General features: G+C 47.6%; 2 protein-coding genes and 2 long non-coding RNA genes across 16 annotated transcripts in view; 1 reads left to right on the top strand and 3 right to left on the bottom strand.

Annotated features, from left to right (window-relative positions):
• Positions 1-38239: 38239 nt before the first annotated feature.
• On the bottom strand, positions 38240-40837 carry LOC125520814. The gene is made up of 6 exons (XR_007288869.1): positions 40676-40837; positions 40082-40593; positions 39868-39970; positions 39238-39386; positions 39011-39118; positions 38240-38895 (listed from the first exon to the last, which is right to left on the bottom strand). It is a non-coding gene; the product is annotated as an uncharacterized LOC125520814 (long non-coding RNA).
• Positions 40838-41501: 664 nt separating this feature from the next.
• On the bottom strand, positions 41502-43445 carry LOC125520813. Its single transcript, XM_048685844.1, has 2 exons — positions 41706-43445; positions 41502-41590 (listed from the first exon to the last, which is right to left on the bottom strand). The coding sequence occupies exon 1, from the start codon at positions 43443-43445 to the stop codon at positions 41709-41711; it is 1737 nt and encodes a 578-aa protein (XP_048541801.1). The 3' UTR covers positions 41502-41590; positions 41706-41708.
• Positions 43174-58404, bottom strand: LOC125520810 (putative disease resistance protein RGA4). 7 transcript variants are annotated; one of them, XM_048685838.1, is made up of 6 exons: positions 58227-58404; positions 57651-57732; positions 55644-55945; positions 53280-53353; positions 52563-53091; positions 49508-52481 (listed from the first exon to the last, which is right to left on the bottom strand). In XM_048685838.1, exons 3-6 carry the CDS (start codon positions 55647-55649, stop codon positions 50031-50033), a joined length of 3060 nt encoding a protein of 1019 aa, XP_048541795.1. In that variant the 5' UTR covers positions 55650-55945; positions 57651-57732; positions 58227-58404; the 3' UTR covers positions 49508-50030. The 7 variants fall into 7 exon arrangements, with proteins under 7 accessions (XP_048541800.1, XP_048541799.1, XP_048541795.1 ...); XM_048685843.1 differs by lacking the exons at positions 49508-52481; positions 55644-55945 and adding an exon at positions 43174-43765; XM_048685839.1 differs by lacking the exon at positions 53280-53353.
• Positions 58405-70659: 12255 nt separating this feature from the next.
• Positions 70660-72089, top strand: part of LOC125522428 — a 5977-nt gene continuing 4547 nt past the window's right edge. For all 7 annotated transcript variants that reach the window (XR_007289757.1, XR_007289754.1, XR_007289755.1 and 4 more), the window contains exons 1-2: positions 70660-70798; positions 70934-72089. The exon at positions 70934-72089 is cut by the window's right edge. This is a non-coding gene — a long non-coding RNA (uncharacterized LOC125522428). The remainder of the gene's footprint in view (positions 70799-70933) is intronic.

Raw genomic sequence — 72089 nt, 5'->3', positions numbered from 1 at the left:
AGTATGCCATGCTGTGTACCAGATCTATCGTATACCCTACACTGTGTTTAGCAAGGAAGTACAATAGTGATCTAGTAGTAGATCACTGGACAACGGTCAAAATTATCCTTAGTGGAATAAGGATATGTTTCTCGATTATGGAGGTGACAAAAGGTTCGTCGTAAAGGGTTACGTCGATGCAAGTTTTGACATTGATCCAGATGACTCTAAGTCTCGATCTGGATACATATTGAAAGTAGGAGCAATTAGCTAGAGTAGCTCCATGCAGAGCATTGTAGACATAGAAATTTGTGGAATACATACGAATCTGAATGTGGCAGACCCGTTGACTAAACTTCTCTCATAAGCAAAACATGATCACACCTTAGTACTCTTTGGGTGTTAATCACATAGCGATGTGAACTAGATTATTGACTCTAGTAAAATCTTTGGGTGTTAGTCACATAGCGATGTGAACTGATCACATAAAGATGTGAACTATTGGTGTTAAATCACATGACGATGTGAACTAGATTATTGACTCTAGTGCAAGTGGGAGACTGAAGGAAATATGCCCTAGAGGCAATAATAAAGTTATTATTTATTTCCTTATTTCATGATAAATATTTATTATTCATGCTAGAATTGTATTAACCGGAAACATGATACATGTGTGAATACATAGAAAAACAGAGTGTCACTAGTATGCCTCTACTTGACTAGCTCGTTGATAAAAGATGGTTATGTTTCCTAGCCATGGACAAAGAGTTGTCATTTGATTAACCTGATCACATCATTAGGAGAATGATGTGATTGACTTGACCCATTCCGTTAGCTTAGCACTTGATCGTTTAGTATGTTGCTATTGCTTTCTTCATGACTTATACATATTCCTATGACTATGAGATTATGCAACCCCCGTTTACCGGAGGAACACTTTGTGTGCTACCAAACGTCACAACGTAACTGGGTGATTATAAAGGTGCTCTACAGGTGTCTCCGAAGCTACTTGTTGGGTTGGCATATTTCGAGATTAGGATTTGTCACTCCGATTGTTGGAGAGGTATCTCTGGGCCCACTCGGTAATGCACATCACTTAAGCCTTGCAAGCATTGCAACTAATGAGTTAGTTGCGGGATGATGTATTACAGAACGAGTAAAGAGACTTGCCGGTAACGAGATTGAACTAGGTATTGAGATACCGACGATCGAATCTCGGGCAAGTAACATACCGATGACAAAGGGAACAACGTATGTTGTTATGCGGTTTGACCGATAAAGATCTTCGTAGAATATGTGGGAGCCAATATGAGCATCCAGGTACCGCTATTGGTTATTGACTGGAGATGTGTCTCGGTCATGTCTACATAGTTCTCGAACCCGTAGGGTCCGCACACTTAAAGTTCGATGACGGTTATATTATGAGTTTATGTGTTTTGATGTACCGAAGGTAGTTCGGAGTCCCGGATGAGATCGGGGACATGACGAGGAGTCTCGAAATGGTCGAGACGTAAAGATCGATATATTGGACGACTATATTCGGACATCGGAAAGGTTCCGAGTGGTTCGGGTATTTATCGGAGTACCGAAGAGTTACGGGAATTCGCGGGGAGTATATGGGCCTTATTGGGCTTTAAGGGAAAGAGAGAAAGGGAGGCTGCGCCCCCCCAAGGCCTAGTCCGAATTGGACTAGGGGGAGGGGCTGCGCCCCCTCCTTCCTTCTCTTCTCTCTTCCCTTTCCTTGACTCCTACTCCTACTACATGGAAGGGGGGGGAGTCCTACTCCCGGTGGGAGTAGGACTCCTCCAGGGCGCGCCATTGCTAGGCCGGCCCTCGCCCCTCCTCCACTCCTTTATATACGGAGGAAGGGGGCACCCCAAAGACACAACAATTGATCCCTTGGATCTCTTAACCGTGTGCGGTGCCCCCCTCCACCATAGTCCACCTCGATAATACTGTAGCGGTGCTTAGGCGAAGCCCTGCGTCGGTAGAACATCATCATCGTCACCACGCCGTCGTGCTGATGAAACTCTCCCTCAACACTCGGCTGCATCGGAGTTCGAGGGACGTCATCGAGCTGAACGTGTGCTGATCTCGGAGGTGCCGTGCGTTCGGTACTTGATCGGTCGGATCGTAAAGACGTACGACTACATCAACCGCGTTGTGCTAACGCTTCCGCTTTCGGTCTACGAGGGTACGTGGACAACACTCTCCCCTCTCGTTGCTATGCATCACCATGATCCCGTGTATGCGTAGGAAAATTTTGAAATTACTACGTTCCCCAACACTATTGCTGACCAACACCGGAAATTTAAGGCAAGGATGTACAGTTGTACACCGTATATACATCAATAATAATTTTGATAGCAATTGTAGGGTTCACGGAATAACAAACATAATTATCTAAATGAAAGCAATTTCAGGGTTCATGGAACAACAAAAATAGCTTTCGATTGAAATGGTAATTTTTTTTATATCGTGTCCTACTTAATGGGCCTGCTAGCTAGCTACGAAAATAGTTTCATGGTTTGTAGGCGATATGGTAGGTCGATCTCCAGCAGCAAGGATCCCTCCTTTTGAGTATGCATCTCATTTGTGTCCAAATCAAGAAGTACGGCCACACTGCGGTGAACATTGTTGTATACCTTTAGTAGCACCACGTCACCGCTCCTCTTTCCAGAGCCCTTGAAATTAACGACTACACTGCCACTGCCTTGAGGGATGTTTGGGCACGCTGACCGTAATTTGTCCTCAATCACATTTTCCAGTGACCAACCACCACTTGCCGGGACTGTAGGTAGTTGTAGCCACACTGATATCTTGAACCTCTCTATGGTGAGTAGTTTCAATAGCTTCCCGTCTTGTGATGTTGCCAAGTAGAGCTGCTTTGCTTTGCGGTTGGTCGGTGGGAGCTTCAGTCGTCCCGATGCCCCCGTGCCCACATCGTATGTGATGATATGATCGCCGTGGTACGCAAGCCAGTTGATGATACCACCATGGAGGATGGCTGGGGCACCGTACCGACTGACGTATATCCATTGAAATTCAAGGTCACTTGGATGAGAGGTAACATGCCCCCAAGTACTAGAGGAGGATGTGACGGCATGTACTTTGATGCTCCATTCCTTTAGATCTACATCAAAGAAGAGCAGCATGAAGGAGCAGCCGACGCCGTCTCCAGCAGTGAGCAACACATACACTTGCCAAGTGTTCTTGGAGCTCCAGGTAGGCGGTTTTGAGAGGAAGGTGTGCTGTCAAGTCATGGGGTCGTACACACATAGGTCGGCGGAGCATCTGGACTTGGATTGATCGTCGCTATGTAGTCGGCGGTGGAGAACCACAACGCCGCGGCGGGATGCAACTGGATAGTACCAACAAAAGAGGCCGGCGATGCGATGCGACATGAAGGGCAAGAGCTGGTCCTGGCAGAAGGACACGGCGGTGGGCTTGACCGGGTGGATCAGAGTGAGGAGTCGGTTGTCATAGGTGGAAAAGTACGTGAGGATGTTCGGAGCCAGTTGCTCTGTGGCGCGACGGATGAACGCCGGGCTGAGGATGTCACAGCGGAGGCGCTTGCAAACTGCCGCGCAACGGATGAGTGTGGCCAGGTCGAAGCGTGCCACGATCTCAAGCAGGAGATCGGTCGGGAGTGTCAATAGCGTTGCGATCTCCGGCACAAGTGCCGACGCGCATATGCTGTTTGGTCGGTGTTTCCGTGGCTCCATCTATGCGTGCATGTTTGAGTAAGAAGCCATTTGCTACATATATATAGAGCTAATTAGGTATATGGGGAACCCTTGCACGTACCGTAGGAGACTGGTTCCGATAGAGTGCGCACGAACAAAAACCCGGTAAATGTTGCACTAGTATAGGCAAACTGAATTAGACTTGGAACATAATCCTCCACCGGACCATCTCGTACTCCATAGGGAACGTACCCAAACCGGACTAGCCAGATCGACTGAGTTCCAACTTCTTTTTTCTTTTTTTTTTTGCGGTGATGGGATTGAGTTCCAACATAACGTGCCTGTGGGGAAGAAAACGGCGTGGTGCCTTATTCTACACAATACAGACGTAGCACAATGGGATTAAATTAACTGGGGCACCTAGGTGTCTGGGCACCTTGTTCGGGTCAATCCATTAATATATTTGGATATAAGTGACATCCATCATTGTTGAATTGTTTCCTAATTTATTCCATGCAAGACTATCCATATATGAGATAACATTTAAGCGTTTGATTTTTTTCCCCCTAGTTTACTTGCATTCTGGTGACACTTTCCATCTAGCACGTACCGTATAAGTTAGAATAAATTAAATAGCAACATTAGTTCGGTTGAATTTCATATTATTCTTGTCTACTTGAACCTAAGATACGTACATGTACGTGTTCGCAATTTATTTTTACATAATAAAAACATTTGTTGGTACACACATACCTAATACCCATGTGTTCATATTATTAAACCGCGACACCAGTTGATGGATATTCTTTCTAATCAACATATGTACATGTTGGTGTTGGTACTATACCTAATGAAATAATACACATACCTAATGTATTTTATGTACTAAAAAATGTGCGCTGAAATGTATATATGTGTTGGGTATATATTATTAGACTGCGATACTAATTGTTGGGTATCATACCCAATTATTTGCGACTATGTATTTCAAAAGTAGTAGATATAATACCTACGTATTTTTGGGGTATGTACTCATGCATTTCACGTCGGGGTATGTAGTTATAGAAAAATACGATGAGTATGCGCATACCTAAAATTATATTGAGTACTTTCAATTTCGCGTATACATATATATTTTAGGTATGTAGGTGTTGCGTATTATATCTAACGAAAATATTTATGTGTACACATACTCAAAATATGCACATACTCAGGTATTTATCCAATAAAAATATACACATACTCAAGATACGCTTGTGTACGTGTTGGTAATTGAGTCAGAATACGAAACTTGCATACCGTACTAACTACAAATAGTTTTTCCTATATTTTTAATGAGTATGAAACATGGCAAGTAATATCAGACAATTAATCATGACACATTAATTTATAATTTCTCTCTCCTATTACGTCTATCTACATGCAATTTGCCATGCATGGTGCGTGCGGGTCATATTTATGGCATTCAATTAGTAATTATGTCACAATTAATTTGATCCACAATTTTCAATGGAATAACCCGTTAACAATATACCCACTACAACAGCACGCATCTAAATGCGATCCAGTGGTGGAAAGGCAAGGAGCCTGGACACCTAGGTGTCCCAAATGGCCGTCCTATATATATACTCATCTCTATAAACGCATCTATGAACACGCTATTCCTATGGGCATATTCGAGGGACGGAACCGATGGTAACGTCTCGTCCCATTGAACACACAGCGTTGAAATGTCTAAAATAAATCCAGAAAAATGCGAACACTACTGTCAAGTCTAAGACATAAACCCTAGTGGGATGGTATATCACTGTCCTCCTAACCATCCAACTACAGGGTGGCTCGCACGTTCTTTTCTTTTTTGAGAAACGTTCAATCTATTCATCATGCCATCACAACACAAAGAACAAAGAAATAACATAATTTACATTCATGTCCTTAGATAATCTATCGATGAATATAAGAACTGGAGCGAGCAAAAGGTGCGGCGCTGTCATCATCCCTCCCACATCTTAGCCGGGCCAAACATGTTGTAGTAGACAGTTGGAAAGTCGGTCTGCTCCCCCGCAACATTGTGGTAAGACCCCCCAGGACCAGCACGCCAAAACATCAACTGTTATTGAGGAAGAGACGTATAGAACGAAATGATACGACCTATAAACACATGAACAAAGACGAATAGAGACTGGATCCAAGTAGATTCACCAAAAACCAACACCGACCAAATCCCGCGAGATCTGCCGGAGACACATTTCCACACGCCCACCGACGAAGTTAGATGCCTCATAAAAAATGAGGCTAGACGGGGAGAATCTTATTCCATATTCTGAGAGCCCCACCGCCTCGCCTTCTTGAAAGGACATAAATTCTAAACAATCTCACAAAAAACACATGCACACAAAGCATGATCCCTTTCGCTGACAAGGGCCGGGGTCCACCATGTCTCCATGGCCCTTAGGGCATCTCCAGCCGTTCGGCCCCCCAGGAGGCATTTTTATCGCCCCTTGGGGGGCTGCCGGCGAATTTTTTTGCCTGCGATCCAAAAAATATCCACTCGTTCCGCCCCCCACGCACGTATCCCTGCACGGCGTGGACCTCTTCCTGGAGCGCGGCGGGCCGGCGGAGCACTACCACGCGCTGGCGAGGGAGCTGGCCAGGCGCAAGGCCCGCGGGGGGAAGGCGCCGCGGCTGACGGCGACGCTGCTCAACGCGTTCCCGGACAGGCTCACGGCGTCGGCGCTCTCGACGGGGGTCTTCGAGCGCATCCACGTGAGGTTCTACGTGCCGAGCCGTGCAGCCGGCGTGCGCGGGGTGCAGGCACGAGGCGGGGGGCGGAGCAAGGCCGATGGCGAGCTCGAGGCGAGGCGGAGCCGGCCCGGCGCAGTCCAGGCAACTGAGGCGGCAGCGGCAGCGCGGTCTGGGTGCCCCAGGCGGCAGCGGCAGTGCGGTCTGGGTGCCCCAGGCGGCAGCCGACCAACCGGCGAGCGGGAAACCGGCAGGCGCGAGGCGGCGAGCGGGGCCGGCGCGGAGCGGAGGAGGCCGGACGGCGACGCGGAGCAGGGCCGGCGCGGGGCGGAGCGGAGGAGGCCGGACGGCGACGCGGAGCAGGGCCGGCGCGGGGCGGAGCGAAGGAGGCCGGACGGCGACGCGGAGCAGGGCCGGCGCGGGGCGGAGTGGAGGAGGCCGGACGGCGACGCGGAGCAGGCAGCACTGCATGCTGGGCACTTAGGACTCGCCGGAGCTCACCGAGGTCGTGTCTCCGGCCACCGCCTCGGACCCCGCAGGATTTGGGCCGCCGGAGCTACGGGGGAGGCGGCTTTGACCGCGCGAGCGCAAGCGCCGCCCCGGGCATGCGCGCTGTGTGCGGTAGGTGTGAAAGGAAAGGGAGAGGAGAGAGGAGAGAGAAAAGAGAGGAAAGAGAAGAGAGACGAGGGAGAGAGGGGCTGGCAGTGGGCCTGTGCGTTGAAAAAGCAACTGCCGGCGTCCCCAGCTGCCCCCCGGGGGGCTGGGTCTGGGGTGATAGCGCCGGCCGTAAATATCGTCAAAACCGGCGAAAATTAGGTCTCTGGGTGCCTGACTGGGCCATTTTTTGTCCGCCGGCGCCTAAAAAATGGCTTGGGGAGGCTTCTTGGGGCTGGCTGGAGATGCCCTTAGGCCACTAGAGACAAGATGGACCGGCGACGGCGCCGGGCGGGAGGTAGGTAGAGGAACAATAGCTTTTTTGTTTTAGGCAGCGGCTGTGTCTAGCTTGGCGACCACGATTGGACCCCATGTTCCGCGGACAGCCTTATTTGGTAGTCATGCATGAACCTACGTGTAGGTCATGTGGTCTGGCTTTTGGTGCCGTGCTGAATTTTCGACGTACATAGCACCTTGCCTGCTTTTGGTCGACGTACGTATGCTAGACGGACTCGAAATGTTGGTTGGAGGCGCCGGAGTGACCACATCAGGCCTGGTGGCCGCCGGCGAGCATGTGTCGGTCGGCTGACATGCGTACGAATGTACACAGGATATGTAGCAATGTAGGGGCACGTATGCCGAGGAGTGGCAGTTAAGCTCCAAGGAACCTTGATCGGTGCCATCTGCCATCACCATAGTCGATGATTGGCAGATGGCCATCATCAAACCACACGCTTTCTCTCCGGGTTCGTTTGTGAACTCAATCATCACTTGGTCTACCAAACCAGTCCTTAGCATGTAGGTCACCACACGACTTGACGGGGCCGTACAGGCTATGTAGGTCGGCGGCGGCGCTGCGTGATACGAAGCGCACTTTTTTTTTGCGGCAACGAGGTGCGCCGCCCCTCTCGACGGCCGATGGGGATGGATTGGGGGCCAACGGGAGGGGGTGTTCCCCACCGCCGCGCCGCACGGCAGACCTGCCTTGCGGGGAGGAGCTTCCGCCGCCGCCGCATCTGCGGTTGTCGTCGGATCCGCCACTTCCTGATGAATTGCAGCCGGCGCTCGTGGTGGTTTCTGTGGCGGCGCCTGATCTACTCCCTTCCCCGCCTTCCCGTCGAGATCCCTCGACGACAGATCGGGATTGGGACTTTTTGCGTCCTACGAAATGGTATGTGCGTTTTCAAGATGATAGGGAGGCGGGGCGATGTATCAATGGCTTGATCTACTCGCATCTGTCTCGTTGGATGACGATCCGGGACGAAGATGGAGATATTTTGGCCGGACGACATCTCAACGTTAACGAAGAGCTTGCGATTGGTAAGCATTTAACAATCGATTTTTTCCATATTGTTGGGGATATTACTACTGAACGTAAATCGGCCTACCTGGGCCGGGTTAACTTCATCAGTAGTTCAAGAGTGTTAAAGCCCAAGAAGCTAGATAAGGGCCCAAGGCCATAGTCGGTTCAACACTTGTAGCTGTAAACCGGCTTGTATGTAAACTTGTATTGTAAGTTAGGAATAAGGAGAGACCAATCCGGATACGAGTATGAACCGGAGATTGGGACTCTGTGAACCGACGGGCGTCACCCGTGTATATAAGGGGACGACCCGATAGCGGTTCAAAGACGGACAACCACAACTCGAGACTTAGGCAAAGCTTGTTTACTCCCTAGTCATCGAAACCCCATCAATTCCATCACAACTAGACGTAGGCTTTTACCTTCATCGAAGGGGCCGAACTAGTATAAACCCTCTGTGTCCCTGTGTCCGCTTTAACCCCTTCGAGTTAACCCGTTGCGATGGCTCCACGACTAAGTTCTTTTCCTAGGACATCTGCCGTGACAAAACCACGACAGTTGGCGCCCACCGTGGGGCTATCGCACGATGGTTTCAAGTTCTTGGAGGGCCGCTTCGAAGGACTCGAGGGATACGCTATGGGCCGGATGACCAAGAGTCGTCGCGGCAAGATTTACATCGACGATGCAGGCTAGGGCCCCGAGGCCGGCTCGATTGAGTACGGGTACCGGGCCCCCTTTGGTGGCATACACGTTTTCATTGGCAAGATCGGTGAACCGGGCCCTGAGCTGGACACCTGCACCGACCTCGTCGAGACAGCTTAGCGTGCGCGACCTGCCCGGGTTAAGCCAGCCGTGAAACGTGCCTTCGTGGGAGTCATCCATGGAGGAAGTTATGAGGATGGATTAGGATCTGGCGGCGAAACCGTCGTTTACTCTGGCGACGAGTCGACCGGAGAAACTGAGTCTTTGTATCAGCTACAAGATGGCCGGATTGGGGGCTGTTCTGATGGCGACAGTATTTCGGACCCCTCTGATCTGCCCAACCGGGTTGGAATATTCATGGCCGGTACACAAGCAGCGCTGAATTCATCGACTGCCGCGGCGATGGTTTCCGGTTCAGCAGCGGCAACGGCTGCCGGGGCAGGAGGCTCTGTGCGCCCGCCGGCTCAAGTTTTGTCCGATCTGTTCGATGCGTTGGCTGCGCTCATGGCAGAGGCTAACCCGACGGATCAAGACGCTCACAACGCGGAAATTGCAAAGGTGAGGGAGCAGATCACTCAGGCCAAAGCGGATTTAGCAGCTGAAGAGGTCAGGATGACTGCGGAGCGGGCCGCTTTGGATGCGCAAGCTTACAAGCTCATGCTGGACCAGAACGCATCACAGGAAGTCATGAGGAGGAAATACCGATCTCGTTTGCCTTCAGTTTTCGAAGCAAGGGACCTCTTCAACACCCCTGGAGCGGGAACCAGTGAACCGCCGGTGATAAACCGGGCGGAGGCAGCTGGAACAGGCGCGCCGGTCCAGCCCCGTTTAATAGATCTGCCTCGTCATAATACTGGTGTACCGCAGGCTGTGCCCACACCTCCGGGTCACTACTCCAATCCGCTGGATAACCTCGTTGCGGCTGCGGCACGGTTGGAGGCTATTCCAGTTGAAGGTGATTCATTGCAGGCGATAGAGACGCGCCGGGTCAAGGAGCTCCTTAGGACGGCTTTGGTCCAAGAGGAAGTGTATTCATACAGCCGCGACCGGATTCATTCTACCCCACGTCCAAGCAGGAGTTATAGCAGGCATATGGAGGAACCAGCTATGTCAAGTAATGCACGGCATGGAGCGCCCCGTGGCAACAATCCGGCTGGTGGTGTCGACAATGCCCAGGAGGTGGTGGACCGGGCCCGAGCACGCAGGGAAGCCGAGTTAGCGGCACATCATCAAGCTCGTCAGCTTACGCCGGTTCGTCCGACCACTTCGGTTGAGCCTGGGCTTACTTCTAGCGCATTGGGGGTACCTTGCCTTGTCCCCGCTTTACGCAATGTGCGCCTGCCTAAGGATTTCAAGGGCCCGCGCAAGGTACCGAACTATACGTCAGATCAACCTCCAGAGACATGGGTGGAGAGCTATGAGATGGCCATGGAGATGCTTGATGTAGATGATGCGGCGTGTGCAAAGTATTTCACCATGATGCTTGAAGGGACGGCACGTACCTGGTTGAAGAGCTTGCCGCCCAATTCTATCAGTTCATGGGCCCAGTTATGGGCCCGGTTCATCAATAACTTCAAAGACACATGTAAGCAGCCTATGTCGATAGTGGATTTAGCTGCCTGTGTCCAGGAGGAAGGAGAATCAACTACTCATTGGGTACGCCGGGTCTCACAAGTTCTGCATTCATCAGACCGCATCAACGCTGACACCGCAGTCATAACCTTGGAAGGAAATTGCCGGTTTGGACCCCTAAAGTTGAAGTTAGGACGGATGAAGCGCCATTGCACTGACATGGGGACTCTCATGGCCGCTTTGGTAAAGTATGCTAATTCTGATAGTACCAAGGATCCCGAGTCTGATGATGAAAAGACAGGGAAGGGAAAGAAGAACGACAACTCCAAGGGTCAGCAACATCACTCAGCAGGTAATGGCGGCGGAGGCAAGCGTAAAGCGGATGGCAACATGGACTTTGTGGCTAATACTAATGCGCAGGACAAGGACCAGCGACGCAAGGGTAAATCGCAGAACCGCAGTGGAGCGCCTAGTCCTAATCCGGACCGCTTGAATTACCTATTGAACCAGCCCTGTCCAAAGCATGGGACGAAGGAGGTGCCAGCAAACCACCTTTGGAAGGATTGCTACATTATGCAGGAGTTCAAGAGTTCTAATGCTTTCCGGTATGATCCCAGCTCCGGCGGTGGATCCGGGCCGGGTTACGGTGGAGGAAATTCCGGTTCAGGATTTAATGGTAATCCGGGCGGACATAACAATCAGAATAATCAGAATAACCAGGGTGGTTACAATCAGCAACAGCAGCAGTTGGGTTACCAGAGCAACCCGAAGCAATTGAATAGTGGGCAATATCACGTATTCACCACTAGCTTGGACAAGCGAGACCGGAAGGTCCAGAAGCGGGCAGTTGATTCTGTTGAACCGGCCGTGCCACGATATCTATGCTGGTCAGAGCAGCCAATCATATGGAGTAGAGAGGATCACCCTCCCCGGGTTGACAATCCGGGTCAACTGGCTTTGGTGGTGGCGCCTCAGGTGGGAGGTTATAAGTTCACCAAGGTACTCATGGATGGGGGTAGCAGTATTAACATCCTATACTATGAGACCTTCCGTCGTATGGGGCTAACAGATAAAGATCTCCGACCGTCAAATACAGTTTTCCATGGTGTGGTACCTGGCAAGTCAGCATACCCCGTTGGTAAGATAGCGCTGGAAGTGGCCTTTGGAGATGATCATGATTCCAGATCAGAGACGCTGACGTTTGAGGTGGTAAAAATCCAAAGCCCGTATCACGCCCTGTTTGGGCGACTGGCCTATGCCAAGTTCATGGCACGGCCCTGTTATGTGTACTTGCAGCTCAAGATGCCGGGTCATAAGGGGACTATAACGGTTCACGGAAGCCGTAAGGTCGCTTTGGAATGCGAAGAAGGAGATGCGGCTTACGCAGAGTCGGTTTGTGCCACCGAGGAGCTGAAGTATTACAAGGACAATGTTGATCCGGCGGATATGACTCCTCTGAAGAAGCCTACCATGGAACATGATCCGGCCCTGAAGTTCACATCAGCAGCTGAGACTAAGCTTGTTGACTTCGTACCTGGCGATTCGTCCAAGCAGTTCAGCATTAGTGCCAATTTGGATCCGAAATAGGAAAGCACGCTCATTGAGTTCATCCGTGAGAATCGGGACATCTTTGCATGGAAGCCTTCTGACATGCCAGGTGTACCGAGGCGACTCGCTGAGCACACTCTTAATGTGGATCCCAAATACAAACCGGTGAAACAGTTCCTCTGCCGGTTCAACGAAGAAAGGCGCAAGGCTATTGGAGAAGAAGTGCCCAGGCTCCTAGCAGCTGGCTTCATCATTGAGGTTTTCCACCCTGAGTGGCTTGCTAATCCGGTGCTGGTCCTTAAGAAAAACGGCACCTGGCGCATGTGTGTGGATTACACTGATCTTAATAAAGCTTGTCCAGCAGATCCTTTTGCCCTCCCCGTATTGATCAAATTATTGATGCTACGGTGGGTTGCGAGCATTTAAGTTTTTTGGATGCATATTCCAGCTATCATCAGATCAAAATGGCAATTAAGGACCAGGAGAAGACAGCGTTCATAACTCCCTTTGGAGCCTTTTGCTATGTGTCTATGCCTTTTGGGCTCAAGAGTGCCCAGGCAACCTATCAACGGTGTGTGCAAAATCGTCTTCACAAGCAGATTGGCCGCAATGTACATGCCTATGTGGATGATATTGTGGTTAAGTCAAGGAAGAAGGAGACTTTGGTTGATGATTTGAAGGAGACCTTTGATAACCTGAGGACGTATAAGATGATGCTCAATCCGGCCAAGTGTGTCTTCGGTGTACCGGCAGGCAAGTTGTTGGGTTTTCTAGTGTCCAACAGGGGAATTGAGGCTAATCCGGAGAAGATTACGGCCATCACCTCCTTGGTTAAACCGAAGTGTATCAATGACGTTCAACGATTGGCTGGCCGGATTGCCGCGTTGAGCCGGTTTATCAGCCGCCTTGGTGAGAAAGCAATCCCCTTGTATCAGATGTTGAAAAAGACGGATCAATTCGTCTGGAGTCCTGCTGCTGATCAGGCGTTCGAGGACTTAAAGCAGCAATTGGCCAATCCGCCCGTGCTCGCCGCTCCCATTGACAAGGAGCCATTGCTGCTGTATGTTGCTGCTAATGCTCGCACGGTCAGCGTAGCTATCATGGTGGAGCGCAAGGAGGCAGGCAAGGAGCATCCGGTTCAACGTCCGGTTTATTATATCAGTGAGGTGCTTATTGAATCCAAACAAAGGTATCCACATTGGCAGAAGCTGGTATATGGAGTTTTTATGGCAAGCCGGAAGATGAAGCAGTATTTCTTAGGGCATCCCATCACAGTGGTCAGTTCTGCCCCCTTGGGTGATATCATCCAGAACCGGGAAGCGACGGGCCGGATTGCCAAGTGGGCTATAGAGCTTGGGCCGCAAGGTTTAAAAACGTGCCTCGGACGGCGGTGAAATCCCAAGCACTTGTAGATTTCATCAATGATTGGACGGAGCTGCAGGCCCCTGAGGAAAAGCCGGATCACACATATTGGACCATCCATTTTGACGGATCACGACAATTGGAGGGCTCGGGGGCTGGAGTCGTATTAACTTCCCCATGAGGTGACAAGTTCTGTTATGTTCTCCGCTTAATGTTCCCTTGTACTAACAATGCAGCTGAGTATGAAGCCTTGCTCCATGGTTTCCGGATGGCTAAAGAGATGAATCTAAGCCGGGTTAAGTGCTTCGGTGACTCGGATCTAGTGGCTCAACAGGTGTCTGGCACTTGGGATTCTAAAGACCGACTCATGGCTGCTTATCGTCGTGAGGTGGATATTGTTGCGGGTCACTTCAAGGGCTATCAGGTGGACCATGTGGACCATCGGAAGAATGAGGCAGCGGACGCCCTGAGCCGGTTGGGCTCCCAGCGTAAACCGGTCCCGCCTAATGTTTTCCTTGATGTATTGCACAACCCGTCGGTCAAGCTCCCAGGTGAAGCGGATTTGGCTGTTCCTGATCCGGAGGCTCAATTGGTGGCAGCTCTTCATGTCATTCCGGATTGGACACTTCCTTACCTAGCATACATGAACCGGGGCGAGTTACCAGAGGATGAGACTCTGGCCAGACAAATAATACGGCAGTCCAAATCCATGACAATCATCAATGGCGAGTTGCACCATTGCAGTGTATCAGGAGCGTTTCAACGCTGTGTATCTCCTGAGGAAGGCTGTGAAATTTTGCGTGAGATCCACAAAGGGGATTCTGGTCACCACGCTGGTTCAAAATCTTTGGTGGCTAAAGCGTTCCGCCACGGTTTCTATTGGTTAACTGCCCATGCTGACGCGGAGGATCTGGTCAGGCGATGTGATGGTTGCCAAAAGTTCTCAAGACGTGCTCATGTACCGGCTCAAGAGTTGAGGATGGTTCCAATCACTTGGCCGTTTGCAACTTGGGGGCTAGATATGGTTGGGCCTTTCAAAAGGTCCAAGGATAAGAAGACCCACCTCCTGGTGGCGGTTGATAAATTTACAAAGTGGGTGGAGGCGGAGCCTGTTAGCAGGTGTGATGCAGCCACGGCGGTTCAGTTCATCAAAAAAGTGATTTTCCGGTTTGGCTTTCCACACAGTATCATCACAGATAATGGTACCAATTTGTCCAAAGGTGCCATGAAGGAGTTTTGCGAGCGGGAGCATATCCGCCTTAACGTTTCATCAGTGGCGCACCCATAGTCCAATGGTCAAGCAGAAAGAGCTAATCAGGAGATCTTGAGAGGCATCAAACCGTGGCTTATGGTTCCTTTGCAAAGGACGCCGGGTTGTTGGGTAGAAGAGTTGCCATCCGTATTATGGAGCATTAATAATACACCCAACAGATCAACAGGATACACGCCGTTCCTCATGGTCTATGGAGCGGAGGTGGTTCTCCCTAGCGATATCCGTCACGATTCACCTCGTGTGGCGGCTTATGTTGAAGCGGACAACGAGACAGCTCGACAAGACGCTTTGGACCGGTTGGATGAAGAGCGAGACATAGCATCTGCCTGCTCGGCGATTTACCAATAGGATCTTCGTCGCTATCACAGTCGTCGAGTCAGAACCAGAACCTTTCAAGAAGGAGATTTGGTGCTTCGGCTCATTCAAGATCAAACCGATATGCATAAGTTATCCCCGCCTTGGGAGGGACCTTTCGTGGTCAGCAAGAATCTGCACAACGGGTCATACTATCTAATCGATGTTCGAGAGCGAAAAGACTCACGCAAATCAGAAGAGGAGACCAACAGGCCGTGGAACATAGCTCATCTTCGGCCTTATTATACTTGAGCCATTGGCTCTGCTTATGTACATATTATGACAATGTATATATTATAAATACAATAAACCGGATCCTCAGCTAAAGCGGGGTATCTGTTCTTTTACATCATGCGTGGTTACATGCAGTTGTTCTGTCTTAAAGCGGCCTCCGGTTTACCCCTTGGAAAAATTATAAATATCACTAGGGGGCTCGGTCATGTCTGAACCGATGCAACACCTTTTGATAGGCGAAAGCCACCAGATCACTTGGGGACATGGTCAAGTCTGAACCAGTCACACCTCTTGATCGGCCTAAAGGCCATAGAATCACTTGGGGGCTTGGTCGAACCCGAACCATTGCTATGACACTTGATCGGCGTAATGCCACGGTTTCATTTGGGGACCTGGCTGACTTGAACCATAGCTACACATATTGGGAGCTTGGTCGTGTCCGACCATGGTAACGCCATCTGATCAGCTCAGTAAAGCCTCTCTTTTTGCAAACGGTTTTATCATTGCCTTTGCTTCAATATTTTTTCTTGATAAACTGGTGTTTTATCTTGGTTGCGTTCTTAAACCGACAACGTTTTCCACCTGTTCAAACTGCCAATTTGGCGGAACACGGTCCATTTTTAAACCGGAGGTTATTTACTCGGTTTGATTTTTACTGTTAACATCCTTTTTTGGAGTAACAAAATATTTATTATAACCAAGCACGGTTTACATAGTAAACCGGCATTGTATATACAGGAGCTGTTTTCTCCCATGACGGTGCAGGTTTATCAAACCGCCGCTTCAAGATTGGCTAAGCCTACTTCGTGCCCAATGATGGCAGGTATTTTGTATCACAAAATTTGATCATATATGTCAATCTCCTTGCATATATATGAAGTTCATAAACCGGCTGGCGGTACAACCGCCCTGGTAGTTTAAGATCTTATGATTGCAGGGCATATAGATTGGCAGTTTCGATCTTTCAAACAAAAGTATCAGCACAGATGCACGAAGGCATCTCAGAAGCAAAAACGTTGGCTATCCTATTACAAGGCAACATGGTGCCCAAATAAGATCATTGTTTTTTCTGGCAAGGCAGCCTATTAAACCGATCTCTGGTTCAAGCTTGATCACCGCCTTGGTCTGATGGTCGTGGGTCGTCATGTGCCGCTTTAGCTTCTTCTGCTCTACCCAGCGGCTGGAAGTCAACAGTGGTCCAGTTGATTCCCATTAAAGCTTGAAAAACAGCTTCATCATGGATCAGTGAAGACGGTTCAATATCAGGAGCATAAGTATGCTTATGGATTGGCGGGATTAGATTTTCCGCTTCGGGAACTGGTGCAGCCACTCGTTTGTTCTGATTATTATATTGGGCTTGATAATGCGTCAAATCTGCCTCTTCTACCAATTGACAAGCTAGAGGGCGCACCGCCCGGTTTATTGCTCTCAGATCATCTTCATTGAACTCTGAACCATCTTCCTTCAAACTGGGATAGCCCTGAGCTGCTTCAACAGGATCGAAGTCTGGCACCCATGCCTTTGCTCGGATTAAAGCATTGATGGCACCGGTTCGAGCAGCAGATTTTTTCAGCTCTTCAATCCGGGCGGGAAGCATTGACAATCTCTTAAGAGTATCTTGGATTAACGTGGGTGCCGGATTGTTATGTGACGCAGTCGAGATAATCCGCTGCGCTCCAGTATACAGCTGTTCGATTAATGTGTAGGCATCTTTCAGTTTCATCCGAACATCTGACCCCAAGTGGCTAATGCGTGTGCCTGCAACATGATAGAACAGTTCATAAACCGGACCTATCATAGGAAGATCAAAATTATCACAAAAGTCAAAGGACGCTTACCAAAGATGGCGGCAGTCGTTGCATGCACTTGTCGCTTTACGCTGGTTAATTCATCTGTCACCGGTTTAAGGGCAGCTTCAGCAGTTTCAATCTTCTTGATCAAAGCGTTTTTCTCAGTGGCCCAATCCGCTCGATCTTTCTTGAAGCCCTCTTTCAGCTGTTCCATGACGCTTAAAGCGCTGGTCAATTCCTCTTTTGCTTTGGAGGTTTCAGCTTGTTGGGATTTTAAGTTCTCTTGAAGATCGGCGAGTTGATTTTCTTTGGTCTTCAGCTCAGCCTGCATTCAGACAGTTATATGGTTTAACAAACGGTACAGAAATTGAAGTAGCAACCACATAACGAGTTATGCACTTGGTACTTGGGGGCTAATGCCTATTTGGTCTGCAACTATTAACTGATTGCAAAGTCCCAAGCTCAATACGAGTATTCAACTTGGCACTTGGGGGCTAATGGCTATTTGCTCAAATAAAGTTCTGATATTGCTATATTCAGCTACTTAAAAAATCCCGGTTTAACTACATTAAGTTGAACCGACCCTTGGGGGCTACATCAGTGAAATTCGAAGCATTCAGGTTTATATTCATAAGTCCCGGTTTAACTTCATTCAGTTGAACCGATCCTTGGGGGCTACATCAGCACATTCGGAAGTATGCAGTTTTATATTTCACAAGTCCCGATTTGAAAGAATATTACAAACCGGCCCTTGGGGGCTAGGAGAATCGGCAAGGCTAAAAGATATGCAAGCAGGAAGAGGCATATAAAAGTTACCTCAAATTTCTCCTTCATCATGTTCACTAGGCCAGCTTCATGATCGCGACTGGTATATAGCCGGTTCAGATAACCAGAATGAAGATCTTGAGCACTCAGTGCAGCATAGGTCGCCAAATCGACATTCCACTTTCCCTTGCCCATTGCGGCAAATTCGTCCTTGGCAGTATGTTTGGACAAAGCGACAGGATTGCTGGGTTCGGTATGACCAACACCAGTGATGACAACTTCATCATCCTGGGCATCACCGGTTTGCACTGTGGCTGTCGGTTTACCAGTAGCTTTGGATGGACTTGTGGATTTTTCATTCCGGACGGGACTTCTAGGCTGGTCAGCAGGACCAGAGGCATCAACAGGCCTCTCTTCAGTAATAAAAGCCTCATCCTGCGCTGGCGGGTCATTGGGCACGTTTTCATGGATAGCTGCTCCAACGTCTGGGATGTTGCCCGGTTCAGGGGCAGTTTCTTCTTCGGCCGCTTTATCCTGGCGAGCCTTCTTGCTCGACCTCGGTTTGGCCCTGAAAAGGGTAGCAAAATCAAAAACAATATATGTTGCAAGATGCAATACCAGGAATATTATGATAAGTGCAAGCTTACCCAAGCACGGTTTTAAGCGGTGGCAGCTGGGTACCTGTTGACTCGCCAGAGGATGAGTGGGAGGTAACCTAATAATCGGAGTCAGATGGGTTAAGCGGTTGACGAAAATAGCCCACTTTAGGACAAGTACTGACAAGCAAATTAGAGACCTCTGAACGACGTCTCTGAACCGGACTGTTCGGTAAACCGGCGGAGGTAACTACCTGGCCGCTGTGCCGAGTTGTGCGGCGCGCTTCGTGCTGTTGGGTCTTCATAAGAAATTTGGGATCCAAGTGAGCAAGAGGGTGAGAAAATTTAACTTTCCGGTTTGCCTGACAAATTTTCAGTGAAGGCAGAAAGTTCGAGTCAGAAGAGAGAGTAATTACCTCTGCATCATCAGCATGGCTGGCTTCGGCATCATCCTGACAAATATTATCATCAATAAAGTGGGTAAAAAGAAAGCCAAATGAATTAAGTTCTACCTCAAGGTCCGGATTACCCACATCGTCATCAGTGGGCGGATCAGAGGACGCAGTGGTTTTCCTCTTATGAGCAGGTTTCTTAAGGACTTTTGTCTTGGGCCGGGTCGGTCTTTCCGGTTTGTCTGCTTTCTCCTGTGGGAGCTTCTTGCTCCAAAACGGATCATCACCTTGCGTCAACAGATATGGGTATCAAGTAACTAAGCAGATGTAATATTATCAGAGTTAATGAAAGGAAAAATTCAGACTTACAGCTGGCGGTTTGTTGGTGGCGCAGAAAGGAAGCAGGCCGGTTCGGGCGCAGACGTATTCCGGTTCATTCAAAATTTTCTTTACAGCTTCTGTGACTTCTTCGTCAGTAAGCTGGATGTTCATGTGCCGCAGTGGGTCGTTAACGCTGCCCGTATATTCACACATCAAACCGGAGCGTTGGCTGAGAGGCAGTACGCTCCAGGATATCCAGCAACGAGCGAGATCAACCCCTGTTAAACCGTTGGCCATAAAGGCTCTGAGCTTGGACAGTTGGGGAGCATATTTACTTCTCTCTTTGGCAGTCAACCTCTGTGGAAAAGGGTGCATGTTGCTAAGCCGCTCCGGACGAAAACCAGGCAAGGGATTTTCATTAGCAGGGGAGGTATCCTTGTAATAGAACCATGTGTGATTCCATTCTTGGGGATGGCTGTGCAGTTTTGCGTGAGGATAAGTGACCTCTTTCCGCTTCTGAATCGCCATGCCACCCAATTCCATATTGGAACCATCAGTAAATTCTGTGCGGCGGTTTAGATGGAAACAATCTCGGAATAACTCGACTGTAGGCTCCTCTTGAAAGAACACCTCACAGAGCACATGGAAATGGCATATGTTGGTGACAGAATTGGGGCCAGTATCTTGCGGACGAAGTTGGAAGTTGGCTAAGACGTCCCGGTAGAATTTTGAACCGGGTGGATTAAAACCTCGGGCTAAGTGATCCGCAAAAACTACAACCTCTCCTTCTCGAGGTGTGGGAGGACATTCTTTGCCTGGGACTCTCCAGTGGATGGTATTCTTACTGCTTAAGGTGCCAGTTAAGACTAAATTGTTCAGCTGCGTTTCTGTGACATGAGAAGGAGCCCAGTTGCACTCATATACTTGTTTGGCCATGGTGGAATCTACAAAATAAGCGATTCCGGTTCAAGATTGTGTTGGGTACAAAATATACATTGAGATGATCAATGCTAAACTGAGGATAACTATATTCAAGCTGAAGCTCTGTGAAGCGATGGATTATGGCTAAAGGATACTGGCGGTTCAATAAGGGGACTAATGGTATATACCGGTTTATTAACTTTTCCGGTTCATTAACTTTTCCTATGGTAAGTTAAACCGCCTGATCTAAATATTGAAAGCACGGGAGGTTGCAAGATGGCTAAGTATGCAGAAACAGGTTTCATAAAAGTTCTGTTACAACAATGGATCTGAGGCAGCTTCAGAAAAACAGGAAAAATATTCAAAAAGCTTAAAGCAGAGTGGAAGTGAATCAATGGGCAGATAAACAGATGAGATCCACGGACTTGAACGCAAGACTATAGGTGGATGCGAAAAGCTAAGTGGTATTCAGTACGAGGTTTTACAGATCTTTACAGAGGTTAACGCATGAACAGGAGCAATCGATGAACATCACAAGAACAGCGAACCCTAGAACATATCTAGGTTAAGAAAAACAGAGGGCTTACTAGAGCTGAGGAGGATGCGGAAGGTCACCGCAGTTCTCTGGTACGTTCAGGTCGATGCAGCGGCCAAGGTCGAGGCTGGAGGCGACGGCGGCGGCGGAGCTCCGAAGCTGACGACGCGAGGAAGACGAAGATGAGAAGGCACGAAGAAGAAAAAGGAAATGACCCTTCGGTCCTATTTATAAGACAAGGGACATGTGTCAGGCGCGACAAACCAGGGGCCACGGAACGGAGTTGTCGCCTCGATTCTCGCAACCTTATTAAAATGAAGAGGTATTATGGATACTTTCTTTATGACAGATGACGTCACCCCGGTTTAACAGCAATTAGAGAAGATGACGTCAAGCCGGTTCAGCAATTACAAGAAGATGTTGAAGATGAAGATTTCTACTAAGGATTGACATGAACTCATTCAAATCAATCTGGGGCCTAATGTTGGGGATATTACTACTGAACGTAAACCGGCCTACCTGGGCCGGGTTAACTTCATCAGTAGTTCAAGAGTGTTAAAGCCCAAGAAGCTAGATAAGGGCCCAAGGCCATAGTCGGTTCAACACTTGTAGCTGTAAACCGGCTTGTATGTAAACTTTTATTGTAAGTTAGGAATAAGGAGAGACCAACCCGGATACGAGTATGAACCGGAGATTGGGACTCTGTGAACCGATGGGCGTCACCCGTGTATATAAGGGGACAACCCGACAGCGGTTCAAAGACGGACAACCACAACTCGAGACTTAGGCGAAGCTTGTTTGCTCCCTAGTCATGGAAACCCCATCAATTCCATCACAACTAGACGTAGGCTTTTACCTTCATCGAAGGGGCCGAACTAGTATAAACCCTCTGTTTCCCTGTGTCCGCTTTAACCCCTTTGAGTTAACCCGTTGCGATGGCTCCATGACTAAGACCTTTTCCTAGGACATCTGCCGTGACAAAACCACGACACATATCGAGGTTCTTGAGTGTGTGCAGGCACCCATGGATTGCGACGAGCAACTTGATGTAGTGGATCTTACGGAGGACGCCGACGGACCCAAGCCTACGCAGCGGGTTGGGGGACGTTTCTGGATTCTTGCTGATGAAGATGAAGACGATGATGATCCACCGGAAACGACGGTTCGGCCACCAACTACGCTTGGTGTGGCTACATCTACCTCGGTGCCTAAACCTTTGGTGAGTAGTAATAAATCATTTTCGTTCGGTACTCCGGTTCCTTCGCAGAAGTCGAAAGTGAAACCATGGAGTGGACCTTTGCCGAAGGAGGGGCCGCCGGCTATCACTTTGTCTGATTTTTTTCGTCCCGAGTGCTGGACGAGAGTGACTCGGAGAAAGAAGAAAGGCAGTCGTATGGTGTCACAACGATCGCCGGCGGTGGCCGCTGCGTGTGACATTCGGGTGCCCAGATCTGAGCGTTTGAATGCTCCTTTGGGCACAGGTGGGCCGCCTGAGATTGCTCGCGATGCGGGCCTGGCTAGTACTGGGCTAGAGGCCCAGGGGGCTGGCCAGGTTTGCGTAGCAATGGGTGTGGGCGACGTGCATGAGGAGGCCTCGGACCGATCGCCCCTGCATGCACGATCTCCCTCCCCCTCTCTCTTCGTTGCCGCTAGGGTTCGCCGTCGCGGGAGGATTGGCTTCCTTGCGCCGTTCCTCCCCAGCAATCGCCGGCGTTGGCCGGCACCCGTCACCTAGTTCTCGTCCGGCGGAAATGCCGCCCAAGCCACCTCCGCCGCGGGCTGCGCCGGTGGTGAGGAACCCGACCGGGGCCGCGGGGGGGCTCCGCTCCTCCGGCTGCGACTGCTGCCGCGCCGGGCCCCGCTCGTGCGGCGCCTCCGCCACGGGTCGTTCCGCCGCTGCCTCAGGGAGCGCCTCCTCCGCCTCCGGCTAGGGTGGCCTAGCCGCCTAAGGCCACGCCTCCTCCGCCTTCCCAGCCTAGGGCTGCGCCACCGCCGCCGCCAAGGGCCGAGCCGTGGCCGAGGCAGATGGCGGGTGGACGCGGTGGCACTGGCCATGGCACGAACGGCCGTGGGGCGGGGGCGTCGGCGGGGGATGATCATAATCCTCCGCGTGGTCAGTGGGGCGATGATGGGTATGATGCTTATGGTTCTGGGCTGCATCGGGGCTCTTCGTCTACCGGAGGTGGCCGTGGTTATGCTTGGGTGGACGACGGCAATGCCAACCGGGGTTTCCAAGGACCGCCTGGCAACTTTGTGGAGGGTGCGGTCGGCCCTAATAACCGCTCTTTCCGGGGTCGTTTCCGTGGAGGGCAGGGCGGGAACAGGCGTTACTATCAGCCAAGGCATCCGAAGACTACGATTGAGACGGAGGTGGCTGACGGTTGATCGACTCTACCGCAGGTGGCGGTGGAGACGGTTCAAGCCCTGGCCGAAGTCACGTTGCCGGAGCCCATGCAGACTGGTGATTCTGCTTCTGAGCATGGTACAGACAAATCTGAGGCTGACAAGTTGTCCAAGTGGGCGGCAAAGAAGAAGAAGCTTACTTGTTTTCGCTGTGGTGACACGGGACACTTTATGGCTGAGTACACTGCGGAATTATGTGACCTGTGCCGGAAACCTAAGCATACCGCTGCCGAGTGTCCTCTTATGCTTGGTCCTAAGCCTACTGTTTAGATTTACGGGGTCTGCTGCTCGGAGTTGATGTTCTTCGAGTCTCCCAGTGTGGCACCTTTGGCACCAGCGGTAGAGACCACTTTCCCAGGGGTGGTGAAGGTAGTTCATGGACCGTTGACCGAGGCGCAAATTATTCAGCAGCTGCGGGAACTCGCTCCGGGTAATTTTTAGTGGTCGTTGCTCAAGCTAAATGATACGTCTTACAAAGTTGATTTTCCGTCTAAGGAGGATCAGTTGCGAATCCTCAAGTTCGGTATGAGCAGGGTCACAGGCACTAGTTTTGTGTTGCAGTTTGATGAGTGGAAAAAGAAGGAGCCGCAGGGCACGCCGTTGAGGCAGATTTGGGTTCGTTTCTCCGGGGCACCATCTGATCCCCTGGATAGCTTCTTGGTGACGTGGAGTTTGGGGTCTTTGATCGGCAAGACTGAACAGGTGGATATGCCACTCGGGCCAACGGGGTGGCACGTTTACTTGTCAGTGTTGCTAATATTGAGTTCTTGCCGAACGTGGTGCCTTGGACGCACGATGGTGTTATGTATCAGCTGGACATTCTGTATGAGGATCCTAATTTGTTCGATGAGTTTGAGGATGATAATCCTATGGACACGACTGAGGGAGGAGGTGCCCCGGGGAACCAGGATGATTCTGCTATGGGTGACGAAGACGGGGCCAAGGGTCCGGTCGGTCCATCTGATTCTACTGATATTGCTCCTGCTCGGTCATCTGGTGTGGCTCCGACGTCCACCTTGCAGCCTGGGTCCTTGGGACCGTTCTCTGCTCCGCCTCGGCTTCGCGGTGTCTATCCGGGTTCCGTGGTTCCCGTGGCTCCTCTTTGTGCGCCGGTGGTTCTTGAGTTGGAAGATACCGAGGGGCAGGTGGCCCTTCCCACGTCTCCTACCTCGCTGATGACTACCGTGGATGGTGTTGCGCTTGCGTCTATGGCTGGAGGTGACGGGCAGGAGGCCCGGTCCCCTGTGATGCCGACGCCGACGGCGCCCACGAAGGACTCGGCGCTCTTCCCCACGTCGCCGCGCGCGGGAGGAGGGGTGGCCGTGCAGGAGGCCGCCGTCACTCTTTGCCCCGTTGTGGTGGGCGGGTCAGGTGACGCGCCCGTCTCACCGGCTTCCTCTCCGGAGCACCGTGCAAGGGTCTCCCCGGCCCCTGCTGCCGGCGGGTCGCCCGTGGATAGGCCGCGGGAGTCGTCGTCGTGCTGCTCTCCTGCCCCGGTGGCTACGGCCCGGGGTGCCGCTGTTGGGGGATGGGTAGGAGGCCTTTCCCCTAGCAGAGCTTCATGCGAGGAGGTCATCGCCTTTGGCGGTATCCCGGACCCTGTGTCCCATGGGAGGCGGGTCAGCGGGAGGCTGCAGGAGCAGCCGGACGTTGATGACATGTAGTTGAGGTGTGCTTTGAGAGCTGCCAAGTTGCGCGGCGTCGAGACCTCCACTGGTATGTTAGTTAATAAGTCGAATTCCATTTTGCATTTTACTGATGTTGAAACTATTCATAATGCAAATCAAATAGGAGTTTCACTTGGTAATAATGATATTGAGGTATCTAGGTCGGTTAATGACATTCTTGATTTGGAAGCTGATCGTGCGGTAGATATAATCCGTCACATTGCTATTGTTAAACCTATGAACGACTCGGAGATAGATGCGCTTGGGGTTAGGGTTCTTGATGGCTTGTGTGCCGATCTTGACCCTGCATTACCCGAGAGGGAGGAGGACACCATTCCTGAGGTGTCTCTTCATGTAGATGAGCCCGAGGCGATAGAAGCAGAGAATGACTGTGCTGATCAGGCTGATGGTCACCTTAAGCCAAAACGGACATGGAAACGGAAGGTTTATCCCGTCTCGGCAATGTGTAGGAGTGCTAGGATCCGCACTGCAAAAAAATTTCATGATGAAATATGAGAGGCATTTTCTAGAATAGCAGAGGTCTTAGAGACTTGGCTAAAAGAAGATTTCTAGCGGAGGCTTCTCTTGAACATCATTTGGATTTTATTGCATTGTCTGAGACTGGAAGAAGCAACTTCACTTCACAATTTCTTGCCACTTTGTCCGGGGGGTAGATTTTGGTTGGCATTGCCTCCCCCCTCGAGGAAGATTCGGTGGGGTTTTACTTGGGGTTAAGTGCAAAACGTTGGAAGTTCGGAGTGTAGTTTTGGGGGATTTTGCCGTCAAGTTTCGAGTTCGAACTAAGGCAGATGGGTTTGATTGGCTTTGGTGGCGGTGTACGGAGCTGCGCAACCAGAGCTCAAGCCAGACTTTTTGGCGGATCTGGTTCGTATTTGTGGTAACGAACAGCTCCCCCTCTTAGTGGGGGGGGGGGGGATTTCAACATTATCCGTAGGAAGGAGGAGAAGAATAATGAAAATTTTGACGGCCGATGGTCGTTTATGTTCAACACTATTATCGAAAGTTTGGATCTCAGAGAGATAGAGCTTTCGGGTAGGAAATTCACTTGGGCTAATTCGTTACCGGTCCCGACGTTTGAGAAACTTGACCATGTCCTAGCAAGTGTCGAATGGGAACAGAAGTTTCCTTTGGTAACCGTGCAGGCATTGACAAGAGGTGTCTCTGATCATACACCGTTATTAGTTGATTCAGGAGTTCAAACTTTTGTGGGCAACAAGAACATTTTCTCGTTTGAACTTGCCTGGTTTGAAAGAGAAGGTTTCCTCGAATTTTTAGCTCGGGAGTGGGCTAAAGACTCAGGAGGAAGGACGCCTATCGAGCAATGGCAATGCAAGATTCGTCATCTCCGAAGGTTCCTTCGAGGATGGGCTAAGCACACGCATGGTATTTATAAGGCGGAGAAGGAGAGACTTCTTCTACTTATTCAAAACCTTGAAGTTAAAGCTGAAACTTCTATCTTGGATTCCAGTGAGTTGGAAACAAAGATAGAGGCGGAGATGCGACTTAAACAGCTTCTTCGCGAGGAGGAATTGAAGTGGGCGTTGCGAGCTAAGGTTCGCAAGATAGTACAAGGCGAGGACAATACTCAACTCTTTCATATGATTGCTAATGGGAAGCATCGTAAAAAGAGAATTTTCCAGCTAGAACAAGACGAAGGGACGATAGTTGGTCAAGACAATCTGAAAGTCTACATTACCAATTATTATAAGTAGTTGTTTGGTCCCCCGGAAGAGAATTTTGTGTCCTTAGATGAGTCTAGGGTTGAGGATGTTCCTCAACTTGAGACTGCCGAGAATGAGCTCCTGACTGCTCCTTTCTCTGAGAAAGAGGTGTTTGAAGCCATTGCACAAATGGAGAATAATAAGGCTCCAGGACCGGATGGGTTTCCTGCGGAGTTCTACAAAAAGTGCTGGCATTTTATTAAGGGAGATTTGATGCCCATGTTCCAGGAGTTTTTTGAGGGCCAGCTTCAGTTGTTTAAGCTGAATTTTGGAACGATAACTCTTCTTCTTAAGAAGATAGACGCTGTTCGCATTGAGCAGTTCAGACCTATATGTCTGCTTAATGTGAGTTTCAAAATTTTCACCAAGGTCAGGACGAACAGACTTACGCAGATTGCGCACTCTGTGGTTCATCCGTCCCAGACTGCTTTCATGCCTTATAGAAACATCCTTGAAGGGGTTGTTGTCTTGCATGAAATGCTCCATGAAATCCACTCAAAAAAACTTGATGGCGTAGTTTTTAAAGTGGATTTTGAAAAAGCATATGATAAAGTTAAATGGCCTTTCCTTCAACAAGCTTTGCGTATGAAAGGTTTTGATCCGGCCTGGAGAAACCAGATTGATTCCTTTACGCAAAAAGGGAGAGTAGGGATTAAAGTGAATGACGACATAGGTCACTATTTCCAAACGCACAAGGGGCTAAGGCAAGGAGACCCGATGTCACCGATCCTGTTTAACATAGTGGCTGATATGCTCACTATTTTAATAGGTCGGGCAAAGGATGCAGGGCAGGTAGGTGGCCTGGTCCCACATCTAGTTGACGGAGGGATTTTTATTCTTCAGTATGCTGATGATACTATCATCTTTATGGAGCACGACTTGGCGAAAGCAAGAAACATGAAGCTGTTGTTATGCTTATTTGAACAATTATCTGACCTCAAAATTAACTTCCACAAGAGCGAATTGTTTTTCTTCGGAAGAGCAAAGGATGACCAGGACACGTATAAACAATTGTTCGGATGTGAATTGGGCTCCTTACCGTTTACGTACTTAGGTATACCCATTCATCATCGTAAGCTGACTAACATTGAGTGGAAATGCATCGAGGATCACTTTGAAAAGAAACTGAGCTGTTGGAAAGGGAAGCTCATGTCATACGGAGGACGATTGATTCTGATTAACTCGGTCCTTACCAGTATGCCTATGTTTCTCTTATCCTTTTTCCAGGTTCCGGTGGGAGTCAGGAAAAGGTTAGATTTCTACCGATCTCGATTCTTTTGGCAGAATGATGAGCTCAAATGAAAGTATAGGCTCGCTAAGTGGGATATAATCTGTAGGCCGAAGGACCAAGGGGGTCTAGGTATTGAAAATTTGGAAGTCAAAAACATATGTCTCCTTAGCAAGTGGCTATTTAAACTGTCATCTGAGACGGAAGCTACTTGGGCACAGATTTTGCGTAATAAGTATCCTTATGCTAAAACCTTGGCCCAGGTAAATGTGAGGCCTTCCGACTCACCTTTTTGGAAGGGTTTGATGAGAGTCAAACAACTTTTTTTCAACAAGTCAAAATTTATTGTTGGGAATGGTGCCACTACGAGGTTTTGGGAGGATACGTGGCTTGGGGAGACTCCCCTTGCACTTCAATATCCTACTTTGTACAACATTGTGCGACGTAGAGAAGCCTACGTTGCAACTGTTTTACAATCCACTCCCCTCAATATTAGTTTTCGGAGGACGCTAATTGGAAATCGTTGGGAGGCCTGGCTCCACCTTGTTAGACGTTTAATGGAGGTCCGGCTGTTCCAGCAACCAGATCAGCTGTATTGGAAACTTACTAAGAACGGTGTGTTCTCGGTTAAATCTATGTATCTGGATGTCATTAACTCTAGCGTTGTCCCTTCCTCGATTCACGTTTGGAGAGTAAAGGTTCCCTTACGAATCAAAGTGTTTATGTGGTTTGTGCATAAACAAGTCATTTTGACTAAGGATAACCTGGCAAAACGCAACTGGATGGGCTCTTCTAGGTGTAGCTTTTGCGATCATAACAAAAACATCAAACACCTCTTTCTCGATTGTCCGTTGGCTAAGATTCTGTGGCGGTCGATTCATATTGCGTTTAATATTAATCAGCCCACCTCTATCAACATGTTATTTGGAACATGGCTTGATGGGGTTGATTCCGATACTGCAAGACACATTCGTATTGGCGTTTGTGCTTTACTTTGGGCAGTATGGAACTGCAGAAATGATTTAGTATTTAACAGATCAACAAACATTCACTTCTTGCAGGTTATCTTCAGGGCCACGGCGTTCATCCGTATGTGGTCGCTACTCACTCCGATGGAGGCCAGGGAGCGTTTGGTTATTGCGTCTACCCGATGGGAGATGGTAGCGCGGGATATTTTCAACCGGTTTGGATGGCGGTCATGTAATAGGATAGGCATGTAGTGCTCCTATTGTGTTTGTCAGCCGGTTGTGGCTTTGGGTTTTAGCTCTTTCGAGCTTTTTGTTTATTTTCGCACCTCGATACTTGGCGACTTTGTTACTGAATTTTATTTTTAATAATATGAGCCGTATGCATCTTTCTGATGCAGAGGCTGGGATAAACCCCCTTTTTGAAAAAAAACGAGGTGCTTGTCGATGTCAGCTGAACCTAAGGCGTCCATGTACATTGTATATTCAGAATGGAGCCTTCAAAAATATCCATGCATGCATGTACACGCCATTAAACTGTATCCCTGCCATAAAAATATACTTGCATCCGTGTACACTATATATTCATAAATAAAAACTAATTATTTGAAACCAATTACATGACTTACGGAATACAGAACTAATATTCAGTTACAAATGCATTTGTAGCATGCATGTCCTGCGTGCTTGGCTAGCTAGTCAGAAAAACAATTTCAGGGTTTGTAGGTGATATGATAGGTCGATCACAATCAACATGGAGCTCTCCTTATCCATATCCATCCCCTTCGTCTTTAAATCAATAACTACCAGCACACCACAGTGATTTTTCTTTTGTATCCGCAACGGCATCACTTGCCGCTCCTTTTTCCTGAGTCATCGAATGCAACGACTACATCAGTGCCAACGCCGAGAAGGATGTTTGGGCACACTAAACATATTTCGTTCTCAATGTCGATTACATTTTCGAGAGACCAACCGCTACCATCAGTATCTGGTTGGACCGTGGGGAGTTGTAGCCACGTGGATAACTTGAACCCCTTTATGGTGAGCAGTTTCGATAGGTTCCCATCCAGTGTCGTTATCAAGTGAACCGGACTTGCTTTGTGGTTGGTTGGCCGAAGCTTCATCTGCGCCGACATCCCAGTCCTCACGTCATAGATGACGATTTGGAAACCAAGATACGTTAGCCAGTGGAGGACGCCGCCATGGAGGATGGCAGGGTCACCGTACAATTTGACGGACCACCATGGGATGTCATGGTGTCTTGCCTGAGTAGTAACAAGCTCCCATGTACTAGAGGAGGATGTGGTGACGTGTACTTTGATGTTGCCTCCGTAGCTATTGACAAAGAGCAACATGAAGGTGTCGTCCATGCCATCCACGGTGGTGAGTAAGACATACTTCTGTGAGGTATGCCTCCTACTTTGGAAACTTGGCGGTTTTGATAGGAAGGTGCGGTGGTCGGTCATGGGATTGTACACACAAAGGTCAGAATTGTGCTTGGACTCGGGTTGCATAAAGATGTATTGGCGGCTGAACAGGTCCCACACTAGGAGGGGTCTACGGTGGAGGATTGCGGCGAGACGTCACTGGCCGGTACTCGAGAAGGAGGTTGGCGGCACGGCGTGACAGTAAGGGCGAGAGGTGGTCGCATAAGGATGCGGCAGCGGTAGTAGGTGGGTGCACGAGGGTGAGACGCTTCCTTAGGAGAGAATCCTAATTTGTTTTACTTAATGAAAATACTACAATAAGGTTTGTCCGGCTCCGGCGAGGGAGGGGCGATGACAGCGGCACATCTTCGACTCGATTCAGTGCTTGTAGTCGTCGCTAGGTGGTCTACGGATATACATATAATTTTCATTATTTTTAGTGTTCACTATACTATCATGATTTAAGGTGAATAGATCGGAAATTTTTCTTTTAATGTTCACCTAGCTATCTAGAACGTGCTTGCCAAACGCACTAAATTACTCCCAAACTAGGCCTAAACGGACACTGGTCGAGCACATAACTGGTCTACCCAAACTAAGCCAATCGTCTCTCTAAAAAAGTGAGCCATGACTTATAAATTAGAGTGAATTCCACTTTTTACCCCATATTTGTACATTTGTGACACTAATTACCCCGTCGAGTGAAAATTCGTCTAGAATACCCCTTTTGAAAGCTTTGGACCCTTGTTTTCTGATGCGTGTCCATCAGGTAAGGTGTGAGGTGATGCTCCGGATCCAAAAATATGTGGGCGGCCACAAGGAATGGAACAGATAGACAAGAGAAGCTTGGACAAGATCGCCAATGATGCCCTCCGATTCTTACAGATTTTTTTACGAATCAATGACGCAACATGCCGATCCTATCGACCATAAACAAAGAAAATGTAAAACTGGGGTAAAACCGTGTTAAAAGTCTCCAAAATCTGATATTTCGATAAAATTTCCGCTAAATGGGGTAATATGTGTCACAAATGTACAACTACAAGATAAAAAGTGGAATTCACTCTATAAATTACGCGCCTCGTCCATCGACTCGTCTACACTATTCACATCTTCAGCACCACACCCAAAGCTCTGTAGCTTTTCGCCAACACCACCACATCCAATGCTCTGAAGCTTTTCGCCACCATGGTGCGCGTGTTCGTGTGCGTGGAGGGCGATGCCATGGGGGCGATGAATCAGTTGATGTTCTTTTAGGGTCTCTAGGTTGACAGTTTTCACAGAAAATGATATTGTCAGGGATGACCTTAGGCCATGAAAAAAGTTGTGCCAGCATACTTAAATAAATTATAAAAAATGATTCGTAGACATAAAACCAACATGGACAGGGGGCAAACGCCCCCCCGCCCCCCACCCTCGGCCGTACTTTACATGGATATGGGATATGTTGATATTGTTGAATATATGGTTTGTACATGTCTATTGTATGGTCTGGTTCACCTCTTAGTTTTTGTATAGTTGAGGTAGAGGCCCACCTTGTACTCCATATATACGTGCGCTATGCACCGATCAATACATCGAGTAGCATTACCTAAATAATCGTTTCCAACATGGTATCATACCTAGGATCCTAAAACCCTAACTACAAGCCGCCGCCGCGATCCCATCGCCGCCGCCGCTACCCGCCGCCGCCGCCACTTCGGGCCGCCCCCGCGGCCGCGCCTCCCCGCCGCCGCGCCGCCGCCCCCCGTGTGCCGCCGCCGCCTCACGCTTCCGCCCGCAACCCCGTCGCGCCGCCACCTGCCGCGCCGCCTTCCGCTAGCCGCCGCGCCGCCACACACGCCGCCGCCTCCCCTCTGACCATGGCCTCCCCCGGTTCCTCCGGTACCACCCGCAGCCGCCGCACCAACCCCTTCGAAGGCCCCGATCCTGTCGTAATCCGCGATCTCAACATCCTTGCTCGGGTTCCGGTCGTTCTCGATCATCTCACCTCCACCTACTATGCCTGGAAGACGTACTTCTCCCTTGTGTTCCGTGAGTACAATCTCCGGGATCACATCGATGGCTCCGTGGACTCCCGCTTCATGGAGGACGACGAGGAGTGGACGTCCATCGACGCTACCCTCATCCGCTGGTTCTACACCACCATCTCGAAGGACCTCTTTCACACGGTGGTTTCCGCCGAGGATGACGCTCACGCCGTTTGGACTAAACTCAACGGCCTCTTCACCGACAACGCGCTCCAACGCAAGGTTTTTTTGCACGGTGAGTTTTTTGGGTGCCAGCAGCTTGACTCGTCGGTGGACGATTATTGCATGCGCCTCAAGAAGCTTGTCGACGAGCTCCGTGACCTCGGCGAGAAGGTCTCCGATGAGCTTCTCCTCAGCACTCTCATCGTCGGCCTGAACGAGGACTTTGGGAACGCCACCTCCAACATCCCCCTCATCACCAACCCGATCTTCCCCAAGATCGTCGCGTACCTAAAGCTGGAGGAGAGAAGGATGCGGATGTCGCGCACCTGGGCCACCCACACGGCTCTCACCGCCGGGACCCGTGGCGGTGCGCCGCCCACCGCTCCGGCTCCCCCGCCACGGCCCGCCCATGCGCCGCCGCCACCCGGGTTCCCCTACCCCGTGGCGCCCCAGGCCCCTCCGCCGCCCCCCGCCGAGCAGCAGCAGCGCCGGGGCGGGCGTCGCGGCCGAGGAGGCCGCAATCAGCACCAGCAGCCGGCTACACAGGGCGGGGCGCCGCGCCCGCCGCAGCACCAGCTCCCGCCGGCGCCCTGGCAGGCCGGCCAGAACCCCTGGACGGGGGTGGTACACGCATACTCCATGCCTATTCCGCGTGCCCCCGTCCCCGGTACGTGTCTTTGGCGCCCGTTCAGCCCCTCATCAGGCTATGTACGCGGCCCCTCAGGCATATCCGCCGGCGCCGCTCTACGGCCCCTCGGCGGCCTATGGCCTGCCCTCGGCCGGTGGGTTCACGGCGCCGCCACCGTAGCCTCTGCCGTCGGCCCCGGCCCTCCCGCCGGCGCCCTGGGACCCCGCGCTGTTAGCGGCCCTCCACACCGCCCCCATGCCACAGCAGTACACTGGCGGTGGCGACTGGTACATGGACACCGGAGCCATGGCTCACATGGCCGCCAACCCCGGTAACCTTCTTACCGCTCATCCCGTTCGCACTGCTGCTCGCATTACCGTGGGCGACGGCTCTTCCATGCCCATCACTCATGTCGGCCATGCTGCTTTTCCTTCTAACTCCCTTCCATTATATCTTTCTAATGTTCTTGTTTCCCCTAACATCATTAAAAATCTAGTTTATGTTCGTTCTCTAACACGTGAAAATCCTGTCACCGTTGAATTTGACATGTTTGGCTTTTCTGTTAAGGATGCCCGTACCCGGATGGTGCTCCACCGATGTGACAGCCCCGACGAGCTCTACCCGGTCCACTCATCCACATCCTCCGTCGCTGCACCCATGGCGCTCTCCGCCGGAGTGGACCTTTGGCACGCCCGTCTCGGTCATCCCAGCACCGCCACCCTTCGTCATATTCTTCGTAGTTTTTCATTCACGTGTAATAAGATCGACGATCACACTTGTCATGCTTGTCGTCTCGGCAAACATACTCGTTTACCCTTTAGCACTTCCTCGCATGTTGCTTCATACCCATTTGAGTTGATTCATAGTGATGTTTGGACATCTCCTGTTGCTAGTAACACGGGCTATCTTTATTATCTTGTTATTCTTGATGATTTTTCGCAATATGTGTGGACCTTCCCGTTGCGGCGAAAGTCGGATTCTGTTGCCACTCTCACCGCTTTCTACTCCTATGTCGCCACGCAGTTTAGTCGTCCCATTCATGCGTTGCAAACAGACAACGGGAAGGAGTTTGATAATCTTGCGATCCGCAACCTTCTCGCCACACACGGCACGATTTTTCGTCTCACTTGCCCGTACACTTCGCAACAAAATGGCCGCGCGGAGCGCGTGCTTCGCACTCTTAATGACTGCGTTCGCACCCTCCTCTTTCACGCCAACGTGCCACCACGTTTCTGGCCTGACGCGCTCGCCACAGCATCACTACTCCTCAACATCCGTCCCTGTCGCACTCGCGGGAACTTTGCTCCTCATCATCTCTTGTTCGGCACGCCACCCTCCTACACCGAGCTTCGCATCTTCGGTTGCTTATGCTACCCTAGCATCGCTTCCACTACTCCTCATAAGCTCGCACCACGGTCCGTGGCCTGCATTTTTCTCGGCTATCCCCCCAACGCCAAAGGCTACCGCTGCTATGGTCCTATCTCCCATCGGGTCATCACTTCCCGACACGTTTACTTTGATGAGATGGTTTTTCCGTTTCAGCAGGTACCTTCGGATGTTGCGGCCTTGCCCGCTCCTGGCGACGGCCGCTCGAGTGCTTCTCTCGGGCCACCTCCTGGCTTTGAGGGTGCCCCCCGTGCCCCGGGTCGAGTTCCTCCCCGGCTGGCTCCATTAGGGGCTGCACCCCTCCCGGCGCCCGCGACACCCCTCGCGCCGTCCTCGGCGCGGGACTCCTCGGCGCTCCCCGCGCCCTCGCCGGCCGCCTCGCCCGTGACGCCCTCGCCGGCGGCCTCGCCAGCGGCCTCGCCCGCGGCCTCGCCCGCGACTTCAGCGGCGGCGGGCTCTTCTTCGTCATCGCCCGTCGCCCCGGACTTGCTGCCTCGCCCGATGACTCGCTCTCGGGCCGGTACCTTCCGCCCGAGTACGCGGTACACCAGCGATGAGTATCTTCTCGCTGCTTCCGCCTCTGAGCCGTCCCCTCTCCCATCGTCAGCTCGAGCCGCCCTTCGGGACCCTCATTGGCTCGCTGCGATGCAGGAAGAGTTCGATGCGCTCCAACGGAACCGCACTTGGCAGCTTGTCCCTCGACCGCCTCGTGCCAACATCATCACGGGGAAGTGGGTCTTTTGGCATAAGACTCACCCAGACGGGACTCTCGAGCGCTACAAAGCTCGCTGGGTGGTTCGAGGCTTCCGGCAACGTGCGGGTGTGGACTTCACCGACACCTTTGCTCCGGTTGTTAAACCGGGCACGATCCGCACCGTGCTTCAGCTGGCCGTCTCTCGAGCTTGGCCTGTGCATCAGTTGGACGTCTCCAACGCCTTCTTGCACGGCCACCTCGCCGAGCAGGTGTTCTGTGAGCAGCCCACCGGCTTCGTCGACGCCACACAGCCGGATCATGTGTGCTTGCTCTCCCGTTCGCTTTACGGGTTGAAGCAGGCGCCTCGGGCCTGGTACCAGCGCATCACTGGCTTTCTGCAGACGCTCGGATTTACGTCGACCCGCTCCGATGCGTCCCTCTTCGTGTATCATCACGGGGTTGACACTGCCTACTTGTTGCTCTATGTCGACGACATCATCCTGACGGCATCCACTGTCGCACTTCTCCAGCGGCTTACTGCTCGTCTTCGCGATGAGTTTGCCCTGAAGGATTTGGGGCCCCTTCACTACTTCCTCGGCATTTAGGTGGTTCGACGGCCAGATGGGTTCTTTCTGCACCAGCAGCATTACGCCCATGAGCTTCTCGATCGTACCGGCATGCTTAATTGCAAGCCTGCTCCCACACCTGTTGACACCAAGGCCAAGGTTTCAGCTCTGGAGGGCTCTCCCGCATCCGACGCGGCCTTCTATCGCTCCATTGTGGGTGCCTTGCAGTACCTCACTCTGACGCGCCCCGACTTGCAGTATGCTGTTCAGCAAGTCTGCCTTCACATGCATGCTCCGCGTGATTCTCACTGGACCTTGGTGAAGCGTATCCTCCGTTACATACGCGGCACCCTTTCCATGGGACTTACACTGACGGCCTCCGCCTCCACCGACTTCATCGCCTACTCTGATGCAGACTGGGCTGGCTGCCCGGACACACGGCGCTCCACTTCGGGGTACTGTGTCTACCTTGGGTCGTCCCTGATCTCTCGGTCTTCCAAGCGACAGCCCACAGTCTCTCGCTCGAGTGCCGAGGCAGAGTATCGGGCAGTGGCTAATGCCGTTGCTGAATGCTCTTGGCTTCATCAGCTGCTCCAGGAGTTGCTTTGTGATGTTCACAAGGCCACGCTCGTCTACTGTGACAACGTCTCCGCCGTGTACCTCTCCGCCAACCCGGTCCATCATCGACGAACGAAGCACATTGAGCTCGACATACACTTCGTTCGCGAGCAGGTGGCCCTTGGGCGCATCCGGGTCCTCCACGTCCCGACGGCGCAACAGTTTGCCGATGTTATGACAAAAGGACTGCCTACTTCTGTTTTCGAGGAGTTCAGGTCCAGTCTTTGCGTCTCCGGCGACGCTTCGACTGCGGGGGGTGTTGAATATATGGTTTGTACATGTCTATTGTATGGTCTGGCCCACCTCCTAGTCTTTGTATAGTTGAGGTAGAGGCCCACCTTGTACTCCATATATACGTGCGCTATGCACCGATCAATACATCGAGTAGCATTACCCAAATAATCGTTTCCAACAGATATCAATAATCTTCCTGATGAGGACTCGGAAGTACCGCCACTCCAAGGAGATAGTGTTCCAGCCAGACTTCACATCGTCGGCATGAACAAACCTGCTCATGAATGAACTATCATTCTTTTTTGCGATATGGGTAGAAGTGTAAGGGTTCAAAAGTACTAATGTAGTATTAATCAATGATGAAATAATTGGGTTCAATTGCTAGTGAATTCTATCGTAAGGTGTTTGCTATTTGTATTTGTGTGCTATGTATTTATCCTCATAAAAAATATGCTGCTCTCTCGCCGTGTCAAAATATCATGTTGATCACAAGATCCGTATAATTATTTAATTAGGTTTTACTAGGTTCTAGGGCTCTATAACATAAATTTTCCAAGTCCGGCAGGCAGCTTAGAACACATGAGGGTGCAGTTGGTCTCCTAAAAATAAAATTTTACCATAACCGCATACGTCACATAACCTGAACAGTCCAAACCAGAGACTCCTTCTCGAAACAACTAAAGCCACTCGAGACGATTCGGGGACGTCTAGGGGAGACAATTCCACCCGAATGCTCAGCCTCGACGTACAGTGCTTAAGGGACTTTTCTACATGGATAGACCTTGATCCATCCGCACGCTCCTTAGCCATCCCAAGCCTATGGACTCATACTTCTCAAAAGTACTTGTGCGGACAGCTTGGAAACTCCAAAGGAATTCGGGATCTTTTTGAACGAGGGTTTCAAAAAAATCAGTGGTTATGGTCTTTAACTTCAACATATATAGTTATAATCATTTATGTTCATGCATCTTCTTCTATAAAATGCCTTATGTTTCTATATAAAATAATAGAAGGCCAATTCGTGTTGTTGATGTATGATCCGGTTTGAAAGTCTGAACTCTGAACCTAGGTGTTTGATCACTGACTAGTCTGAACAAACTTTGTGTGTGTAGCTCAGCTTCTGTTCTCTGCATGCATTTCCTTCCTTCGTTGGATCCGGGTAGGTGAATGCCAAATCAGTCAGTCGATCGTCTCAATCCACAAAACACTATACTACACGTACCACTGTCATCTCTCCAACTCTGCTCTTCTACACGTACCACATACAAACCATCATCTACAACTGAATCTGAATCATGCCCAAACACCTACCGTAACAACAAACTCTGCTCTACGCATGGAGGCCAAAGAGTCTCTTCTCATGGAGGTTGCTGGAAGAGACTCAAGGATTTATAAACCACAGATAGTCTTCACACATCCTTCCAATTTTTTTCTTCAGATTCTTCATGTTACTGCAAGTGAACTAGGGTAGAAATCACAAATACTCTGTTTCATCCCCATGCAGCTACAGTATTGCTCGTTTTACCGACACAACACAATCTTACTGTCAATAATACAAGACATGACAACTAAAAATAAAGAAGAAAAACTTGTGGACTAAACATCGAATTCATGTTATGGCATCAGTTCGGGTTTTGGCTCCATTGCCATGAAGGTCTTGCACTGCACTCATGCATGCAATTCGATGTAAGGAAAGCAACATGTAAAGAAATTCAATCAGAATGAAGACAGAACCCCTTAATGCATCCAAGAAAAAACTGAATCTGCTATAGCCTACAGTATTATCGTGTTTCCATATGGTTTTTGGTCATCTGTCATATAGAAGAGAGGAGTGATGATGATTATCCATGTCTCAGGACCAAATTCATCAACAGAACAAGCCAAACATTGATTGTTCATCAAGGAAGGGAACCCTCTCTGACAGCAAGTCAAGTCTTTCCACGGGCAGCGAGTAAACTAGTCTACTACTACTAGTATTGCATACGGGCAGCAAACATCTACCAACACAGCCCACCTTTGCTGGAAGGAGAAGTCTCAGACCCATTTCTTTCTTACTCTGGAAACAGAGGATTAAGAGAGAGAAATACAAACTCTCCCCTTGCTGTTCCCCTTACAATGATAGTTCCTGATGATATGATAGCCGTCATTCTCCTCCTGCGCCTTTCGCCGCACTCCTCTTCCACCGCCACCCCCACCCCCCCCCTTTGCAACTGTCAATCTCCGCCTCCCTCTGCACCCAGGATTTGGTGGTACTCGTCCACCTCTTCTCCATCTCCCATGCCCCTCCACCTTGTTTCAACAGGGCCCGTACCCAACAGTAAGCCGCAAGACTTCAGGCAAGCCGGACGAGCAGCATTCCATTGTTGTGAAGCAAACGCTGATCATTTCGCCACTGCCTTCCATCTTATATGTGCTGGCAAAGAGAAGCAACCCACAAAAAAAAAACGTAGTTAAGCACTTGTCACCGTTCTTGCAGGGGAATATGCAGAATGAACCAAACGCTGGAGAACGGTACAGTACAACCATACATGCAAAGGTAAAAATGATTGGCCTGGTTGAAGTTTTTTCATTGCACTGACTTTCGATCAAGGAGCCACCAGTGTCGTGGGCTGAAGAATGAAGATGTGTTTGGTTCACTACAACCAAGGAAAAAAAATAGGAGGAGGAATAAGTCAATAATAACTATATAACATGGCGTGGGACTTCATAGATACACCAAAATTTAATAAGGATACTCAAGAAGTCGGTAACGTACAACTTGAAAACCCTTTTTTTGTGTGGGAGTTACAGTAGCAGAAACCGGCTGGCTCACATTCGATCCGCTGCTTCAAATGAGATTGATCAACAAAACTGTAGTCACATCATAATTTGCAGTAATTAGCTCCACTGACAGTATGGATCTGACTGCAGTAGGGAAAATGGCAATAAGAGTTAGGCACTCACAAATCAGACACTAGTTAGGCAAGATTCACATGTAAGCAACTAGCAGCAACTAAATTCTTGTCACAGCAAGCATCCTGATCAAGTGTTGGCTGATCAGATCAAAATTGCACTAATTTTGTCACAGATACGAATGCAAACAAAATAATAATAATTACAGTCAGTCTACAGATTAACAAAACTAATGCTGACAAAATGGAGATCCTCTGAAAACCTTAAGAGAGACTGCCCTGGATTGTGGAACAGAAGTATTTTCCAACTCTGTTTACTAGACTGATGAAAGAACAATGGCAAGCTTAACAGAGGTAATTTGTGTGTAATATTTTCCCAAGATGCAGAGGTCAACAAATTTCTATGAAATATAAAGCCAAGATGCAGATGTCAACATAATAAGATTATTTTGATTATTCCTAATAGGTTCTGAAATATGCACACAGCTTATTACCTCCACTATAGCTTCAACCATTCAGTATTTCAACTACTGTGTGTAGTTCCAGAGTTATACCACATGCCACGGCCATCAAGCAAAGGAAGAATCTTTGTTCGGTCTGAAACTTTGAAAACACAAGTCCATTCACATTCTTACTTTTGTGCAGAAACGCGAACAATTACAGAACCACCTTCCATATAGATGCAAAGGGCGAACATACTAGACAAACCTTTCAGTGATAGCCCGACATCTGAATATATGAAGTTAGATCCAACAGGTAGTACCATTCTTGTCTGGCGGAACAGATGATATACCAACTAAAATAATATCGTAATTGAAGTAAGTTTCTGAGAGTACATGTTATTTGAAATAGGAATGCCTAAAAAGAGTGAACAGCTGAAAAATGTTATACCTTTCTTTTGATCCTCAAACCTGAACTTTCTAGGTACACCACCAAGTCTTTGTGAGTAACAACCATATGAAAACGCTAAGTACCAGGAACCATGGCAGAGCAAATATGAATGCTAGAACACCTGGCATCGAGAGTAATGTAGCAGTGGGTGAGAAATTGGCAAACCTTAATACCAGTAGCGAAGCACAGAAGTCTCGCTTATTATGTGGTGATATTCTGAACCTCACACCCAAAGTTGCCAGGTACACCCTCCAAGTCTTGACGAGTGATGCCGGCCAAAATTTAAATGCAAATTACAAACAAGCCTATGAGAACAAGGATAAGAACACCTGCACAACAAGTCAAGCAAAATGTTGAACGCCAGAAAACCTAGTAATGATAGCATGTAGCAGTGATGAAAAAATTGCAAACCTTGTATCAATAGCAGAACACTGAAGGCTCACTTATTCTCCAATTATTCCGTGGTAATATATTGATCCCGACAGTCAATTGAGTAGTGTACACGAAGTCCCGATGAGTGATGGCTACCGAAATTTAAATGCAAAGTATGTAGAAGCCTACGAGTACAAACATAAGAATACCTGCACAGAAATAGAAACAAATGGTGAATACATGAAAGGTTTTATGATTTTCGTCCAGGAAATAAAACAAAGAAACTCCCATAAGGCATTAACTGAAAAAGTATAGTGATTCTATCAACTTGGATGTACGAAGACAAGGCACATGGAGAATCAATTGTTTCATAGGAGAGCCATTTTCACTGCTCTGGGAAGAAAAATGGCAATCCGATATATAGTACAAGTGGAAGTTGTTATAACTGGTATATGGTAGATCAGGAGTTAAGATCCAGTTAGATGTACATACCAGATTTGTGTACAGGAAGGTAGAAGGTTTCTGTTAATATAAATAATGCAGCATCGAAGTCTAAGTCATTTCTGAATTATGCTGTGGTAATATTTTGATTCTCACACCGGAACCACTTAGTAGACCATCGAATCTTTGAAGAGTAATGAAAATCCAAATGTACATGCAAAGCACGTAGAACACCTGCACAGAAAACCAAAAGAATTGGTGAATACATGACCAATTTCACGATTTTTGTCCAGGAAGAAAAACAAAGAAACTTCATAAAGCACTAACTGATAATCAGACCAGTTTTTTGAACATGTGAGAGAGAAGACAAGGGGAGTGGAGAAAAACAGGAGCAATGTTTTAAGTTAGATGTACTTACCAGATTTATGTACAAGAAGCTGGCCACAAGACCTTCATCTATGTGACAAGTGTACAAGGCTAGAAGAATGTACACGGGAACTCCAAGGCAGAGACCTGCACAGCAGATGAAAACAAGCAGTAATTAGACTATGTTGCACGGAAAAAATATCAAGGGTAATTGTGGGATCTGGGAAGCAATGGGGACAAACAAGGATGTAGCTTTTGTTACCTTTTATAAGTCTTGCAGTTGCAGGATTATTTTTGGGAAGGTTCCCACTAACTCCTCACACTGCTGTTTTAGCTCCGCGCTGCCACAATTCCAGACATTTAATTTTTGAAGTGATTTAGGGAGGCCATCCTCTGGTAGCGACCGGATAACCGGGCATGAGTAGACCGATAATTCCTTGAGGTTGGTGAGCTTTTGCAGCCCTGCAGGGAGGCTCTGAAGCTTGCTCAAGTTGCAAAACTTTAGTTTCTGGAGGGAGACGAGCAGGTGAAGGGCACCCTCTTGTTCCTTAGTAAAGCACTCCATCTCTTGGTTGCCAGAGAAGCACAGGATGCTGAGGGAGGAAGACAGGAGGTTGCAGATGGGCACAGATAAGAGTCTCATGGCATCATCCGTATAGAGCTCCTGCAGTTTGCATCCATTCATGGGCGAAACAAGCTGCTGCAGTTCCTGCTCTTTTCCTCTATTCCGGAGCTGCTGCTGTTGCAACTCCTGTTCACATCCAGCAAAGAATCCAGGGCTGCCAACAATGTTTAAATCTATGAGCTGTCCCCCGGCAGTAAGGAGAGGCCCCATGGTCCCCGTGCCTTCCACACCCTGAACACCAAGGTGTCGCAGAGAGGATGGAAAAGGGCAGCAGGATGAAGAACTCTTTGCGGATAGTATCTTTGGGCAGACTGAAATTTGTAGATTGTGGAGGGACCGCAGGGCCTGGAGCCCTCCTCCTGCTCCTCCTCTGGCCGGAAGAAAACTTGAAGGGGAGTCCACCAGGACCAGCTCTGGACAACTGTGGATGCCCAACACCTGCAGTGAGTCAGAGAGATGGGCAGGCAAGAGTAGCAGCCCAGAATCATCTTCATCTTTCTCATCCACCTCCGTAGCTGCTGCTGCTGATGTTGTTTGTTGCACATCCAACCCCACTGCTAGTTGTGTTATCTTTTCACATTCTACGATTTCCAATTGGGAGAGGCTTGGCAGGTGGGTGAGGAGCTCTGTCAATTCCCTCCCATATGATTCCTCGCCCTGGACCTCAAGATGCTCAAGGGGGTGCTGCCATTCCATATCACCCTCTGAAGCCTCTACAATCACACCATCTGAACCCTCTACCGTCAACATCTTCAGTGAGGTCAACAGCAGAAGGTGCCCTGACTGCAGAGGTGGGCCATTGTGAAGTACCAGACTTTCAAGGCATGCCAGCTTGTTGAATGCTACCACCTCATCTAAGCTCTGCAAATCATCCTTTCCAGTAATATTCAACATGCATCCAACGGGGGGATTTGTTGAGTAGTAAAGATTTTCCAGTAGCTTTACATCACTTATGCTCACAATACGCAGAGTTTCAGTCCATGGGATATGAGCCACTAACAACAGTTGTGGACACTTCTCTATCTGAAGCACTTGCAGTTTGGGAAACCAATCACTATTCCTGTCTTGATCTGATGGGTAAACAATCTGGCTTGCAAATGGCAACTGCAACAGTTTAGGGCACTCCTTTATAATCAATACTTGCAAAAGAGGAAACATATATTTTTTTCCAACCGGGCTCTCACCCCTTTCCATTAATTTTTCAATTAACGGAAATACAGCAGTTTGTATCCAAATCTGTCTTAGCAGTACAACCACCACACCTAACATAATGAGATAAAACGCCCAGAGCGCAGATGAAAACCGAAAGGGGAGAGCGAGTTGGCGCATCATCAGGAAACCCACCGCAGGATGATTCTGGAACGAACCATCCGCCATGGGATGAAAACCTGACGACACAAACAGCCACAGCTCAAACTAAGAACCCAAAAAGTCCCAGGATAGTGCAAGCTGGAACATTACTGTAACTAAACGGAGTAAAACTAGGAGATAAAAGACCCAGCGGGCATCCAACCCCAGTGGGAGATGACTAAGCAAAAGACCGGACGCATAACTTCATCATCCAATCTGGATCCCCTCGTTGTCTCCTAAGAGGAGCCTGCCTCGAGGAAACGATCTGTCCGCCAGAACAGCAGCCGCATGCGCTAGCCTCTTCACTCCGGCCTGAAGCTTCTCCCTATCTTCTCCCTTAAGCAGACCTGCCCAGTACAACAAGAATGAACAGGAAGTGAAGACAGCCTCTAAAGGCGAACGAACAGTATGATTATCAAAGGTAACTTTATTGCGGAGTATCCAAATCCCCCAGCATATCGCAGCAATAATCATCATATAAAAATGATTTCCGCCTAGAAAGAACTTATAGAGCCAAGCGAAACTTTGCCAAAGCGAGCGGGGGCAACATGACGCCCCAGCCGTCATGCCCAGCACCCCCCCCAAACTGAACGGGCAAGCGAGCATGTGAAAAACAAATGATTCGCAGTTTCCATGTTAGTGCAAAAGGAGCACATGGGATTCCCAGGCCAGTTCCTCGCACGCATATTGTCACGAGTAAGAACTGCATTCTGGAACAACTGCCAAAGAAAGATCTTAATTTTCAGAGGAATAGGTGCTTTCCACACCATCTTATAATTAGGGCCTGATAGATCTTTTTCCAACCATTTGTATAATGATTTAGTAGTAAATTTCCCTTTGTTGCCCCAGGCCCACAGAACTTTATCAGAAGAGGTGTTCAACGAGAGTTTTCTAGCTTCCGTAACCATCCAGTCCCACTGTTCTCCCAACACCCCAACCAATCTACGCCTAAAGACAAGAACATAATTGTTTGCCACCCAGGATGCAACAGTGCAATCTTGCTCCTGACATATACCAAACAAATCAGGAAAGTGATTTTTTAACACAATATTCTCGATCCACTGGTCATGCCAGACCCTAGCAAGGTTTCCACTCTCGATCACAATTTTTCTACCCGCCATATATGAGTCCTTGACTTTCATAATCGCTTTCCAACAGGGGGAATCTGAAAAGCGACTCTGTACGTTAGCCACAGTTTTGTTCCTGAGGTAGCGAGCTTTGACTATACGTTGCCAAAGCCCATCTCTCGTATCTAATTTCCACCACCACTTAGCTAATAAGGCAACATTTTGCTTATGGAGATCTTTAATACCTAGCCCTCCTATTTTTTCGATCGGCAAACTCTTGACCACTTAACCATATGGTAACCACGTTTCTTATTTTTTTCTCCTCCAAAAGAAACGTCTACGATGTTTATCAAGCTTCTCAATGAAAGTCTTTTTGAGAAGGAGCATTGACATGAGGAAGGAGGGAATTCCATCCAAACTAGATCCTAACAGCGTCAATCTGGCTCCAGAAGATGCCGCATAAGCTACCCAGGCATCAAGCTTTTTGATAATTTTACCATCAAGGAAGTCCAGATCCGCATTCCTGAGAGCAGAATATGTAACGGGGACTCCCAGATATTTCATAGGCAGAGTGCCCACTTGACAACCAAACATATTAGCATAAACCAAGTCAGTATCATTATCTCCCCCGATACTGAAAATCTCACTCTTTTCAAAGTTAATCTTAAGCCCTGACATAAGTTCGAAAAGATATAGCAAGAGTTTGATATTAACAGCTTTGTCAATGTCGTGCTCAAAACAAAGAACCGTGTCATCTGCATACTGGAGGATACTAACACCATTTTCAATAAGATCAGCAGCTAATCCTTTAATGAGACCATTCTTTTGAGCAGCGAGAACCATTTTGGTCAAGCAATCAGCTGCAATATTGAACAAGAAAGGAGAGTGAGGATCCCCCTGCCTCACCCCCTTGGCACTTTGGATGTACGGTCCCACCTCGTCGTTAATCTTGACACTAATCGTGCCATCTTTTAGGATTTGGGAGACCCATCCACACCACTTAGAGTTAAATCCACGCTTCTTATGACAATCAAGCAAGAAATCCCAATTGACTTTATCGTAAGCTTTCTCGAAGTCAAGTTTAAGGACCACTCCCACTTGTTTTTTGACATGGGTATAGTGCAGAATTTCGTGGAGGGATAGGATTCCATCCACTATTTGTCTCCCCTTAATAAAAGCATTTTGCTGGATACTAAACAGTTTATGCGCATATTTGCTAGCTCTAATGTCCATAGCTTTGGTGAGCAGTTTGTAAGGGCAACGGAGAAGACAAATAGGTCTATACTGCCGAATACTTTTAGCATCTGACGACTTAGGCAACAAAGTAATGATGCCATAGTTAAGTCTTCGAACATCTAGCTTGCCTGCATGAAACCATTCGAACAAGCATAGGAGATCACTGGCCACCACCTCCCAGCAGTGTTGATAAAATTCAGCAGGAATATCGTCTGGACCAGGGGCACGGTTAGATTTCATGTCGAACAGAGCATTTTTTATTTCCTCCAACGAGAAAGGACGGGTCAAGTCCTCGTTGTCCGCTGGAGAAATCAACTCTTCCTGAGACCACAAAGTGGCATCAATCTGACACCTGTTGCCAGGAGCCGGACCAAATAGGGTTTTATAATACTCAGTGGCATGGGCAAGTAAATTTTTAGTACCTTCAATAAGAGTGGACCCACACTCCAGGGAAATCATGGAATTTTTTCTACAACAACCATTCGCCACTTTATGAAAAAAATCAGTGTTGTTGTCCCCTTTCAATAACCACCTCTCATTAGAAAGTTGATGCCAGTGGAGTTCTTCTTCCACATACATATTATTCAGCTCAACTAGAATATCCAGCTTCCTAGTATAAGCGTCCCCGCATAAACCATCAGTTTCTTCCAGTTTCTCAAGCTCCTGCAATTCAAGCTTAATAATGTTCTTCCTGATCTTGTTATGACCAAACAAATTGGAGCCCCAGCCCTTAAAGAATTTCTTAATTCTCTTAAGTTTAATATTCAAGGAATCGATGGGGTTTAACGTATACACTGGCTTAGTCCAAATCTCAGCAACCAGAGGGAGAAAGTCTGGATTACTGAGCCAGGTGTTATCAAACTTAAAGCATCTGCTCCCCGGCGATCTAGATGAGGCATTCCCACCATCAACCAACAAAGGATTGTGGTCTGATATTTCTTTTGTCAACTTATAAACAGAAGCGAGAGGATATAAATCTTCCCAGTCAGGAGACATGAGAACTCTATCAAGTTTTTCTAGAGTCGGGTTTTTTTGTTTATTGGACCAGGTGTAACAACCATTAGTCATATAAATCTCTCTCAACCCAAGCAGGTGTATAACGGAGTTGAACACATCCGAGAAATGGGACATAGATGTTTTTTTGTTTTTTTCCCCACAATGTCTAATGATATTAAAATCTCCCCCAACTAGATACGGAATGTTTGTACTGTGACACATAGATGACAGTTCCGCAATGAATTCAGGCTTCTGTTCATCATGTGCCGCACCATAAACAATCATCAAAGCCCAGCTACAGTTCTTGCTCTTATTGAACAGGGTCAACTGTAGGATGTATTTACCACACTTGGTCATAAGGATATCAAACTTATCCTTGCTAATACTACACAGGATGCCACCTGATTTCCCCCTAGAGGGATTCCACTCCCAACGAAATTTATGATTCGGATCAATCTGTCTGAAAAATGCAGGATTATAGACCTTCTTCATAGTCTCTTGAAGGCCAATGAAATCTAAAGCATTGACATTGATCATGTCAATCAGGCAGGTGGACATACCTTTTTTTCCCACTCCTCTACAATTCCAAAAAACCCCTTTCATTTGTATCTTTCAGGTTTTCCTCTCGCTCTGGTAGGTCTGCCAGGATCCATAGCAGCCCTACCCATCTCGTTATTATGTTGACTTCTAGTCACAGGTCTACTGGACTTGTTAGGGGATATTACTATCACCGATTTCCTGCGATGATTTTTCTTTCTTTTTTTTTTAGACTGAACCAGGATGAATGGTTCGTCCATATTCCCACTATCATCATCCCATGTTAAAGAGAGGGGCACATCATTACCCAATCCATCATTGATAGTTATTTTCTGTGAATTAGCATCAATTTTTTCATGCAACGAATTTTTAGAGATTTCTAATTCACGCAGGATATCAACAGTAACAAAGTCATCATCAGGGATTTGCACTCCCATCAGAGCAGCACGCAATATAATAGCAGAATCAGATAAGGCAGAGAATTGATTTTTTGACTCGGACATATCCATACCTTCCAAATTACGCTTCCTCATTCTGTTTGCCGCCACATTCTCCACCCTCTCCAGCTTCTGCTTCTGTCTGTGTGGAACTTCTTTTTCACAACTCATGCAGTCATGGATTGGTGATCCAGAAGGGGATTCAACTGTATAGACACTACAGTTGTCTCCCCCTTCCACAGTTCCCTCCTCAAGAGGCACAATATGTGGAAGAGAAGGCCAAACCACATAGTCTGACAAAGGAGGAAAAGCATTCCCATAAGTACATTCATCACGACACACAAACAAAGGTGAGGGAGGAATAGGAGTAATCATCCCCCAAGCACCTTTATGTATGCTGTTCACATTGCTGTGATATTCATTTCTTTCATCTCTATCCAGATCTTCAGTCATTTTGTCACAGGAACTTTTATCAGATTGAGAGCCACAATAAGATGTTTTTTCAGCTGCATGTTCCCTGGCCATAGTCTCAATCAGAAGCTCTGTGGTGTTCCCTTCCTCACTATCCTCCTCTTCTTCACTCTCAACTACTGCAGGAAGCCTCTGTCTTCCCTTATCATAGTTCTGGGGAGGGGGGAAATTACCAGTCATGGAAGCACTAGTCTCCCCCTGCCCCGTTGAAGAAGCAGGATATGAATCCATCCTTGCTTTCTTGGGGACAGAAGGTGATGCACTGCTGTCCACAGCAGTATAGGCTTGACTTTTTTCAGTACCCATAGTCACAACTTTTTCTACTTCATAAAAGAAATCATATATTTGCTCTCCCAGCACTCCTTCAGCCGAAGGAGGGATTTTCTCAACATCTATGCAGCCAAGAAGAATTCTAGCATACTCTGGTTTATGCACAGTCGATTCATCCACCTCTAATGTAATCCCCACTAGAGCCCCGGCATAAGCCACATGTTCAATGCACCTTTTCTCTATGGGAATGTTGCGAACCCTAACCCACGCTTTTTCTAGCATGCCTTTAGCTCCAATCGAAGCGGTCCAAGGAGTAATGCATACCACAATATTCCCCTCTTTCAGCGGCAAGCGTTTCCCATAACAGCATGCTCTCTCAACTTCACTGGCATTACTGGCATTAGGAAATCGCATCACATATTGAGCAGGGCCAATAGAGCGGGCAGTACAACGCCATTTCTTTTTCCCAGGTTTTTTGGCAAATATAGCATTAAATTCCTGCTCAATATCCTTAACAGTAGCATCCCCTTCAACTACAGTAATCACCACATTATTGGTTTTTTCCACACTATGCTTAGCTGCACACATATCAGGTATATAAAAGAAACCCTGACCAGGAGATTGAAAACCACACATGAAGGGGATACACTCCCAAGGCCTCAGAACTTGGCAAAGTTGGGCCATATGACCTAGTTTGTTGCACTTATCACAGCGAATGGTATGGCAACGAGGAGCGAAATGACCTGGGAGAGAGCAATTGATGCAGAGCTCGGTGTTGCCCTTGGTCGCCACATGCCCAGATGTTGGTGGTGGAGGCGGTTCCTTGGCGCCCGCCATCTTCTCCTTGCTCGAATCACTCATGGCCCGAGCGGCAGCTTCCCATCTGTCAGCAACTTCACCACCACCAGATCTCGAATCCCCCGACGTCGCCGGTGGCAGATCTGGCCGCTGCCATACCATATGACGAGACTGGTTTGACAGCGGAGCCTTGCGACCGCCACCGAATCCACCCCGCGCAGTGTTGTCGCGCCATCCGCCAGATCTCCCCCCACCACGATCACCCATCACGGTGCGCGGCACGCTCCCTGCCTACTCAGCCCCAGCAACTTGGGCGGAGGATCGAACGTCGCCGCCAGCCTTGCCCCTCCACCAGCCAAAGGAATCAGGAGGGGATGGATTGGGGATGCAAACCCTAGGACGCTCCCATAGGTGCTTGAAGAGGGGAGCGAGGTGTGCGTCTCGCGTAGTTGGGGTAGGTGGGGAAAGTGAAGCAGCTCCCCTCGTCTCCTCCGCACTAGAAGGCTCCACACCAGATCCGGTGCTGGGTCCCGCCTGGCGGTCAGGTGGCCATGGAGCTGTTCCCACGCGTCCTGCCGCCATTAGCGGATGGTTGGTGAGGGACGGGGCCACCCCGGGCCGGTCCACGCTCGCCTGTATCTTCGTACGCCCCTCGTGCACCTCGCCATGGACCGTGCACGTCTCCGTAGATCGCGCCCGAATTCTCGCAAAGTGACACGGTAGCGAGACAATGTCGCCGACGTCGATGAACTCCCCCGCCCGGAGAAAACGCGCATCCACCGTGACTCCGCGGTCATCGATCAGAATAATACGAAGAGCATCCCGCCGGAGCACCAGCTCGCCGTCATGGAACGTGAGCGAGCGCAGCTGCAGATCGGCAGCGTACAAAACGCGCCATCTCTCGTCAGATGTGTCGCCCTGTGAGTCGCGTGAGCACGACGCGCGGCACGACATGTCAAAAGAGGAAACATATGATCCGCATCCTGTGATGCTACCCATTTGCCAAAACTTTCCAAGCCAACAAGCTCAAGCCTTATTAGCCTGCAAAGGCTTTGCTCTATAACAAACTCCTCCATTGCGGGAATATGCTCCAATATTACTTTACCAAGGCCCCACATCTTCCCCAAAGGAGGGAGACATTGCCAAGAAACACCAGAAAGATGAAGAGATTCAACAGTGACCTTATCACCCAGCCATGTTGGAAAAGAAGAGCCTTTGTGCCCTCTGATGCACAACTCCTGAAGATATCTATGTGGTTGAAGGTTCTCAAGGACAACTGCTTCCACGCCAGGCTCCGTATTAGACCGCTCACTATCCCAATCTAATGTTAACTTCTCCAAGTGGATTTTCTCTCCCAGGTTTGTTTTGGCTGCTTCTTCTTTAGTGTGTATATTCTCAAGGTTATAGATGCCAAGCTCACTTAGTTCAGTCAAATGCTCTAGTTGACTTGGCTCAAATCCTTCACTTTTTTTATTTACTCTAAATACCCACAACCCTGCTAAGAGTCTGAGTTTTCCCACATTAAAAATATCAGAATGCAACTCATCCCTCGGAGTATAAAGATGACGCATGTTTACAAGGTTGCTCAACTCTTTGGGCAAATGACAATTCTGGCACCATAACCCTAGATGCAAAATCCTTAAATGATAAAATCTAGAAATGGTAAGTAGTAAATGCATCTCCCTCTCACACTTTGTCCCCAGATATAGGTACCGTAGATGAACAAGTGCTGAAAAGTTGTGTGATATGGACTCCACAGAAAATGAGATTTTGTCCAAACGGAGAACCCGAAGAGCATTTGCTTCCCTAAATAAATCACCCAGAATGCTGACAAAGCTTTCTTCCATTTCTCCAAATAACATCAAAGTATGCAACTGTTTAACCTTCAAACTTGTCTTCAGTTTTCTCAATTGCCTCTGAAGGTTTTCAAGAGAAATTTTATCAACACCATCCATGATTATAGACAAGTGATGGATGTTTGGATGAATTTCTTCTAATATGACACTAGAATGATGCACATTAAGACATTCATGAGATGCAACTTGCAATGCTAAATCATGTAGCAGGTCATGCATAACATAACATGGACGGCCATCATCACTCTCCTCTTTGAAAAATCCACATGCCACCAGATCTTTTAAATTGTTCGAACCTATATGTTCAAGTGTTTGGTTTGGAGCACCAGGTTGTAAGATACCTAGTCCTATCCACAACTTGATTAGCTGGGTGGCACTATACTTGTAATCTTCAGGAAACAATGCAGAAAAGGAGAAACATTGTTGCTGTTGGAAAGGAAGATGGTCATAACTAAGTTTCAATGCAGGCATAATGGCATTGGCATCAGTCTGTGTCTCCCATTCTTTACTTTCTAAGACCCTTCTCCAATGATGCAAACTAAGGTCTTTACTTAACAATGTACCAACTGTTTTTGCAGCAAGAGGGGAGCCCCTTAGTTTTTCCATTATCTTATTTCCAATCTCGAGCAAAAAATACTGATCACTTCTAACGGGCTCATTGCCAAAGACAAATGCAAGGAATAGCTTCCTAAATTCTTCAGATTCTAACCCTTGCAATTCTATATGGTTAGTTGTTCCAACCATCTTTGTTATTTTTGGAAACCTAGTTGTGACCAGAATCATGCTACCCATTGCTTGTGATGTTTTGAGTGGCAACAATAACCTTCTCCAATCATCCCCATGACTAAACTCCCATATATCATCCAGTACAAGCAAAAACCTTTTAGACTTTAATCTTTGTTCAATCAGTTCCTCAAGCCTACCATCCTTTTCCCCTTCAACCCGAGGGATGTATGTTTTAATCTCTTCTAACAGCTTGTTCAAATTGAAACTGAGTGACACACATACCCAAATAACAACTTGGAAATGATTTTGAACTTGCTGGTTTCTGTATATGTGTTGTATCAGAGTTGTTTTTCCAATTCCCCCTGGACCAACAATCGGAAGCACAGTTAGATCACTGCTAAGGTATTTACCCTTGGTCATATCATGTATGATGGTATCCATGATATGGTCCCTTCCATACAATTTTGGCTCTATACTTTGACCCGTAGTAATGGGACGACTCTGGGAAACATCTGGAATAGTTATACGGTCACAACTCGGCAGAATCTGAGTAACCTCTTTACGCACAGGCTGCAATTGCTCTACAATGTGCCTCATCCTTTCAGAGAAATCAACCCTATTAAAACCCAGCATTGGTGTTTCTCTCTGTGGAGCACCACAAAGAGTTGGCTGGACAGAACAATCATCATGAGCATGTGGGGAAGATGAGCAATGGACAAGTTTATCAAGCTTGGGCGTGCATACACTAACCTCTTGATTGGCATTTGGCGTTGAGGATGAATTGCCGCGTGGCCTCTGCCTAGCACGTGGCCAAGCACAACAGCTTGCCCGCTGTCCTGCATCTTCTCCAGAATCACCTGTAGGGTTAGCAGCAGACCAGTAGCATGAAGATACAAATGTCAGTTTGCCAACAGCTTTGGCGGTGTGACGAGCGTTGAGCGCGAGGTCGCGGACACCGCCCTTGGCATGCTGGTCCGCAGCATCGTAAGTGCCGTGGAGCTCATCGTGGATGCGGAAGTAGTCAAGCTCATCCAACAAGTCCTCGGCAGAGAGCGCCGAGTCACGCAGCTTCCCCAGGAGCTCCTGCATGCCCCGGCCATCGACCTTCTTGTGGCTGGCGGTTTCAAGGGTGGCCTTCACGAGCAGCAGCTCCATCCTCAAGGCCTCGATGTTGATACCCAAGTTCTTGGTGGCACCCCAAGCCTCCAGCAGGCCATCAGCAACAGGGGCCAGCGCCTTGCCCACCACCCATTGCGCCGCGCTGAGGAGCGCATCCATCCTGTGGCGATGTATTTAGGATTAGTGATGTAGCGATGAATCAACATAAATTCATTAGGGTTGATGCAACATATCAGTAAATGATAGTATGATATTCGCTAGTCAGTACAGAGGAAATTAATTATACTTGTAAGTCATTGCTAGCAAGTCTAAGGAGGGGCAGGAGAACAACGAATAAAAAGCACTTACGTAAACACACGGGAGGGGTAGCGCCTGCCGTCCAGCCGGCGCACGTCGTGGAGGCAGTCGCCGGCGAGGGATATCTGGATGAGAGTTGTGTTGCTCAGCTGAGGACAGAGGGTGGAAATATGGTGCATTAACTGCGAGAGGGAGGGAAGATATATAGAGAGACGAGCAGATGGTACTGATAGGCTGATAGCTCCAACGGCCGGGTCTGATGACTAATCGCAGCCAGCAAGGCACCAACACTCATGGATCAACTACCGATATATGCATATATGCATGGGACTGTATGCTGGACTTAGTTAATTAGGTCCGTCCAACGTGGCTGTCTGCTAGTGTAAAGCATCCCCAACCCATGGAGTAACACCGTCAAAACAATACGCGTTCTCGGCTTCAGATCTGGTGCCGGTCGCTAGACCGGTCCTCAAAACCTGAGTGGCAGACACGTGACATCGCTAAAGCATCCCATTGGGCAAAACAAAGCAAAGCCTCGGATCTCACCAGTTTGCCAGGGCAACATCTATCATATGTAAGTAATGTAGGGGCTTGATTTCTGTCAAGTTGTGTGTTAAAACTCCATATTCATCTCTGCTCGAAAGCTAGTAGAGGCATAGCATCCCATGGAGCCAAACTTATCACTGCCAATAAACCATCCCATGGAGCATAGCATCCTATGGAGCTACACTAAAAACGAACAAGAAAGTTTTGGACTACTTAGTTATTTAGCATGGTTCGGGCATGCGTGTGGATGGATCAACTACCGATGTATGCATACAATCAGCCAGAATTGGTTAATTGCACTCCATCCAATGCTACTCTCTGCTAGCGTAAAGAGCATTTCCATCGAGTAATACTACTCGGCTACAGTTCTCGGGCCACTGTCGTTAAGGCGCGTGCACGTGCATCAACCTGTGCGTGGCTGACAGCACGTGACATCGCTAAAGCATCCCATTGGGCGAAAGAAAACAAAAGCCTCATATCTTGCGCGCTAAACTAATCGCTGGCCCATGCCGCTCCACCATAAAAATTCGTACCAGCGGCTTCAGATCTCGCGCTGGCCGGTGGATGACCAGTGGTGTCGCGGTCTTCAAGGTTCAGCGTTCCTAGGCAACGCTGTCCTGATCAGCCGGTCCAAGACAAGCAGCATCAGTACTGCAGGTTTGGCAAGGTAGAGAGATTGTTATATAGTAATCTGTATTGGAATATTTACACGTATATCAGACTGATCCTACCAGCTAGGCACTCGACATACGCATAGACAGATAGCTTACTTGTATGCAGTAATGTAGGATCTTGATTTCTGTCAAGTTGTGTGTTAAAACTCTATATTCATCTCAGCTGGAAACTAGTAGAGCCAATGAAACAGAGAGAGGCGTACCTCTGGATTGTTAGTGGAGCAGTAGTTGGATCATACAGACTCTTAGTATTTGCTTAGCTAGCCATCGTTGTTAGTTTTATCTCTTGTGGGCATACCCTGTAGTGGTCAATTAGCTCTTGCGTCATCTGTTCAAAATTGCAGGTGGGGTGGGTCGACCACCAATAGGCGTGGAAGCTGAATTAAATAATTCAACCTGGCAGTGAGCTAATTAACTCTATCTAATGCAGCTCTCTGCTAGTCTTTATTACATTCTGTAGTTGGTTCACTAGCTCCATACAACGTTGTTGTCTGCTAACGTTCTGGTGCAGATTATGTATGACGAGATGCGATGGTGTAGCATCCTATAAAAACAATTCTCAGCTTTAGATCTCGTGCTGGTGGTCGGTCAGTGGTGTCGCAGTCTTCAAGTCACATGCGTTCAAACAGCATCAAGTAGCATGCCATTGGTGAGAGAAAACACAGCCTAATTAAGATTTCGCGCACTGTAAATTTAAAAGGACGCCCAGCTTTTCAAGTCCCCCTCGGCTGCTTATTTTACTGTTTCTCCCTCTCTTTTCTCCTGGTTGGTTTGTGTAGGCAAAAATAGTTGTCTCCGGATCAAGAAAAAAAAATGACAAATGGCCGGTGAAGATGGGGAAGACAACAGGAAGCTCAACAATGGAGAAAAGGAATGACCAGGGCCGTCTTTCATGGGATTGTGTCCGTTTTAATCTATTCTACAGTTTGTAACCATGAGTACTAGTTAACTGGAATAATACTAGCTAGCTGTTTTAAGCAGGCTGTCCAAGGTACCTAAATTGAAATAGTGAGCTGTGATATAGCTTATCTATTATGCTGATGAATCATTGTGTTTCAGTTGGTAATTCCACATGGCTCTAACCCTAGAATACCAAGGTGCTTTTAAAAAAAATCCATTGTCAGAAAAGTGTTGTTGAACCAATCACGGGAGACGACATGACTGCTACTGGAGTGAGTGTTAGGAGGAAGGATACCTGCATCGATGGCTAGGACGATTGCGAGGAAGTGAGATTTGCCGGCGGCCGGGGAATCCAACGGTGGCAGCACGGCTGAAATTTGTCCAAAATTTGCCAAATTTGACCAAAATATGTTTTTTTTTGGCCGAAAGGGACTACCCGCCCCAAGCCGAGATGGCTGAAATCTGATATTTTCGCCCGAAAATCAAATCTCTGCCAGCCCCTACATACAGATCCATCACTAGTTGGATAAGTTTTGCACATAACTAGTTGAGCAGCACGTAATCCTCGGCATAACTGATGTCCTGATTTAGTGATGCCTGGTCAGAACAAAAACACTACTTTGTGTTAGAAGTTAAAACTTGAACATAAAGGCGATAGTTGACAATGGAAGTTTGAGAGTAAGTTTTTGTATGTATTAGCGATCACAGTGAAGAAAGTTTGACCACTCACATTCTAAATATCATATGTTTCAGAATGGGGGTACTAGTGCCGAACGTATATTCATTAGAACCAAATTCCACACCTCGATGGCTTATTACATGGACATAATTGAACTGACATTCCATACAATTCAACTACAAAACTTGTTAATCTACTTAAAGATAGCATCCAGCATTGCCATGAGAAACAGCACGATTGTGTTCACATGCAAACCCTGCCAGCGGACAAAAAAAAAATGGTACCATTTACTGTAACTGAAAGTCAATTGCTTCTCTAACGCGATAACAAGTAGTTTAGTGTGAATATCCTGACCCTTGATAGCAATGAGCATAGTTAAAAAAAAAGCTGCAAAATTCTGGACCAGTTGCATAAGCATTGACAATTGTACAGCCAAACAAACATTAACCCAGAGATGAACCAATTGTACACATTTTGTTTACATTAGAAGTGAAGATAAGAGAGATGTGTATTGTTCAGAAACTAAGAGAACAAGAATTTCAATACTCTATAGTACAAGAGCATTGCAGCATACCAATTAGAAAAGACGATAAGAGATATGTGTATTGTTCTACTAGTATGGAGTTGCCACAGGCTGCACACATTAGTTTACTCCCCCTCTCTTAGTAAAGCATCCTATGGAGCAACACTATATAACAATACCCGGCTTCAGATCCCGCGCTGGTGGCCAGCCGGTGATGTCACGGTTTTCAAGGAGCACACATTTCAACTTGTACATGACAAACAACGCTAAAGCGTCCAGTATAATGATATTGGGCAAAACAAAACAAAGCCTCAGAGTTCGTGCTGGTGGCCTGTCCGTGGTGTCATGGTTTTCAAGGCGCACACATTTCAACCTGTACATGACAGACGACGCTAAAGCCTCCAGTATAATGACATTGGCCAAACAAGACAAAGGCTCAGAGTCCGCGCCGTGTGAATGAACGTGATAAGCAAATACTGGCAGTATTCAGTAGGATGCCAAGAGTATTGAATCTCCACCAGCTGCTTACTTTACGGTTTCACCCTCTCTTTCTCCGTTGATTATAGGGAAAAAAAATAGTTGTCTACAGGGAAGAAAAAAACAAGTGGTTGGTGAAAAATCGGGGAAGACAGTAGGAAGCTCGACGAGGAATAAGCAGGGGCTCCGATTAATGGGATTTCAGCCTTTTTAGTCTGTTCTGTAGTAAGTTGCAACTTGTAACCATGCACGCCTAGGAGATTACTACTACTAGTACTACTACTACTACTACTACTTAGTTAACTGTAATGATAGTATCTATGGTCAGGATATTCACATACCTAGATTGACACAGTGAGATGTGATGCTAACATTAGAATACCCCATATATGCAATCGTCTCAATTTATTCAAACAGCAAAAACTAATCCGTCGATTATTTATCCCATCAGGGTGGGTGATTGAGTAGGACAAACAGAACAAACATTTTACTAGTAGAGTAAATAAAGAAATCCGATCTACCTTTATATAAGTTGTTGCTTGCGGACAGAGGTGAGGAATATGTACTAAGGTGGTCGCTGGTGGTGAGTGAGGGAGAAGATGACGGGCTTTGGGTTTTCTTACCTCCATTCCAAGGCGGGACACGCCTGAATCTGAATGTATGCAAAAGTAGACCATCACTTTCTGATCTGACTGAAAGTAAAGCCTGAAAAAAAACACGATAGGAGGTCGAGGGATTAACTTTCTGTTTGTAATGAATTAACTATTATACGGACAAGCTTGGCACGGTAACTCTGAAGCAAGGAAAGCTCAACTGACTGTTGAAGTAGTATGAGAATATCAATGGCCTGCACTAATCGCGTACGTACTCAGTAAGTTTGCATCGCCAGGTTCAACCGAGGGGAAATATTTCTCTATAAATTGGCGAAACTGGTAATACCAAGTTCAATCAGCACTCATTAACTGCAGCGCAAGTCACACCGGAAAGGCGACGAGCGCACGGTAACAGCACCGATTGATTCGAACAGTAAAACTAATCCATCCGAAAAATTTCGCCACTAAAGAAGCGCGTGGGAATGGAGCGCGGCGCCGCGGCCACTCAATTCCCCAATAGCAGAGGAACAAAAATGGGAATCCTACGAGCTTCCGCGTTATCTTGAGTGCATCGGAGAAACTGGAGAGGGGTAGGGGAAAAGATACCTGCGGCGACGGCAAGGGGGGCCACAGGGAAGCGGCGGACGTCGCCGCTGGCCGCGTCCGCGGATGCCGTGCCGGTGCTGGGAGTAGCGGCGGGCAGGGGAGCCACCGCAGCGCAGCGCTGAGAGCGGCGGCGTCCACCTCCATCGACCACGGATAAACTCTAGCGCAAAACTGTATTTTTATTTATTTTTACAGTTAAAAAACAACCTTTACTACGGAAAATCGTTGTGGAGCCCGTTTCTTGTAAGAAAAATCGAAAAATAACTTGTTAAGTTTCAAAGAATTTATATGAACGCTTGTGTTTCAAAGAATTCACAGCCGAATAATACATGATAGTAAGTGACTCATTAACAAAGCAGCAAAGCCCAAAATAACCGGACAACATATACGCATACGACTACACAGCTGAGAGATAATATAGGCATACGAGACTGGAATGCCACGACACAACCTAGGACACCTAAACTCCACAACAACACCATCAGGAGGAGGAGTGGCGTAAAGCGTCGTCTGCTGCCAAATCCGAAGCGGACTAAGGTCTTCACCATATACCTTGACACAGAGAGAAGAACCACAACTTATCCTCAAGACGCGCTGCACCAAAGTGCGGGGATTTCGCTTGGCAGCTCACTTGTGCCATGTGAGGCACCCAGGGCACCCGAAGCATGCAACAACCTCCACATCCGGATCCGGGATGCACTCCTTCCAAGGACAAGGAGCCAGCCCCAGTCACCCATCGCTACACCCTTATCGTCCACGCGGTCAAAGAGGCATATCCACCACCACCGACATGGTGCCCGCCACCCTGGCATCCAAGGTCAGAGACACCATAGCCTACGACATCACCACGCACCAGCCACGGTAGGAGGAGCAGAAGTGCTCCATCCAATCCTAGCCCGGTATTAGTGAAGGAAATATGCCCTAGAGGCAATAATAAAGTTATTATTTATTTCCTTATATTATGATAAATGTTTATTATTCATGCTAGAATTGTATTAACTGGAAACATAATACATGTGTGCATACATAGACAAACAGAGTGTCACTAGTATGCCTGTACTTTGACTAGCTCGTTAATTAAAGATGGTTATGTTTCCTAACCATAGACATGAGTTGTCATTTGATTAACGGGATCACATCATTAGGAGAATGATGTGATTGACATGACCCATTCCGTTAGCTTAGCACACGATCGTTTAGTATGTTGCTATTGCTTTCTTCATTACTTATACATGTTCCTATGACTATGAGATTATGCAACTCCCATTTACCGGAGGAACACTTTGTGTGCTACCAAACGTCACAACGTAACATGGTGATTATAAAGGTGCTTTACAGGTGTCTCCGAAGGTACATGTTGGGTTGGCGTATTTCGAGATTAGGATTTGTCACTCCGATTGTCGGAGAGGTATCTCTGGGCCCTCTCGGTAATGCACATCACTTAAGCCTTGCAAGCATTGCAACTAATGAGTTAGTTGCGGGATGATGTATTACGGAACGAGTAAAGAGACTTGCCGGTAACGAGATGGAACTAGGTATTGAGATACCAGCAATCGAATCTCAGGCAAGTAACATACCGATGACAAAGGGAACAACGTATGTTGTTATGCAGTCTGACCGATAAAGATCTTCGTAGAATATGTGGGAGCCAATATGAGCATCCAGGTTCCGCTATTGGTTATTGACCGGAGACGTGTCTCGGTCATGTCTACATAGTTCTCGAACCCGTAGGGTCCGCACGCTTAACGTTACGATGACAGTTTTATTATGAGTTTATGTGTTTTGATGTACCGAAGGTTGTTCGGAGTCCCGGATGTGATCACGGACATGACGAGGAGTCTTGAAATGGTCGAGACATGAAGATTGATATATTGGACGACTATATTCGGACACCGGAAGTGTTCCGGAGAAGTTTCGGATAAAACCGGAGTGCCGGAGGGTTATCGGAACCCCGGGGGAACTAATGGGTGACGATGGGCCTTAGTGCAGAGAGAGGGGGCGGCCAGGGAGGGCCGCGCGCCCCCTCCCCCTCTAGTCCGAATTGGACTAGGAGAGGGGGGACGGCGCCCCCCTTTCCTTCTCCCTCTCCCTCTCCTTCCTTCCCCCTCTCTCCCTTTAGGTGGAAACCTACTAGGACTTGGAGTCCTAGTAGGATTCCCGTCTTGGTGGCGTGCCATAGAGGGCCGGCCGGCCTCCCCCTTGCTCCTTTATATACGGGGGCAGGGGCACCCCTAAAGACACAACAATTGATCTGTTTGATCTCTTAGCCGTGTGCGGTGCCCCCCTCCACCATAGTCCACCTCGATAATACTATAGCGGTGCTTAGGCGAAGCCCTGCGTCGGTAGAACATCAACATCGTCACCACGCCGTCGTGCTGACGAAACTCTCCCTCAACACTCGGATGGATCGGAGTTCGAGGGACGTCATTGGGCTGAACGTGTGCTGAACTCGGAGGTGCCGTACGTTCGGTACTTGATCGGTCGGATCGTGAAGACGTGCGACTACATCAACCGTGTTGGGCTAACGCTTCCGCTTTCGGTCTACGAGGGTACGTGGACAACACTCTCCCCTCTCGTTGCTATGCATCACCATGATCTTGCGTGTGCGTAGGAATTTTTTGAAATTACTACGTTCCCCAACAGTGGCATCCGAGCCTGGTTTTATGCATTGATGTTATATGCACGAGTAGAACACAAATGAGTTGTGGGCGATATAAGTCATATTGCTTACCAGCATGTCATACTTTGGTTCGGCGGTATTATTGGATGAAGCGGCTCGGACCGACATTACGCGTACGCTTACGCGAGACTGGTTCTACCGACGTGCTTTGCACACAGGTGGCTGACGGGTGTCAGTTTCTCCAACTTTAGTTGAACCGAGTGTGGCTACGCCCGGTCCTTGCGAAGGTTAAAACAGCACCAACTTGACAAACTATCGTTGTGGTTTTGATGCGTAGGTAAGAACGATTCTTGCTAAGCCCGTAGCAGCCACATAAAACTTGCAACAACAAAGTAGAGGACGTCTAACTTGTTTTTGCAGGGCATGTTGTGATGTGATATGGTCAAAACGTGATTCTATATTTTATTGTATGAGATGATCACGTTTTGTAATTGAGTTATCAGCAACTGGCAGGAGCCATATGGTTGTCGCTTTATTGTATGCAATGCAGTCGCCCTGTAATGCTTTACTTTATCACTAAGCGGTAGCGATAGTCGTAGAAGCATAAGATTGGCGAGATGACAACGATGCTATGATGGAGATCAAGGTGTCGCGCCGGTGACGATGGCGATCATGACGGTGCTTCGGAGATGAAGATCACAAGCACAAGATGATGATGGCCATATCATGTCACTTATATTGATTGCATGTGATGTTTATCTTTTATGCATCTGATCTTGCTTTGATTGACGGTAGCATTATAAGATGATCTCTCACTAAATTTCAAGATAAAAGTGTTCTCCCTGAGTATGCACCATTGCCAAAGTTCGTCGTGCCCAGACACCACGTGATGATCGGGTGTGATAAGCTCTACGTCCATCTACAACGGGTGCAAGCCAGTTTTGCACACGCCGAATACTCGGGTTAAACTTGACGAGCCTAGCAAATGCAGATATGACCTCGGAACACTGAGACCAGAAGGTCGAGCGTGAATCATATAGTAGATATGATCAACATAGTGATGTTCACCATTGAAAGCTACTCCATTTCACGTGATGATCGGTTATGGTTTAGTTGATTTGGATCACGTGATCACTTAGAGGATTAGAGGGATTTCTTTCTAAGTGGGAGTTCTTAAGTAATATGATTAATTGAACTTAAATTTATCATGAACTTAGTACCTGATAGTATTTTGCTGGTCTATGTTTGATTGTAGATAGATGGCCCGTGCTGTTGTTCCGTTAAATTTTAATGCGTTCCTTGAGAAAGCTAAGTTAAAAGATGATGGTAGCAATTACACGGACTGGGTCCGTAACTTGAGGATTATCCTCATTGCTGCACAGAAGAGTTACGTCCTGGAAGCACCGCTGGGTGTACCACCTGCGCCAGCAACTGTAGACATTGTGAATGCCTGGCAGTCGCGTGTTGATGACTACTCGATAGTTCAGTGTGCCATGCTTTACGGCTTAGAACCAGGACTTCAACGACGTTTTGAATGTCATGGGGCATATGAGATGTTCTAGGAGTTGAAGTTAATATTCCAGAAGAATGCCCGGATTGAGAGATATGAAGTCTCCAATAAGTTCTATAGCTGCAAGATGGAGGAGAATAGTTCTGTCAGTGAGCATATACTCAAGATGTCTGGGTATTGTAATCACTTGATTCAACTCAGAGTTAATCTTCCGGATGATAGCGTCATTGACAGAATTCTCCAATCACTTCCACCTAGCTACAAGAGCTTCGTGGTGAACTATAATATGCAAGGGATGGACAAGACAATTCCCGAGTTCTTCGCAATGCTAAAAGCTGCGGAGGTAGAAATCAAGAAGGAGCATCAAGTGTTGATGGTCAACAAGACCACTAGTTTCATGAAAAAGGGCAAAGGGAAGAAGAAGGGGAACTTCAAGAAGAAAAGCAAGCAAGTTGCTGCTCAGGAGAAGAAACCCAAGTCTGGACCTAAGCCTGAGACTGAGTGCTTCTACTGCAAGCAGACTGGTCACTGGAAGCGGAACTGCCTCAAGTATTTGGCGGATAAGAAGGATGGCAAGGCGAACAAAGGTATATGTGATATACATGTTATTGATGTGTACCTTACTAATGCTCGCAGTAGCACCTGGGTATTTGATACTGGTTCTGTTGCTAATATTTGCAACTCGAAACAGGGACTACGGATTAAGCGAAGATTGGCTAAGGACGAGGTGACGATGCGAGTGGGAAATGGTTCCAAAGTCGATGTGATCGCGGTCGGCACGCTACCTCTACATCTACCTTCGGGATTAGTTTTAGACCTGAATAATTGTTATTTAGTGCCAGCGTTGAGCATGAACATTATATCTGGATCTTGTTTGATGCGAGACGGTTATTCATTTAAATCAAAGAATAATGGTTGTTCTATTTATATGAGTAATATCTTTTATGGTCATGCACCCTTGAAGAGTGGTCTATTTTTTATGAATCTCGATAGTAGTGATACACATATTCATAATGTTGAAGCCAAAAGATGCAGAGTTGATAATGATAGTGCAACTTATTTGTGGCACTGCCGTTTAGGTCATATCGGTGTAAAGCGCATGAAGAAACTCCATACTGATGGACTTTTGGAACCACTTGATTATGAATCACTTGGTACTTGCGAACCGTGCCTCATGGGCAAGATGACTAAAATGCCGTTCTCCGGAACTATGGAGAGAGCAACAGATTTGTTGGAAATCATACATATAGATGTATGTGGTCCGATGAATGTTGAGGCTCGTGGCGGATATCGTTATTTTCTCACCTTCACAGATGATTTAAGCAGATATGGGTATATCTACTTAATGAAGCATAAGTTTGAAACATTTGAAAAGTTCAAAGAATTTCAGAGTGAAGTTGAAAATCATCGTAACAATAAAATAAAGTTTCTACGATCTGATCGTGGAGGAGAATATTTGAGTTACGAGTTTGGTCTACATTTGAAACAATGCGGAATAGTTTCGCAACTCACGCCATCCGGAACACCACATCGTAATGGTGTGTCCGAACGTCGTAATGGTACTTTACTTGATATAGTGCGATCTATGATGTCTCTTACAGATTTACCGCTATCATTTTGGGGTTATGCTTTAGAAACGGCCGCATTCACGTTAAATAGGGCACCATCAAAATCCGTTGAGACGACGCCTTATGAACTGTGGTTTGGCAAGAAACCAAAGTTGTCGTTTCTTAAAGTTTGTGGCTGCGATGCTTATGTGAAAAAGCTTCAACCTGATAAGCTCGAACCCAAATCGGAGAAATGTGTCTTCATAGGATATCCAAAGGAGACTGTTGGGTACACCTTCTATCACAGATCCGAAGGCAAGACATTCGTTGCTAAGAATGGATCCTTTCTAGAGAAGGAGTTTCTCTCGAAAGAAGTGAGTGGGAGGAAAGTAGAACTTGATGAGGTAACTGTACCTGCTCCCTTATTGGAAAGTAATTCATCACAGAAACCGGTTTCTGTGACACCTACACCAATTAGTGAGGAAGTTAATGATGATGATCATGGAACTTCAGATCAAGTTGCTACTGAACCTCGTAGATCAACCAGAGTAAGATCCGCACCAGAGTGGTACGGTAATCCTGTTCTGGAAGTCATGCTACTAGATCATGATGAACCTACGAACTATGAAGAAGCGATGGTGAGCCCAGATTCCGCAAGATGGTTTGAAGCCATGAAATCTGAGATGGGATCCATGTATGAGAACAAAGTGTGGACTTTGGTTTGACTTTCCCGATGATCGGCAAGAAATTGAGAATAAATGGATCTTCAAGAAGAAGACTGACGCTGACGGTAATGTTACTGTCTACAAAGCTCGACTTGTTGTGAAAGGTTTTCGACAAGTTCAAGGGATTGACTACGATGAGACCTTCTCACCCGAAGCGATGCTTAAGTCTGTCTGAATCATGTTAGCAATTGCCGCTTTTTATGATTATGAAATTTGGTAGATGGATGTCAAAACTGCATTCCTAAATGGATTTCTGGAAGAAGAGTTGTATATGATGCAACCGGAAGGTTTTGTCGATCCAAAGGGAGCTAACAAAGTGTGCAAGCTCTAGCGATCCATTTATGGACTGGTGCAAACCTCTCGGAGTTGGAATAAACGCTTTGATAGTGTGATCAAAGCATTTGGTTTTGTACAGACTTTTGGAGAAGCCTGTATTTACAAGAAAATGAGTGGGAGCTCTGTAGCATTTCTGATATTATATGTGGATGACATATTACTGATTGGAAATGATATATAATTTCTGGATAGCATAAAGGGATACTTGAATAAGAGTTTTTTAATGAAAGACCTTGGTGAAGCTGCTTACATATTGGACATTAAGATCTATAGAGATAGATCAAGACGCTTAATTGGACTTTCACAAAGCACATACCTTGACAAAGTTTTGAAGAAGTTCAAAATGGATCAAGCAAAGAAAGGGTTCTTGCCTATGTTACAAGGTGTGAAGTTGAGTAAGACTCAATGCCCGACCACTATAGAAGATAGAGAGAAAATGAAAGATGATCCCTATGCTTTAGCCATAGGCTCTATCATGTATGCAATGCTATGTACCAGACCTGATGTGTGTCTTGCTATAAGTCTAGCAGGGAGGTACCAAAGTAATCCAGGAGTGGATCACTGGACAGCGGTCAAGAACATCCTGAAGTACCTGAAAAGACTAAGGATATGTTTCTCGTTTATGGAGGTGACAAAGAGCTCATCGTAAATGGTTACGTTGATGCAATCTTTGACACTGATCCAGATGATTCTAAATCGCAAACCAGATACGTGTTTACATTGAACGGTGGAGCTGTCAGTTGGTGCAGTTCTAAACAAAGCGTTGTGGCGGGATCTACATGTGAAGCGGAGTACATAGCTGCTTTCGGAAGCAGCAAATGAAGGAGTCTGGATGAAGGAGTTCATATCCGATCTAGGTGTCATACCTAGTGCATCGGGTCCAATGAAAATCTTTTGTGACAATACTGGTGCAATAGCCTTGGCGAAGGAATCCAGATTTCACAAGAGAACCAAGCACATCAAGAGACGCTTCAATTCCATCCGGGATCTAGTCCAGGTGGGAGACATAGAGATTTGCAAGATACATACGGATCTGAATGTTGCAGACCCGTTGACTAAGCCTCTTCCACGAGCAAAACATGATCAGCACCAAGGCTCCATGGGTGTTAGAATCATTACTGTGTAATCTAGATTATTGACTCTAGTGCAAGTGGGAGACTGAAGGAAATATGCCCTAGAGGCAATAATAAAGTTATTATTTATTTCCTTATATTCATGATAAATGTTTATTATTCATGCTAGAATTGTATTAACTGGAAACATAATACATGTGTGAATACATAGACAAACAGAGTGTCACTAGTATGCCTCTACTTGATTAGCTCGTTAATCAAAGATGGTTATGTTTCCTAACCATAGACATGAGTTGTCATTTGATTAACGGGATCACATCATTAGGAGAATGATGTGATTGACTTGACCCATTCCGTTAGCTTAGCACACGATCGTTTAGTATGTTGCTATTGCTTTCTTCATGACTTATACATGTTCCTATGACTATGAGATTATGCAACTCCCGTTTACCGGAGGAACACTTTGTGTGCTACCAAACGTCACAACGTAACTGGGTGATTATAAAGGTGCTCTACAGGTGTCTCCGAAGGTACTTGTTGGGTTTGGGTATTTCGAGATTAGGATTTGTCACTCCGATTGTCGGAGAGGTATCTCTGGGCCCTCTCGGTAATGCACATCACCTTAAGCCTTGCAAGCATTGCAACTAATGAGTTAGTTGCGGGATGATGTATTACGGAACGAGTAAAGAGACTTGCCGGTAACGAGATTGAACTAGGTATTGAGATACCGACGATCGAATCTCGGGCAAGTAACATACCGATGACAAAGGGAACAACGTATGTTGTTATGCGGTCTTGACCGATAAAGATCTTCGTAGAATATGTGGGAGCCAATATGAGCATCCAGGTTCCGCTATTGGTTATTGACCGGAGACGTGTCTCGGTCATGTCTACATAGTTCTCGAACCCGTAGGGTCCGCACGCTTAACGTTACGATGACAGTTTTATTATGAGTTTATGTGTTTTGATGTACCGAAGGTTGTTCGGAGTCCCGGATGTGATCACGGACATGACGAGGAGTCTCGAAATGGTCGAGACATGAAGATTGATATATTGGACGACTATATTCGGACACCGGAAGTGTTCCGGAGAAGTTTCGGATAAAACGGAGTGCCGGAGGGTTATCGGAAACCCCGGGGGAACTAATGGGCCTCTGGCCTTAGTGGAGAGAGAGAGGGGCGGCCAGGGCAGGCCGCGCGCCCCTCCCCCTTGAGTCCGAATTGGACTAGGAAGGGGGGGCGCCCCCTTTTCCTTCTCCCTCTCCCTCTCCTTCCTTCCCCTCTCTCCCTTTTGGTGGAAACCTACTAGGACTTGGAGTCCTAGTAGGATTCCCCTCTTGGGGGCGCGCCATAGAGGGCCGGCGCCTCCCCCTTGCTCCTTTATATACGGGGGCAGGCACCCCATAGACACAACAATTGATCGTTTGATCTTCTTAGCCGTGTGCGGTGCCCCCTCCACCATAGTCCACCTCGATAATACTGTAGCGGTGCTTAGGCGAAGCCCTGCGTCGGTAGAACATCAACATCGTCACCACGCCGTCGTGCTGACGAAACTCTCCCTCAACACTCGGCTGGATCGGAGTTCGAGGGACGTCATCGGGCTGAACGTGTGCTGAACTCGGAGGTGCCGTACGTTCGGTACTTGATCGGTCGGATCGTGAAGACGTATGACTACATCAACCGCGTTGTGCTAACGCTTCCGCTTTCGGTCTATGAGGGTACGTGGACACACTCTCCCCTCTCGTTGCTATGCATCATCATGATCTTGCGTGTGCGTAGGAAATTTTTTAAATTACTACGTTCCCCAACAATTAGCAACTGATGGCCCACAACTATAGGACATCAATCGTAGTCCTTTCGATAAGTAAGATTGTCGAACCTAATAAGAAGCAGAAAGAAATGATAAGGGGTTTTCAGTAAGATATTCTCTACTAGTATTGAAAGTAGTGGTGGTAGATAGTTTCGTTACAAGGTAATTTGTAGCAAGTAATAAGTAGCAATAGTAACAAGAGTGCAACAAGGTGACCCAATTTTTTCTATAGCAAAGAACAAGACGGAATGTTCTCTTACATGAAGCAAAACGTTCTTGAGGACAAATGAGAATTATTGTCTAGTTAAGTTCATCATGTTTGGTTGATTCATATTCGCTACTTTGATAATTTAATATGTGTGTAGACTGTTGCTAGGTTGTTATTCTTACTTGAACAACCCTTTTATGATTACGCCCTCTCGCAAGCTATGCAACTAGGGAAGAAGAATTAAGATAAATCTAACCATAACATGAAACATATGGATCCAAATATGTCCCTTACGAAATAACACATAAACTAGGGTTTAAGCATATGTCACTCTCGCAACCAATCATCTACTTATTATTTCCCAATGCCTTCCTCTAGGCTCAAATATGATGATGTGTCATGTAGTCGACGTTCACACGACACCGCTAGAGAAAAGACAACATACATATCATCAAAATATCAAATGATTACCATCTTCATATTATTACTTATAACAAGACTTCTCTCATGTTCTCAAAAACAAAATTAACTACTCAAAAATCACATTCATTTTTAAGATTAGAGGTGTATTGAATATCTTCAAGGATATGAACATTTAATTTTTCACCAAATAAACCAACTAGCATCAACTACAAGATGTAATCAATAGTACTAGCAACCCATAGGTACCAATCTGAGGTTTTGGGACAAAGATTAAATACAAAAGATGAACTAGGATTTGAGAGGAGCTGGTGCTGGTGAAGATGTTGATGAATATTGGTCCTCCCACGATGAGAGGATCGTTGGTGATGCCGATGGCTTCGATTTACCCAAAAGTGCTTATGCTCAGATTCCGCCTCGAGACGGTGGCGCTTCGTCCCGAAAGTCCTCTATTTTTTTGCTAGGGCAAATAGCCTCTTATAGCAGAAGATGGGCACCGGGGGCTAGCTGGAGGCGCCCACGAGTTCATGGGGCGCACCCTGGGGGGGGGGGGGGGGGGGGGGGGGGGGTGGGCGCGCCCATTTAGCTCGTTGCTCTTCGGTGGCATCCCCTTCTGGTAATTCTTCCTCCAGTATTTTTATATATTTCAAAATAATTATTCATAAATTTTCAGGTCATTGGAGCTGTGAAGAATATCTGTATCTGCTATAGCCTTTTCAAGTCCAGAATTTCATCTGTTGGCAATCTTCCTCTTTAAGTGAAACTTGCAAAAAAAAAAGAAAAATGCATTAGAATAGTATCATGAAGTGAAATAATGAACCAAAACATAATAAATAACAGTAGGAAAACATGGTGCAAAATGGACGTACCAGCCACCAAGTCTGGGTTAGCACCGCCACCATAGGAAGCGTCGATGCCTTCCTACCTAGCCAGTCTCGGTGGACGCGCGAGGGGCGGGGGAGCTTGCAAGATACCATGTATGTAGTCATCGGCGTGGATTCGTCCGCCGGCGCATCTATTTCACGACCACCACCGATGCCCACATTGCATGCAAGGAGAGGGACCTCATCGCTTGGAGACTACATTTGGACTGCGCCCAACCCCGATCCACACTTCCATTGACCCGTAGCCCGTGCCCGCCGCTGCTACCATCCACCAGATCTGGCTGACGCCCGATCTGCCACCATGACCGCCATAGGCGCGCTTAGCAGCCGCCACCAAGATGTCGAGCACCAACCGTTGTAGCTAGGACCATCGCGATAAGGCTGGCGTCCCGAGCAGCCAGAATGAGGCCTCCAAAGACGACCACAAGGACAACACTAGGCGGAGCCAAACCGACCGTTGCCGCCCCATGCGGAAGACCCGCCACGACTAGCTTTCTAGCCCTCTCGTGCCATGGGCAAGGCTCCACGCCTTCGTCAAGCCTGCCCCAGCAGCGCACCACCATGTAGGTTCGCCGACCTGCGCTAAGTCCTGCTGCACAGAGGAGAGAGAGGAGCCAGCCGCCACGTAAACGTCAATGACATGCGCTGGCGAAAAATAGTCCTTTGGATCGAAATACAAGGTTGAGTGCCATGTGACTGATGACCAGAGGCTCGTGAAGCGATTTCCTTGGCGCGTCGAGCAAATTCCTTGATTGTGTATATGATGCTCATATATATGGCAGAAATTTATCTTGCTTTGCAGGGAAATGATCTGGCCCTAATGCTAGGATGTGAAAAGTTCTATTTGGATGAGATAGCGTGGAGGCGATCGAAACATTGAATTTTAAATGAAGAATATTCTTTTGAGAATAATGAGTGTAAACAAACTTGTCAAGTGAGAGAGACGTTTTGGAGATCGGACTCCATGGAACCCCTTCTGAGGTTCAAAAATTAAATTTCACAGTTCCAACTTTTGAAACAAAATTCAAATGTGCACATGGATGTATTTTCTCTACTGTGCTGAAAGGAAAAGAAAATCTGTGATTTTAATAATACTGTGCGTGGTAAAAACAACAATTTTTTTATATTTTGTGTTGAAGTTATATTGTCTCAAAAAAAGTTTGTACAAATGTAGAATGCATCCATATGTGGATTTATAATTTTCAAAATTCTTAGAACCTTGACAAAGTAATTTTCAATTTTTTGCACGTGCTCCAAAATGTAAAGGTTGCATTTATTTATAACTGTAAAAAAATAGGAGAAAATAACTGGATAAGCCGCCGCTCTCAGCGCCGAGCTGGGGCGGCTCCCTGCTCGCCGCCGCGCCAAAGGGGCCTCCGTGGACTCCGCCACCGCCGGCGGCACTCGCTTCCCCGCTGCTCCCCCTCGCCGTGGCCGCAGGTATCTTCCCCCCTACCCCTCTCCAGTTGCTCCGGCGCACTCGAGATTTCGCGGAATCTTGTGGGATTTCCAAATTTTCTTTCTTATTATCCCGGTGTGGAATTTCCCGGCCGCGCCGCCGCGCTCCATTTGCAGGCGCTTCATCTCTAGTTACTGGCAGTTTCGCCGGGTTGTAGAGAAATATCTTGCCTCCGTTGAAGCTGGCGATGCACAGCAGGAACAGGGACAGAATGCAGAGCAGGGACGAGATTACTGCAGGCTTGTATGCCTGGCTTCTGTAATCAGCTGAGTTTTTCCTTCCTTCTGAATTACTATGCCCACCTTGTATGTATAACAATTCATCAGAAGTAAAAAGTTAATCCTCCTCCTCTGTTGATCTTTTCTTCTTTCTTTGAGACAATACTTTCAGTCAGATTAGAGACGACGGTCGTGCATACCTACAGATTCAGATTAGAAACGATGGTCTTAAAATTATGTATCTGGAAGCAAGCAACAGGAAGTCGACCTGATTTCTTTCAGTGTAACTAGTACCACTATTTACTCTAGTAGTACTAGGAAAATGTTTGTTTTGTTTGTCCTGCTCAATCACTCATGCTGATGGAGTTAATAATCGATGGACTGTTTCATTCCTCAATAAATCGACAAATTAGCATTTACTGTTTGAATAATTCAAAACAACTACATCTATTGGCGTCATCTATTTCTTGTTATCCTAGAGAGAACTATTTCTGCTTACGCCAACCATAGTGCTTATATCTTTCATTCACACTGCGCGAGGTCCTTGTAGCGCGCGGAATCTGAGACATTGTTTTGTTTCATCCAGCGGCATGCAGCTGGAGGTTTTAGCGCTGTCTGCCACGCACTGGTTGAAATGTGTGCGCCTTGAAGATCGAGACGCCACTGGCCAGCCACCAGCACGAGATCTGAAGCTGAGTATTATTGTTTTTATAGTGTTGCTACATAGAATGCTTTACCGACAGAGGTAGGGGAGAGTAAACTAATGCAAGTAGCCTGTGGAGACTCCATACTAGTAGAACAATACACATCTCTCTTATCTTCACTTCTAATTTGTATGCTGCAATGCCCTGGTAGTACAGAGTATTCAAATGTTTGTTCTCTTAGTTTCTGAACAGTACACATCTCTCTTATCTTCAATTCTAACGTAAACAATCTTTGTACCATTGTTCCAGCTCTGGGTTATTGTTTGCTTAGCTGCACAATTGTCAGTGCTATCTGTGGTCAGAATTTTGAAGCTTTTTTGACTATGTTCAATGCTATCTGTGGTCAGGAT

The sequence above is a fragment of the Triticum urartu genome, chromosome 7, assembly GCF_003073215.2.
Source record: "Triticum urartu cultivar G1812 chromosome 7, Tu2.1, whole genome shotgun sequence".
Classification (NCBI taxonomy): domain Eukaryota; kingdom Viridiplantae; phylum Streptophyta; class Magnoliopsida; order Poales; family Poaceae; genus Triticum; species Triticum urartu.
This window is presented reverse-complemented; position numbering and strand designations above follow the sequence as displayed.

Excerpts from the sequence above, each read along its gene's own strand:
- LOC125520813 (XM_048685844.1), bottom strand. The coding sequence starts at position 43,445 with ATGGCGGATGGTTCGTTCCAGAATCATCCTGCGGTGGGTTTCCTGATG.
- LOC125520810 (XM_048685837.1), bottom strand. The coding sequence starts at position 57,704 with ATGGTCTACTTTTGCATACATTCAGATTCAGGCGTGTCCCGCCTTGGA. Across the intron at positions 53,354-57,650 it reads TGTCCCGCCTTGGAATGGAG|ATATCCCTCGCCGGCGACTG; the intron begins GTAAGAAAACCC and ends ACTCTCATCCAG. Across the intron at positions 53,092-53,279 it reads TACCCCTCCCGTGTGTTTAC|GATGGATGCGCTCCTCAGCG; the intron begins GTAAGTGCTTTT and ends ACATCGCCACAG.